This window comes from Pseudonaja textilis, chromosome 3, assembly GCF_049901715.1.
Source record: "Pseudonaja textilis isolate UNSWEBS1 chromosome 3, rPseTex1.2, whole genome shotgun sequence".
Classification (NCBI taxonomy): domain Eukaryota; kingdom Metazoa; phylum Chordata; class Lepidosauria; order Squamata; family Elapidae; genus Pseudonaja; species Pseudonaja textilis.
Window position 1 is genome coordinate 20,331,116 of NC_141992.1, and position 72,089 is coordinate 20,403,204.

General features: G+C 38.9%; 3 protein-coding genes across 3 annotated transcripts in view; 2 read left to right on the forward strand and 1 right to left on the reverse strand.

Moving 5' to 3' along the window:
- Nucleotides 1-14,945: 14,945 nt before the first annotated feature.
- On the forward strand, nt 14,946-38,940 carry KCNG1 (potassium voltage-gated channel modifier subfamily G member 1). Its single transcript, XM_026697300.2, has 3 exons — nt 14,946-15,223; nt 28,248-29,059; nt 34,350-38,940. The coding sequence occupies exons 2-3, from the start codon at nt 28,298-28,300 to the stop codon at nt 35,118-35,120; spliced, it is 1,533 nt and encodes a 510-aa protein (XP_026553085.1). The 5' UTR covers nt 14,946-15,223; nt 28,248-28,297; the 3' UTR covers nt 35,121-38,940.
- A 27,962-nt stretch (nt 38,941-66,902) lies between these two features.
- Nucleotides 66,903-68,872, reverse strand: MOCS3 (molybdenum cofactor synthesis 3). Its single transcript, XM_026697485.2, has one exon. The coding sequence runs from the start codon at nt 68,870-68,872 to the stop codon at nt 67,550-67,552; it is 1,323 nt and encodes a 440-aa protein (XP_026553270.1). The 3' UTR covers nt 66,903-67,549.
- DPM1 (dolichyl-phosphate mannosyltransferase subunit 1, catalytic) overlaps nt 68,267-72,089 on the forward strand; it is an 11,406-nt gene continuing 7,583 nt past the window's right edge. The window contains exons 1-4 of the mRNA XM_026697486.2: nt 68,267-69,123; nt 69,615-69,714; nt 70,441-70,474; nt 71,204-71,280. Coding sequence (XP_026553271.1) covers nt 69,020-69,123; nt 69,615-69,714; nt 70,441-70,474; nt 71,204-71,280 — 315 coding nt within the window. The 5' untranslated portion in view covers nt 68,267-69,019. The remainder of the gene's footprint in view (nt 69,124-69,614; nt 69,715-70,440; nt 70,475-71,203; nt 71,281-72,089) is intronic.

A 72,089-nucleotide genomic window follows, 5' to 3' on the forward strand; every position in this document is an offset into this window, starting at 1 on the left:
AGGAAAAAAGGAAGGAAGGAAGGAAGGAAGGAAGGAAGGAAGGAAGGAAGGAAGGAAGGAAGGAAGGAAGGAAGGAAGGAAGGAAGGTTTGAACCCTTCCAGAGAAATGTGTGCTCAATCCTAAAGCAACCTTTTTCACTGTAAGGAAGATGCGGGAAATCACAATAATTGAATTTTAGCTCATTTGGTAGAGCTAAGAAATTTAGGATTGATAAAAGCAAATATTTTTTCACCCAGCAAGAGTTTAACTTTTACCAAAGCAAACATCACACAAATGTGTCCATACATGAGTAGACACATTTTTCACTTTTAAGGTTTTAAAACTTCTGTTGACGTCATGACTTGTCCTGTAGTTTTCTTAGCAAGATTTCAAAAATGCTTGCTATAACTTTTTCCTAGGGGGTGAGAAAAGGGGACTGGTCCAAGGTTATGCAGCTGGCTTTGTGCCTAAGATGGGACTAGAACTCACAGTCTCCTAGTTTTTAGCCTGGTGCCTTAACTGCTACAAAAAAGTACAGTATTGTAAAATAATAATAATAATATGCTATTAATATTTTATTGCATTACAATGCATATCTAATTGTCAAGAAACAATCTCTAGCTTTGGTATACATTTAATGGGTTAAGAACAGTTTCTTTGTTCATAATTCTTTTAACCTCCCACGAGAAATAAGTTTATTCTGAAATCCATTCCATGTACCATCTTATAATAACTTTATCTTCACCACTGAAATTTATCTAGATGCTTCTGTCTAGAAATGGGATGGTTGGCTTAGGACCAAAAACAGGCAATTTTACAATTGCAAATATTATATATTTAGTCTTAAAATATAAGAGCATCTTCAAAATAAAATAACTTGGATTTGGCAGGTCAGGGATCCACATTACCTAGAATTAAGTCCTGTCTGGAACAATTCCATATGGTTGGAAAGATGGAGAAAGACAGCAAAATCTATAAAAGCCCAGGCCCAAATCAGGATAGAGTCAGAAGAATTATATGATATATCCTGGATTATATCCCAATTCTGGTGCTGAATATGCATGGCAGTAGTTTAAAGCCATTGCTGTCAGCTTCCATCTTTAAAGACATCTTGTATCTGATTAAGCCTGGACAAATAAGTTTTAATTTTCTTCCAGATCACATGCTTCCCACAGAGCTAGAAGAGGAAAGAACATAGAATATAATTATGCCCTTGGATGCGGTTGGACATCATCCCTTTTTCAGAGCACATAATAAAAATCTTTAACCCCAGAGTTAGATCCCTCTCCTCTAATATGGGTGACATTTTCCTGGACATCCAGCCCGGAGACATTTAAATGAATTTAGGAGATATTTGATAGGCAAATGAAGGAAAATTACATTTGGCTGGGGGCTGAGCATCTGGGGCTCATCACCAAGTCCTCCTTCAAAGATTTTTTATGCTTTCAGGGGCACAGCTGCTAAAGTGCTCAATCTAGATGTAGCTCCTATATTATTATTTTATTTGCCTCTTTCTTTAAAAGCTCAATGTTGTCACAAATTGGTACTGTAGTTCTGATGCTTTCTGCAGCTTTCCTGAAATGTGCATTACTTACATCCAATTTGCTATATTTACGAAGTGCGCTGGTTTTTTCCCCCATTAGATGATTTAGTATAAAAAGCTTTTAAAAGCTTCCTCATTATAACTTTCTTATATATTTACATACATCCTCAACAAGCCATCTCCTGTTAACTTGAAAAATCTTACAGTAATTTTCCCAAGATGACTCATTTCAAATTAGGAGCCAATGAAGAGTTATGGATGTAAGACAATATTGCAATAATTATGTTAACTCTCAGAATAGAATACTTTATTGGCCAAGTGTGATTGGACACACAGGGAACTTGTCTTGGTTTAAATGCTCTCAGTATATATAAAAGATACATTTGTTAAGAATCAAGAATCATAACGTAAAACACTTAATGATAGTCATAGGGCACAATCAGCAATCAAATCATACTAGGAAACAGTCAATATAAATCGTAAGGATACAAGCGACAAAGTTACAGTCCTACAGTCACAAGTGGGAGGGGATGGGTGATAAGGAGTGATGAGAAGATTAACAGTAATAGTAGTGCAGACTTTGTAATAGTTGAACAGTGTTGAAGGAATTATTTGTTTAGCAGAGTGATGGTGTTCGGGGAAAAACTCTCCTTGTGTCTAGTTGTTCTATGTGCAGTGCTCTATAGTGTTGTTTTGAGGGAAGGAGTTGAAACAGTTTATGTCCAGGATGTGAGGGGTCTGTAAATATTTTCACAGCCCTCTTTTTGACTTGTGCAGTATACAGGTCATCGATTGAAGGCAGATGAAAGAAGTTCTGAATACTCAGGAACTAATTGTTCAGTTCTGGACATGGTGTGATAAATTGCAAAAGGCTAGTTCCTTTAGGATAGGAACCCATCATGCATATACAATGTTCAGTATCTGTTATTCAAAAGATTAGGTAACACTGATTGGAAAAGATTTTTGCCTGAGATGCTGGAGAGCTGCTGCCAATTTCAATAAATAAAATGTTGGGGGAAGGATTTCTACAGTTGTTCTCTAGATGTGTGAAATGTCAGAATGTTCATAACTGGTTGTGAGGGCTGGTGATTCTGGGGACTGAAGCCCACACAACTGGGACTTCTCACAACTGGCGTACTCATTAAAACAGCTTGTGGCTGCACCAACCCAACCCAACTAACTGATCTTGTTTAGTTCCAAACCCCAACAAGATTTTCCAACATCTGCCAATTCTTGAGCTGCAACATTTCAAGGAACAAATCTAATCTCCAATTTCTTTGAGTAGACTTGATCACTAAAGTGACAACAGGTCTCTTGTACTGATCACCCTAAAAGAAAAATAGGAATCAAGGAGGCCGTTTATATACAAATTGCATATGTATAAGATGTAGGCATAAGTTAAATAATATAAGCAAAATAGGGAAAACTGTGATCAGGAAAACTGTCAAGTATCCACAAAGAGCAATGTCAAGAATGTGATTCTTCCTTTTTATGCTTTCTTCTTTTCATACATAAGTCAAATTTGAAACAAAAACTCTTTGAAAAAAGAAGAGTGTTGTTTGACAGTCCTTTGAATTAACTAATGGCACCTATTCTTTGCAAAGTAGGACAGTCACCACCTATACCTCAAATCATGCATCCAGAAATGCAGTGTTATTGTGAAAAAGATCTATGCTTTCAGCCTGCCATCTCATTGCTCTGAAAGTTCATCCTCATGATGCCTTCATTTAATATGCCATTTGAATTGCAGATATTCTTTAACATCAGTGGAAATTGTTCTCTGAAAGGCAACTTGCCTACCTACCCATTTGAGTTATAGTCCAAAATCCACCAGTGGAGTGGATTTACAGTTGTAACTGGTGGGACAATGGAGAGCTAAGGGTAGACTTTAGTGAAATTCCATTAGATTCCATTCCAAGAAGGACTGGGGTGACAAGATAGCAGTCTTCTGAAATCTCAGAGGCTGCCACAAAGAAGAGGGAGTCAAGCTATTCTCCAAAGCTCCTGAGGGCAGGACAAGAAGCAATGGGTGGAAACTAATCAAGGAGAGAAGCAACCTAGAACTAAGGAGAATTTTCCTGACAGTTAGAACAATTAATCAATGGAACAACCTGCCACCAGAAAATGTGAGTGCTCCAACACTGGAAATTTTTAAGAAGAGATAGGACAACCATTTGTCTGACGTGGTGTAGGGTTTCCTGCCTAAGCAGGGGATTGGACTAGAAGACCTCCAAGGTCCCTTCCAACTCTGTTATTCTATTCATTAGACAGAGTTAGCTAAACCTAAGTATCTTCTGGTTTTCCTCTTTTTAAAGTTCCTAAGGAACTTAATTACAATAGTTTACAGTTGTCTAAAGGATTGCAGTAGGGAGATGGAATGGTACAGAGGAATTCTTCTAAATTGTTTTTCATGGGCACATGATCTTATTGCCTGGATCTAACTTTTTTCCCCTCCCATTCAACCGTGTCTGATTCTCAGAGACTGTCCAGATAAGTTCCTGAAATTTTCTCAGCAAGATTTTTCAAAAGTGGTTGGCCATTGCCTCCTTCCTAGGGTTTGGCTTTATGCCAAAGGAGAGACTAAAACTCCCAATCTCCTGGTTTGTAACCTGATGTCTTAACCACTATACCAAACTGGTTCTCTAGGGCCTAACTTAACACAAGTATAATGTCTGAAGTGGTGTTTTAGAAAGGCTAGATCCTGTTGCTCTGACTTCTGCCCTGGGACATGTGTGATATAGCCTCCAGTCCACTTATATCCAGCTATTCCAACTTATAGCCACACAGCTCTCCTCGAAAAAAGAAACCTGTGTATGGACCTTTAAAACTGTTTTATTTCCTTCTCTCTCCCCATTCCTTAATTTAGAAGCTTTTGGTTTTTAAATAAAAAGCAAGGTAAAAATGCTAAAGGTAAAAGAAATAAATACTTGAAATGAAATGGTGTTTGCAGCATTGCAGTTGGTGTTTGGAACAGATTAGTTCTGGAAAGGAAAAATCGACAACAGCAATATTTAAAGCACTCTTTGGTCTTCATTGCTCATAAATTAAGCAAGAAACTGAGGCAAAAAAACCCCACCCTTAAGTCATGGTGTACAGTTTAGAGTGAGTTTTAATATTATAATCGCAAACAAGAGTTTTTCAGTGGAGTTTGATAAAATTAAGGTGTTGCTATCTTCTATAAAAAGTCCTTACATCTAAAAAACATCCAAGTTACCCAGGAGCTTGCTCTTCCTGAGACCATCATCTGTGAACTATCCTTAAATATCACATTTCGATTACTACTATGTTACAGAGCACCTGATTATGACATCGAACATGTAAACAAGCTAAATTCACTACTAACATGGGCAACATCCTGCTCACACGCTTTTATCTTTCTTGGTGACTTCAATCTACCTCATACTGACTGGACCCTAAACAAATGTACAACTGAACCCATACACACAACCTTCTACAATGCTGTTACAAATCTGGAACAACTAGTAACCAACAATATTAGACAAAACAATTGCCTCGATCTCAACTGCAATAGTTTGAATTTAATTTATGGAATACAAACTAAAGAACCCTTTTCCAACAGTGACCACAATATGATGGACTTTTGTCTCAACATACTCCCACACAAAAATCATCACAATGATGTAATCCCCAATTATAACTTCAAAAAAGGCAACTATGATTGTATAGACAACGATCTCTCATCCCTTGATTGGCAATCTCTATTCACTGGATGCAATACTGTTGAAGACCATTACAACATATTTTTTTACTTGAAGTCAAAAGAGTCATCAAACTATATGTACCAACAACAACTCTCAAATCAAAAAAAAAACAAAAACCATAATTATTATTAATTGTAATAATTAACAATAAGGAAACTTCAATCCAAAAAGAGATCACTCTGGTGGAAAAACAAATCTGGTCACGTTGCCAATTTCAAAAGCCAATACAAAAATTTATGCCACCAGATAAAGTCTGAATGCACCAATTATCACATTAAACAAGATGTGATAATTCTACGCACCAATTCCACCTGCGCTTTTTACAATTTTGTAAACAACAAACTAAAAGACTCAAGGTCCATCCCACCCCTGATAGGACCTAATGGTAAAGACTATAACGACAACACCATTAAAGCCAACATCTTTAACGCATTCTTTGGCTCAGTATTTGTAAACAGCAATGAATCATGCCCAGTATTTCCTAGTCGAACCACAGAAAACTACAATGATCTAATACATATCGATTTTACAGAAGACAATGTTGAAAAAGCATTATGCAATCTAAAACCACCTCTATCTATTGGACTGGACGGAATATGTGCCTACTTCTTAAAAAAGCTATCCACTGTCATAGCAGAACCTCTAAGCATAATCTTTGAAAAATCTTTCAGGATCAGCTTCTTGTAACCTATGGTTACAAGCCACGGTCATCCCCATCTTCAAAAAGGGAGACCCCAGCCTAGTTGAAAATTACAGACCAATCTCCTTATGCTGTGTCACCTGTAAAGTCATGGAATCAATTATTAACCAATCCATTATCCTCCACTTAGAGACAAACAACCTATTCTCTAATAAACAATTTGGTTTCAGAAAAAAACTATCCTGTAATCTGCAACTCTTACACTGCAAAAACATATGGACTACACAACTTGATCAGGGCAAAACAATAGATGCAATCTACATAGACTTCTGTAAAGCCTTTGATTTAGTGGTACACGACAAACTTTTCCTAAAACTAAAATCTTATGGTATCTCTGGACAACTGCATAGCTGGATAGAAGCATTCCTGTCAAACAGACAACAAATGGTCAAAATTGGGAGTGTCCTATCAAATTCTATACCTGTCAACAGTGGTGTCCCCCAAGGCAGTATTCTAGGACCAACACTCTTCATACTCTACATAAATGACTTCTTTGATCATATTAAGAGCAACTGTGTTCTCTTCACTGATGATGTAAAGCTGTTCAATACCACAGATAATACTGCTACTCTTCAAAAAGGTCTTGACTATGTATCAGAATGGTCAAATGGCAAATTCAAATCTCAACAAATAAATGCTCTGTCTTACATATTGGCAAAAAAAAATCAGAAAATAAAATATAAGCTGAATAGTTAAGACCTTGTTGATGATCCAAGCTCTGTAAAGGACTTTGGAATACTCATCTCTAATAATCTAAGTGCTAGAGCCCACTGTAACTACATAGCCAAAAAGGCATTAAGAGTTGTTAACCTAATCCTACGTAGCTTTTTCTCTGGTAATATCACACTACTAACTAGAGCATACAAAACATTTGCTAGTCCAATACTCAAATACAGCTCATCAGTCTGGAACCCACATTACGTATCTGATATTAGCACAGTTAAGAAAGTCCAGAAATATTTCACAAGAAGAGTTCTCCACTCCTCTACTCGTTATAGAATACTTTATGCCACCAGACTTGAAATTCTAGACCTAGAAAACTTTAGACCTTGAATTCTAGACCTTGAATTACGCCGTCTTCGGTTTGGTATATAAAATCATACATTGCAATGACTTACCTGTCAATGAATACTTCAGCTTCAACCATAACAACACAAGAGCACACAATAGATACAAACTCAAGGTTAATTGCACCAAACTTGATTGCAGGAAATATGACTTCAGCAACAGAGTGGTCAATGTCTGGAATACTCTACCTGACTCTGTAGGTTCTTCCCCAAACCCCAAAAACTTTAACCTTAAACTGTCTACTATTGACCTCACCCCTTTCCTAAGAGGTCTGTAGGGGGCATGCATAAGCACACCAACGTGCCTACCGTCCCTGTCCTAATGTTTCTTTTATTTTTCTTGTATGTATCCATTTCATGTATTCATAACTATGTATATACTTATACCTATTATCTTGTAAGTGATTGACAAATCAAATCAAATCAAATCAAATCAATCAATCAATCAATCAATAAAAATAAGCTTACAGGATTGTAGAACTTATCCAGTTAAGGAGGCTTCTTTGGCTGACAACATGGTCTTTATAATTTCATTATGTTCTGTTAGTACATTTGTAAATTAAGTATGTAATATGAAACCCCATAAGCCTTCTGTTCTTTTACTGAAAGGACATTCTCACTAGAGGGAGTTCCCAACATACATCTTTAATTATTCAAGGAACAGCAGTACAAAATACATTGGCAGCCAGGTTTTACTCAGGATCAGGAAGACATCTGGCAATTGTTCTATAAAGTGATTATCAAATTGTATTATACTGAGGGTAGCTCATGTGCTGTTCTGGTGCACAGTCTAAAGTTAAAATGGGAAACTAAGCTGCCTCAGCACATCATAAAAAGCTCAAGCTCTTGACAAATTGGAAAGATTTTCATGTCTTTTCACTACAGCTTTGAAGACCATCTAGGAAAACCTATCAGGGAGCTTCCATTTTGATAGACTTTACCTATTTCAGAGGTGGTATTCAGCAGGTTCTGGCCAGTTCTGGAGAACCCGTAGTGGAAATTTTGAATAGTTCAGAGAACTGGCAAATACCACCTCTGACTGGCCCCGCCCCCATCTATTCTCTGCCCCCCGAGTCCCAGCTAACCGGATGGGTCTTCTTTTGTTGCCCTGCACAGGAGAACAGAGCTGGAAAGCAGGTTAGTGGGGTGGGGAGGGAATGGGGATTTTGCAGTATCCTTCCCCTGCCACACCGACCAAGCCATGCCCACAGAACCTGTAGTAAAAAAATTTGAATCCCACCATTGACCTATTTCTAGTTTCAGTCCAGATGCTTCTTTGATTAGTAATGTTCTCTGAAGTGCTCATGGTTTAATAAGCTTCCATCTCTGTACATTGAGCTGTCTGAAGAAAAAGCTTATTAATAAACATTTGTTTTCGCTGACCATTATCCAAACTTTTATTGCCACCTTCTTCACAGTTCTTATGTTTACAGTCATTGTGCACATTACCTGTACACAAGAATACAAATAGTTATTTTATTAATGGATATCTTCAGCCAGTCCTTCCAATCATAACAGATTAAATACAACACTGCCCTTTTATCTTCTTTTTAATCCGAAGGGCTGAAAACAAATTTTAAAAATTTAAAAATTAATTTCATGGTGGATGAGCTTCAGCCATGGAGACAAGACCCAGGCTAGAAGATCATAACACAGCTGGCATATTTTTCTTCCTATGTAATCTTGTGCATGCCCTTTCAGGAATAACTCAATAGTGCATCCTTGAAGATTCAGAAAAGAATTCTTCCACAGCTGCTTTTCCATTTCTTCCTGTGGAAGCTTCTCATCCAGCTGAAGTCAAAATAGCCACAAAAGGCAATGCTGAATGACCAGAAGGCTTTCTGAAGCCTGCTTAACAGGGGCTACAAATTGCCAATAAAAACCAACACATCCCTGACCCTAACTGTATCATTGCCAGCAACATCAAAATGTCCAAAGTTTATATAGCAAGACTTTCTGTCAGGAGAAAAAGGGAAATGCCTTCGAAACAAGAACAGCTAAATTTAAGCATCTACCTCCATGATAGGAAGTGAATAAGACAAAGACAACATCCATCCTAAGGGTTTTTTCTTTAAAAGTTAGTGACATAGCTGTGTACAAGACCTCAGGATGATTTTCCCATTGCAGTAGTTGGATAATACGTGAGTCAATATAATGCCATCTTCCGGGCAGAATCTAATCCTGTGTAATTGGAGACTACAATCGTTTAATTTTCTCCTTTAGAACATCTTCTCGTCTATCTTCAGGACATGCATCAGAGAACAATGTAGGTGGTAGGAGATGCACTCCATAGCTAATAAGTTGCTGCTAATCCTATACCATCAATATGTTATGTCTCAGGATTCTGGCAGCTACCCCCATTTAAATTATGAGTCTCGAGCCAAACTTCCAAAACTTCAAAAGGATTTATTGGAAGTTAACACGTCCGGCACCGCCTGGGTGTAGCCGACTCTGAGACACATAATTCATTGTTACCCTTGATCCTGGTTTTCCCCCCACCCCCTGGGTGTATCGTAATTCATATTCTCTAATGGGACGCATCCATATCCAAGAGTCATCAATCATGCTCTCCAGTTAGAATTTTACGTGGCAGAAATTTCAGTTACCTAGTTATTATCTATGAAAACATTTATGGAATGCAGTTTTGGTTTTGCAAGCTACTGCACTGCTCTCCCCTCCCTTTCTGTTGGCAACTCTAAAAAGACCATAGAAATATTCTGAGTTGACATTATGCTGTATTCAGTTGATGCTTTAGACTGAATAAAATTACATGCTATAGATTTAAAAACAATAATATAGCTAAGCCAGTTTTCCTTGACCTAGTCGTTGCTTCCTCAGACTTCAGCACCCATAATCTTTAACCAGCATGGCCTTCTGGTTTGAGTAGACTGAATTAAGCAAGTTACTTAGAGTTACAGACACTCTATGGCAGGGGTCTCAAACTCATGGCCCGTGGGCCTGATGTTTCATGTGCTGGCCCCGCCCACACCTGGTTTAGCAAAGGGGGGGGAAGTCCCGATATGTCACGTGACCACGCCATGACGACACGAATTTGACACTCCTGCTCTATGGGAAGAAAGGGGCGATTAAACTACCAGATATTGGTGACTCACATCTGATCGTAATTTATTTATATTTTCCCCCATTTCAAAGAGAACCTTTGAAAACCAAGTCCAGTCCAATCTGCATGGGACTCTAATTCCTTCTCATAAAATAAAAAAGAGAGTTGAACTGGATAGTTCTATCTTGAATTCTAAATTTGTCTTGATTTCCAAATGAATACCTAAACCAGTAATGGCTAACCTTTTTGTCATTGCATGCTAAAAGTGCATGCCTGCACCCATAATGCAATGCGTGTGTGACCCCCCTCCCCCCTGCGCATGCGTGCATGACCCCCCCTGCGCTCCCACCTCCCTGCACATGTGCATGCGTCTCCTGCATGCACCCCGCCCCTCACATATGTGCGCAGATACGCAAAAATCAGCTAGCTGGCAGGAGGTGCATGCGCATGCAAAGTGGAATTGAGCTGGGGCAATGGCTCTCATGCCTGCAGAGATGGCTCTACATGCCACTTCCGGCACACATGCCATCACGGCTCTAAACCTTTCCAAAATTTCCCAGTGTTTGGGTTAGGTTGTGAAAACTACAAACAAACGACATGTTTCAGCTTCTGAGTCCATATGTCATTTGGAGGAAACAACAGCTAATTGTAGCTCATTGCTATCATTTACATTCTAAGTCTAATAACTGCAATTGTTCGCCATCTTTCCGTAATACACTTAGAGTTTACATTCAATATTCAACTTTGCAAGAAACAACTCTGTTGCCCTGTTTTGCAGAGGAAATGTGATACAAAACTAAAATGATTATGGTTGATCTTCAGCACTGTGAATGAGTACAAAATTGTGCTGGATCTATCTGTGAGAACCAGGGAGAAAATGTGCTCTCAACTTCAGGATTCAAACATTAACAAAAACAGTAAAAGAGGGATTAAATTTTTCTTTTGGAATCCAGTCTTGATAAATGAGAAAATACAGGTACTCCTCAACTTAGGACCACAATTGAGTCCAAAATTTATGTTGCTAAGTGAAACATTTGTTAAGTGGGTTTTGCTCCATTTTACAACCTTTCTTGCCACAATTGTTAAGTGAACATCTGCAGTTGCTAATTTAGCGACATGGCTGTTAAGTGAATCTGGTTTCCCCATTGACTATGCTTGCCAGGTCGCAAAAGAGGATCACATGACCCTGGGATGCTGCAACTGTCATAAATATGAAGCAGTTGCCAAGCATCTGAATTTTAATCATGTGACTATGGGGATACGGAGCCCTTTTCAGCACCTTTGTAACTTTGAATGATCCCTAAATGAATTGTTGTAAGTTGAGGACTCCCTGTAGTTCAAGGAATCAACTGATAATCTTTTGCAGTTTTGTTTTGGAGAACAAATATTCTAATAAATCCTCTATATCAAGATGGGCATATATTTTTAATCCTGAACTTAATCAGAATGGTGATTAGGATGTTGGATATTGTTCAAATACGAAAATCAACTGAAGTGGTATTTTCTAGTGTCAAAGATCATTTCTCAGACTTCAAATACAATCTTCTGCTAAAAAAATAGTTCTCACTTTCATTATGCCTCAGAAATTATCCTGTTTCCAAAGCCTTGAAAGTAAGAGTATGGGACACAAAGCTTGTCAAATGATATGCAGACTGTACACCCAATTCATTAAGCCATTAAGCTAATAAAATGAAGACATCTGTTATGCACTATAAATAACAATGCTGTATATTGGGGAATTATATGATTAGCACCACCACAAATTTTCTTTATTAGTTCAGCTTAATACTGTAAGCCATGGAGAGGCTGCATCCAGTTAATTTAGCATAAGTTTTAAATCTGCCCAATCTAATATTCGTAGATACTTTTGAGACTGCAATTCTCATGCCAGGGACTGAAGGCTAGTGTAACTTTTTAAAACAAGACCAATATACATTTTGAAGTCAGACAATTCTTCAACAATTGAACTAGCGTGACTAATATGCAACCTAGCAGATGAATGTTTTTCAATCTTGGCAGCTTTAAGATGCATGGAGTTCACATCTTAAAGCTGCCAAGATTGAGAACTACTGCAGTGGACAATTTAAAAAAAGAAATGCATTTAATACAGATTTTGATAGTCTGGAAGTTGGATGCTGCAATTATTAGTTTTTATCAGAATGTAACTACATAATTTGACTGCATCTGCAGAAGACATTAAAACCAGGAGAAATATTAACACCACTGCTCTTCAAAAACTGTGCTGTAAAATAAAGTGTTTCTCCCATTAGAACAACCATAAAATCTAGATTTTATGAATCTTAAAGCTATAATACAACGAGTATTATATAGCTCGTGATTGTAAATTAGGTTATGTACCTCCAGCTTAGATTTTTCTTCCAGGAGTTTTTGTAATATAAAATGTTAACTATCAATGGCTCTTCAACATGATAATGAATGGTGTCATTCACTGCAATTGGGAGTCTGATAGTGGTAGAATCTTCTGAAACCAATAAATCCCAGATATCTCCTATTAAAATAATCAAGAAACAGGAAATGAGCATGGCCAATAACATGACTTAATCCAAGATAAATCAAAACAGACAATTTGGGGCCGGTTGTATCAATGGTTTAATGGTTAACACAAGGCAAATCCTTGTACTGTATTACCCAAAACCGGGGGTGAGGGGGTGGGGAAGGAACAAAACGAAGGAAGGAAGGAAGGAAGGAAGGAAGGAAGGAAGGAAGGAAGGAAGGAAGGGAAGGAAAGAAAGAAAGAAAGAAAGAAAGAAAGAAAGAAATTCCCTTATGTCCAGACTAGAACCTGAACTTAATTAACCATTTTTTAAAAAATTCTGGTCCAAAATCACAATAGCAACTCAACATTTAACAAACAGTGTTGATGACGGTCTTGTCATTCTCTGACATTTATTTTTGGAATGTAAAAAAGAAAAATACTATGTGTAAAAATTAAATACTATGTGTAAAGAATTGTAACTGTGCTTCATTTCGCATTTCTTTGAACTAGTGAAGAGGCAAAGCCTCCTTCAGATCTAATAGTATGAACCAGTTCTTTTGGAGAATTCTTAAATGTGATTATTTCTCTCAAGTTATTTTTGCTTTGAAATATAGATCTAAATTGTCTCAACATGAGTGGAAGGCAAATTACAATCCTTTTTTGAATAAGGGGTCAAATTATTAATAGTAGGAAGGGTACAGTAAGAAGCATATGTGCTGAAAGCCTGTTGTGAAGTTTATGAAGATCTAAGAGCACAAGATATACCCCCTCCACAATCCTTCAGATCCAGCTTCCAGCAAAGCAGCGACATCTAGTGTTTCTGAATATGAAGAGCGGAAAAAAATTCAGTGCAAACATGTCTTCACTTGAGAAACAGCATAAAGAAAACAATTAAGATGCAGCGTTCAAATCAATTAATCTGTATTCAATCAAATTAAACCATGTAACAACTGACATAGAAAGCAACACAACAGTCAAAATAAAGTAATCAGTCATTAATAACTACAACAAACAGTTGCAGGAAATACAGTCATAACAGTTTCTCCGAATAGGTCCAATTGTATTCAAAGATATATACCTCTCATGGTTGAGATAATGTTATGCAGAATATACAGTGGTCTGCAGGCAATGGGATTTGGTACTTCTTGGAGACAAGAAGAATAAATGGCATCTTAATCTGACCCCAGCAACTCATAGCTAATCCAAGGACATTCTATTAATCTGCCCATCCATTTTATCCATTTCTCTTTCTTCTATTTCCCCTTTTGCAAACCCTAATCACGCAAAAGATAATTCCCAGCCTTTTCCAGAAGAGACCAGAAAGGTAATAACCGGACATGCCACTCAGATGAGGGAAAAGCTAGGCAAGATCAGCTATTAGCCATGAGGATATTTGGGAATTCTGGGAGTTGAAGTTCAGGACCTCTGAGTAGACCAGCTTGAGTAAAGGTAGATAAGATGGCAGGATAAGCCACTACACAGACGCTGACTTACTATGTGTGCCTAACTGTGCAAAAGATGACAAGCTGATTGAACCACAAATCATCTCCTTTCATATTCTGTTTTGCATTTTCCCATTAATAAAACCCGAACTGGAACGTTGTGGGAATTCTGCACACCTCCCTTCCCTTCCATTAATATGGGAAGAGCAGGTGTTTGTGGGGTACGCCTGCATTCTCAGAAAGGGCATTAATGATTTTGAGCATCGTTCACCCACACCACTGACTAAATTTTCCCCATTGGCTCCTGGCGAATGTGAAAAGCCACGCATCTGCTACCACAGCCGTTCCCCACGTGCAGATCGTTCTTGGCAAAATCCGTGTTTACTGCACTGTCACCTTCTATTTCACGGAACTGACAAACTCCCTAAAAGTGTATTTTAAACACCAAAGGCACGTCATTCCACCGTGGTGTGGATTGATGCGCGCGTTTGCGTAAGCTTATAACTGCAAGGAAGCGCAGAGCCCGCGGGTTGAAAACGCGGCAAAAGTGGGAGAAAAGAGATACTCAGACCGAGGAAGTTGCAAGCCCTTTTCCCGCCAGAGTGGCTTTTGAACCTCTTGCCGCCGACGTTATGTGCACGGCCACTTCTTATGTCCTGGCTCCCGTTGGAACCGTCTGGATGTAACAAGGCCGCGCTGGTTCCTTGAATTCGCCTCAAGAAAAGCGTACGCGGCCTTAGCGGGGCGGCGGGGAGGGACGCCTGGCTGTCGGAGTACTTGTTGGAGGCGGCGCGTCTGAGAGCCTGTTGCACGCAGGGTGCGGTGCGCTCCGCTGTCGCCGCGGCACGTGTGAGCGGGGAGGGTTCTGCCCGCGGCCGTTGTGTGTGCGGGGCGCGTCCTGCTTTCTTCGACGGCCGCTCCGCCTGCCTCGCCTGTCGGGCGTGAGAGCCGAGCTCAGGCCTCGGCACCAGCTCCGGTTTTGCCCGGTTGGCTGACTGAGCCTCCGTTACCATGAGCGCGCGCTCTCCGCGCCCAGGGCAGCAGCAAGGCAGGTCCCGCGGGCGGAGCCCCGTCGCCGCGGCTCACTTCTACGCTCTCAGCCACGGTGCTTCTGCCGGGTTCGCGCGCGATCCCTCGCCGCCGGCTGCCCGGCTCTTTTCTTCACCTGCTGCTCTCAGTCCGGAGAACCGGAGCTGCTGCTACAGCGGCAAGTAAGTATGCGTGGTTTGTGCCTCTTTTCCTCCTCTTCCCTTCCAGGGGCGATCCTGTGCTACCTGTTCAGCCGAAACTTGCCGGGCAAGTTGCTGGCAAAACTTTTCTGCAGCGTCCCGAAACGAGGTGCCCCGTTTGCAGCTTCATCGGTTCCAGAAAGAATGAAACTATGCACCTCCGGCAATTTAATGCAGATATGCCATAGCAGCTTCCTTGTCTGGTTCTGGAGAAGGGGAAAGGGTTGGTGCGCGTGGGGTTTCCCTTCTTCCTTCTTTCTCTCCCACCGCCACCACCCCCCTCCGCACCCTCTCGCAACTTGGTTTTGCAAATGCCAAGTTTTCACTTGCAGGACTAGTTTTTCTTTTGGAACCGGGAGCCTAAGGAAAGAGTCTTGATCGAATTCGGATTCACGGATAGTGCGTGCTATTGCAGCAATGCTTTCTTTGCTCGGTGCACCATTTCTACTTAATTCGAGCCTGGAAGCTGGAGAAGCTCTGATGCGTATGGGTGTATGTGTGTGCATGTATTCCTGTTATTGCCGTAACCGTCTGTTTCTCTCTTCCCAGTCCCTCTTTTGGGGCAGTTTCATTTTTAAATACTTTCCTCCTTTCCCTCATCCTTTACATGCTTATTGCGGTGGGGAGGGGGGGGGATTAATCTGGTTCTGTTGATTCCAGGCTACGGTAAATCCCATTTCCTAGTGAGGTGTCTGGAACTGTACCTTCCGTTTTCCGGGACCCCCTTCTCTTTTTCACTTGCACCTGTGACATACCAATTATCCTAATCTACAATCCCATAACTCCAACATGTTTGTTTGGGCTAACTTGTAGAACATGAGATGGTTTGGTTGCATGGAGCAGTATTTAACGTTTTTCTTGTATTCTGTAGGTAGAAAGTTCACTTTTGTGTGATACTGGCTCTCCCAATAAATCAAAGCAGTTTGATTGTTTTGCTAAAATAGGTTCAAATAGTAGCAGAATTTATTTCATTTTCATGCTGTGATTTCTTCTGGACAGTTGTCATTGCTTCCCCCACTTTTTTCTCTTCTCCTTATATGCCCCGTTCTCCCAGTTTGAACTGTAGGATAGGGATAAGTTGAGTTTTTATCATAATAACCCCTGATTAATAGTTTTAAGAAAGAAATGCATTTATTATTACTTTCATTTATTCTAAATGAGTTTCTTTCTGCTTACTCAGTAGCAGTAATTGTGAGAGGGATCTTGGAGTCCTAGTGGACAACCAGTTAAATATGAGCCAGCTGTGTACAGCAGCAGCCAAAAAAGCTAATGCAATCCTAAATTGTATTAACAGAGGGATACAATCAAGATCAAGGGAAGAACTGATACCACTCTATAAAGCCTTAGTAAGACCACACCTAGAGTTCTGCATCCAGTTTTGGTCACCACATTATAAAAAAGATGTTAAGACTCTAGAAAAAGTACAGAGAAGAGCAACCAGGATGATTAGGGGACTGGAGGCTAAAACATACAATGAACGGTTGCAGGAACTGGGTTTGGCTAGTCTAGTAAAGAGCAGGACCAGGGGAGACATGATAGCAGTCTTCCAATATTTGAGGGACTGTCACAGGGAGGAAGGTGTCAAGCTATTTTCTAAAGGCCAGACAAGGAATAATGGATGGAAACTGAACAAGGAGAGATTTAACCTGGAAATAAGTAGAAACTTTCTAACAGTGAGAACAATCAACCATTGGAACAGCTTGCCCTCGGAAGTTGTGGGAGCGCCATCACTTGAAACTTTCAAGAAGCGATTGGACTGTCATTTGTCAGAAATGGTGTAGGGTCTCCCGCTTGGGCGGTGGGATTGGACTAGATGACCTACAAGGTCCCTTCCAACTCTGATTATCTGTTATCTGTTACTGACTTCATCAGGAATGCATTTCAATTGCTTGTCCTTTGCAGCATTTTCTGCTGCAGTCTCCTTCTCCTCCATGGCTATAATGCATCTGAAAACTGTTTGTTCTGTTTACTTCATATTATAGATTGCTTCTTTATCCCTGTTTTATCTTCTCTCAGCAAGGGCAACTCTAGATAGATTTAATTGGGAATAGATTTATTTGCGCAATTCTGCTCTCTAAAGAACAAGTTAACTTAGTACTTAGGGCCTGAGGTTGGTTTATTGTTTTCTGTTTTAAATAGAAGACTTCGACATAGTATTGAATTTCTGGATTGCTTTCCCTAGATTCCTTGGGATAAAATTAGACAACTTAATAGCTACAAGTTAAATCATTAAGCAACATTCATGTCTTAAGTTGGTGAAAACGCAGATATGCCACTGCTCTCATTTTTGCTAGGGCTTCCATAACTCACTTTTATCAGCACAGAGCTAAAGTTTAACATTATATGGGTTTTAAAACTAGCAAATCAGAACCTGGAAAGTATGTTGCATGACAGGTACATAATATCTCTCTAGTGGTTTTTAAGGCTTTTTATGACACAATGCCTTCTCTGTGTGTTGGATTTGACTTCTCACTATCCCTACAGAGATAGTGGAGGAAGCTTGTCAAAGAAGTGCTATCTTTGTTTATGCAGTTGAGATAAATCGTTTGAAATGTTGAGCTTTGCTTTGCTATAAAGTAGATGGAGGGGAGAAAGACTGGATCAGCGATAATGATTAATCTAGCATTTGTTTTCACTAGCTAGTCAGTGCCTTCCACTCTTCTGATCACAACTGATGTCCAGAGATTCTGGCCTGTGGAAATTGCATGAGGGCATTACAACTTTCAGCTGTCAGCAGCTATTTCTTCCATAAAAACGGCAAAGTACTTTTAATTTCTCACAGTAATGTCTTTTTTGGAAAGGCCATTCATTACGTTGGGACATGAGCACATTTTACTATAGGGAGGAATAATAAATGGCATTTAAGCTTTCCCGGCCCTCAGAAGTCTACTCAGACTTTCATGGTTTATAGCCTTTTATAGCACATTATCATTTTCATCCAAGAAACTGCTCTGCAGTTGCCTGCAACACAAAATGGTAGCAAGTTCTTTTCACAGGATCACTGATTACATCAGAGATGCATTGCAGAAATCAGAATTGCTGCAGAGGAAATTTGCAAGGGGGGGTGGGTGGGGGTGGAGAGAAACAATCCAAAGTGGCATTTTAACACTGAAGTTGCTGCTTTTGTTCCCTCCTTTGTGAAGGACAAAAATCTCTGTTCCATTTAGCTTGACAAGGTCTTCCTGCTTCTGGCAGAGAGAGAACTAATCATACAGCTTCCTAAATTTTATTTTGTGAATATAGTGAGGGCGGCCCTTTTTTTTTCTTTTTATTACCCAAAATGAGTTCAGTTGCTTAGGAGATATATTGCCCAATTCAGTGCATACTTACTGAAAAATAAGTAATCCTGTTGGATTTAACTTAATTTGACGTATATTGGATTGTATTCTGTATATTTTTCAACTTGATGGTTTTAATAGGAGTCTGTATGTCACCCATTCTTTTGCATACATAACGACAGAAAGATGTTATAGCATGGAATGGAAAATGAGCATCATTCAGTAGTACTTTTTCCCCAAAGTCATAAATAGTTATTGAACGTCAGGTTTCCTTAAGTTGGCATCCTCCACCTGGGCTGGGCTGTAGTTCCAATCTTCTGGATATCATGGCTAAAAAAAAGAGTATTTGGGATCCAGCTCAGATAGAGAGTCCCAGGTTAAGAGAAAGCTCCCATACCTTAAAGCTGGGTTTGCAAAAGATGTTTAAATGAATTACTGATCAGACATATTTCCTGGACTTGTATAATGCATGGTCTCCCACTAAGCAAAGGGGCTGTGATTTCCCAATTAAGGCCCTAAGGAAGTAATCAAATTTATCAGGCATGGTAAAAACAGCCATTAGGTCTTAAATATAGTTTGTAAACCTGATCGTTCTATATCATCATACTGCTCTATAAACATCTTCTGCTAGCTGCTGGACAGAGGCTGCAAAATGTGAAGCATGTTTTTACTTATTTATTTCTCAGCAGGATAGCACAGAAATTGTCTTATCTATTTTCACAAAGCTCTGTCCAGTCTCAGCACGTAATATCTGCAAGCTGACCTAGAAGTTACCCCTTTTTACTTGAAGCCTGTAAAGATCCTTTGCTTGTCTAACTTTCATTCCACAAAGCCTCCTTTTGTCAGATAGAATTCACGGTGAACCCAGAGAAACCTTCATTTGAACAAGGTGGCAAAGATTGGAAGCTACATGTTGGTGTTTGTGACGGATGGCCAGTTCTTCTTATGTAATTTGATCGAGACTCTTAGAGGATAGAGGTCAGAATATCAATGTCCTGGAGAACTTTTGTCCATTCCCTCATGAAAACACAAGCTAATAATGGAAATATGTAGAGAGAGAGAGAGAGAGATCCTGGCAACTGTTCCTCCAGATGGTGTCAAGGGAAACTCCAGCCATCCTTTTTCACACATAAACATATGTCCCACTGGCTAAATATGGATGAGTACTGCCAACCGGGATGAAAGAAATTGACCATTTCACAATTTGGTTATTCATCATATGAAGGGAGTAATGACTTAGAAAATATGGCTTAATATTAACCAAGCTAATCTAGGATACGGACTCCAGCAAACCACGCTTGGCTAGGGTCTGCCAATTTCCCTTATTTTTGGTTAGTGCTTCAAAAACTTTTGTAGCATTTCTCCATCCCCAAATGTCTATGCTTGGTTGATCTATATCGTTACTTTGTTCCTGCACAAGATTGGAGCTAAACCATCAGAAGGAAGGTGGCGAGAAGCTGATTTTTGTCTCCAGTTTTGCCCCTTTCTTTGTTTTCAAAGTGAAGGCCTGGTGAACCTTGAGAAATTAAAAATCAATAGGAAGCAGTAAAACAACTATCCAATGGTACCTGGATCCTGCATCTTTTTCTTGAAGGAATATATTCACTATGTAGATCAAGCCATGTTGTTCATACCATAAAAGACATTATTAAAAAAAAAAACAGATGTATTGCTTCCTAGAAAAGATGCAGTGGATAGGACAGTAGCCACAAATAAAATAAAATAAAGTGTAGAAGTAATAATATCAAAATAGGGACTTTGAGCTAAATTCCTAATGATTATATTCATAGAATTTTCTTGCAGGATTATGGATTTGCCATTTCTTTCTCCTATCTAGCCAATCCTGGCTGTCTTTGGAAAAACTGAATTAGGTTTGGATTTGTGCTGGTTGGGACCCATCTGAGTGGTAGGCTAGATCAGGAACTAGAAAGAACACTTGGAACATTTTGGTAATAAAACACTACCATATTTTTACCCCCCCAAAAAAAGTTGGACATGTCTGGAAAATCAGCAAAGAGGTTTACTTAGCAGAGTTAGAACCTTTGCTAATCCTGAGTGGAGACAGGAAAATAAATGAAACATTTTCTTCGAAAGAGTTAGTACATCCAAGTACCAGACATAATCGTGCTTTCTAAATTTTGTTAAGAACCTATTCTGTTAAAATTTGGCAGCATGATACAGAGAGAAAAATACTTCCTCAAGAGTTGGTCTGTGGACCAAGGAGCAAATCAGGCTGTGAACCATGGACAGAAGGACAGAAAAGATGGGGTGGAGGGAGAACTTCCTCAGTTCTAGCAGACTCTAAGACTGGCCCAATGTCTATCACACAACATTCATTTACTTTCTGCCATAATAGAAATATGCATCTCATATCACCCCATCTCTTGCTCTCTCTACTGTAAAATACCCCTCTACCTCTCTTCCACCTTGGCCAGGCCACCAGGAACAGATAACAGATAACCAGAGTTAGAAGGGGCTTTGTAGGTCTTTTAGTCCAACCCCCTGCCCAAGTGGGAGACCCTACACCATTTCTGACAAATGGCAGTCCAATCTCTTCTTGAAAGTCTCAAGTGATGGCGCTCCCACGACTTCCGAGGGCAAGCTGTTCCATTGATTGATTACTCTCACTGTCAAAAAGTTTCTCCTTATTTCCAGGTTAAATCTCTCCTTGTTCAGTTTCCATCCATTATTCCTTGTCTGGCCTACAGGAGCTTTAGAAAATAGCTTGACTCCTTCCTCCTCTCTGTGGCAGCCCCTCAAATATTGGAAGACTGCTAGCATATCTCCCCTGATCTTTTTCTTCACTAGACTAGCCACACCCAGTTCCTGTAACCGCTCTTCGTCCTGTAACCAGTTTAAGATGCCACTTTGTAAGAAGGGTGCTAAAAAAATTGACCACAAGAGGTTGGACAAAGCTGGAGAGCATCCCAGAGACAAAATCAGAAAAACATTGGAGTATAGTAAGGTCAAGAGACAATGCAGTACTATCTTCAAATATTAATTAGCTATAAATATATGTCCTCATTCTTGCTGACCTACCTCACACCAGGAATTCTTGATTCATTAAGTTTAAATGGCACTCAAACAGAATTCTTGCTGGTTTTGAGAGAAGAGAAAGGTCATAGCTGAACTGGAAGCAACTCTGCATGTTACAGGGTTTCGGGACTTTACTTTTTTGGATCTCTTCCACAAACTAATCTTAAGTCGAATGTCAAGTATATCTAAAAACTGACAAGTAACAAGAGATGCATGGCAAATAGTGCCTTCATGCTATATGTAATATGTAGGCATGTTGTAAGCTGCGTAGAGTAGCCCCACAGTAAGATAGGCGGCAAATTTTAACAAATAAATAGGGAATGTATATTCATACATAATACATTATCTTATTAATAACACGAAGGATCCTATTTGGTCAATTGCTTGGTTATTCTGCACCATTTCCAAATGATGTTGACAAACATGCAAAGGTTGAGAATATTACTTGTTTCTTTTTTTTAATATTTTACTAGAATTTTACAGTACAATAAAAGTATTTAAAAATGAACATAGAAATAGAAAAACAGCAAACAGGGAAAAAAAACTTCTTTTTACTGAGTAATTGCCAACTTTTTTTTGTCTCCCTCCTTAATCCTTCTAAATCCCAAATCTATAAGTCATCAGTTCAATCTTCTCTTCTTTTTTCCAGCAAAATATTCACAGATGGCTTCCCGTCTTTTTAAAAAAAATCTCTTTGCTGTTTTTGAGTACGTTACTATTTTAATGTACTTATTTAAGAAATCTATATGCTGTGTTTCAGGGTGTTTTATCTTCATAGTAAATATATCCTCAAATTAAGCAGGATAGGCCTGGATGACTCAACCCTGATCTGATTCCCACTGGAAGCTGGTGCTTCAAGAGCATGGCTCTATTCAACTTTGGGATCTGGGATTCAGTATCTTCCTGATTTAGTTGCCTGCCTTCAAGATTCAGGTTTGTTTTTTTTTTTTTTAAAAAAAGATCTAGGCTGTGATGGGAAAACTTCAACATGTCTGAAGCGGCTTCATTTTTAGCAAATGAGGATAAAAGTAGCAAAAATGGTAGACCCAGCCAAAGACTTTAAAACTGCTAAGTTTGTTTTGGAAATTTTCAAGGGTTTTATTACAATATCATTTTAAAATATATCCCCATCAACCTTCAAAGAGAAAATTGGCAGAAATGATTAAAAAAAAAAACCCCAGTGCAACAGCTTCCGATTTTAAGGGGTTCAAAATAGGATAACTGGACTTTGGTTATGTGTGCAAGAAAAAAATGGATGGAAAGTAATAAAGGAGAGAAGCAACCTGGAATTAAGGAGAAACTTCTTAAAATGAGGAAAATTAACCAGTGGAACAGTTTGCCTTCAGAAGTTGTGGGTGCTTCATCACTGGGGAGTTTTAAAGAGAGACTGGACAGTTGCTTGTCTGAAATGGTATGGGATTACCTGCTTGAGCAGGGGCTGGACTAGAAGACCTCCAAGGTCCCTTCCAGCTCTATTCTGATTCTGCTTCAAAATTTTGGATTGATTTGTTTCATTATACATCGTTTGTTTTGTCAGAAGCTCACTCTAACACCAAGATTCAGAAGCATCAGTTATTTATCTATGCTGTTTCTTCAAAGTCCAAGGCAAACTTTGCATTGACTCCTCATTGGCAGAATTGATTACATTGGATTGTGGACTTCCTGGCCGTATATACAAAATTAGGAGAGTTATCAGAAACAAAATTGCCCAGTGAGCTGCACTGCTACAGACAAACCATAGAGAGTGCATCATTGGTAACCTTTCCACCCAATTGCTATTTTTAGAGCATGAAACATACAGGACATTGCTTGTAAGAACATCCATTCACTTAATTATCAAGAGTCTTAAATCAACCCAGAATTGAAATCAAACTGAGCTCCCATGTGTTGAGAAGATGGACATGGAAATATAACATTGTATAAGCACCCAGAAAGCACAATTAAGGTTTATAGTCAGCCTCATTTTAAAAAAAAAAAAAAATAAATAATACCCAAAATAAGGTTAGCTTTGTTGTTAAAAATATTACTATAAATATGTTAAAAATATTAAATATGAGCCAGCAGTGTGCAGCAGCAGCCAAAAAAGCCTGCAATATAGATTGTTAGGGGGCTAGAGGCTAAAACATAAGAAGAACAGTTGCAGGAATTGGGTTTGTCTAGCCTAGTGAAAAGAGGGACTAGGGGTGACGTGATAACAGTGAGGGGATGCCAGAAAGAAGTGGAGGTCAACCTAGTATCCAGAAGGCAAGACAAGAAAAATGGATAGAAACTAATCAAGACGAAAAGCAATCTAGAACTAAGGAGAAATTTCCCAACAGAACAATTAACCGGTGGAACAGCTTGTCTTTAGAAGTTCTGGGTGCTCCATCACTGGAGACTGGACAGCCACTTGTCTGTAATGGTGTACAGACAAGGGGTAGGATTCTACCAGTTCGTCCCGGTTCTGCCGAAGCGGTAGCTCCGAAGAGCAGCTGAGACTGAACCGGTTCACTGCAACGATCTTCTCTGGTCTTCTGTTCGTCCCACCTGCGCTCTAGGCTGTGCTTTTTTCCCTGCTTTTTCCACCTCAGCTGCTTTGCACAGCACAGCTGAGTGCCGCATGTCAGCAGGAGAAGGTGAATGCTTGCCGGAGCTGGTGATTTTTCAACAATGTGCAAAGCGTGCGCTCAGCGAACCGGTTGTTATGCTGGTAGGATCCCACCCCTGTGTAAGCTCTCTTGCCTGTGCAAAGAGTTGGATTAGAAGACCCCAAAAGTCCTTTCCAATGTTATTGTTCTGTTCTGTTATCAACTCAGTACTGATAGAGATGAGTCCCTCTAGTTTTTTGGAAACATTTTTGGAGAACAATTTGCTGGCATCGGGTCTAATGCAGAACTAGAAATCACAGTATCCTGGTTTCTAACTAGTACCTTCTTTGCTACCCTCCTCACAAGAGCTCTAATGAGCAGAGGCTTTGAACAAATGGTTAAACTCTTAGGCAGGCCACCTCAGTAGATATCACAGAACCCATCATATCATTCTCCATTAAGAATCTCCAAAGGAGCGGTAATACCCTAAACATTTCTGACTTCCAAAATTTCATTCATCGCTTCAAAACGAGTTCTCGTTTTGATTCATAAATCTGCTTTGGTGAACTAATTCGGGGTTTTGTTAGCTCTGCAAGGTAGTCCAGACAAAGCGATAACAGATTATAGACAGAACATTGAGTAATATTTGGGCTTTTTAAAACAAGGCAAGATGGCTCATCAGGAAGAATTGGAGGCACTTCAAAAAGAAACGATGTTGATGCTTCAAAGTTTTTACCACACTATGATGGGGAATTTCAGGGAGATAAAAGATTTACTACACAAGATAACTGGAAAGACTGAAAATGCGCAACAAAGAATAATGAATCAAGATAATAAAATCCAGGAAACAAGGGAGATAACTGGAAGCTTAGAGGATGAGAAGAACAGACTACACAACAAATTGAACAAGGAAAAAAAAGGCTATAATAAAGTTGGGAGAATATATATTAGGAGGTAGAAAAATGGAACTGAATAAATCGAAAGATATTTTTGGAAAAAAGAGGATATGGCGGACTCACAGGTGGACTGGCATCAAAAAAATAGTGGAGATGGAAATAATGGTTGGTTTGAATACAAAAGATGTATATAAGGATCCAAGGGAGGAGCATGGGAGGCAAGTTAAAAAGAGAAAACTTCCAAGAGGATGAGAGATGATGGATCTTTTTTAAAAACAAGATTGGCTGTACTAAGAATTAGAATAGATTAAGAAATTAGGAATTGGCGGAATATACATATTTTTGCATAACACATTTAAAATGAACGGTAGAGGTTAAGATCTGATTTTGAAAAAGGGTGTTACCAGGTATGCTCAAAAATAATGTTACTACTATTAGAAGGATGTTAGAAATATTGAATAACTGAAGAATGAAGAACTATGTTCCACAAATATGTATAATAACATTAGAACTACGTAAGTTTGATTAATGTAGTAATTTTCATTTGTATCAATATTATTTTTGTACCAAATGAATGACAGATGCCATACTGTCCATGCAATAATATTGATGTATATTTAAAAATAAAAAGCCTTATGGGGGGAAAAAAGCAGTCCAGACAAGAAACACAAACAGATGTACTTTATTCTGTTACATTAACAGAATCCTGCAAGACTGAAAGTATTTCTCGTCTCCTTTCCTTTTACTCTCCCTTCTGAAAGGATTCTATGCCATCTATACTTAAGTAGGATGGGATATCTTTTACATGCTGGTTGTCCAGTCTGCAACTCTCCTTGTCTACCCAGGTCATTCCCACTTTCCATTCTATCTTTGTTGGATAGAATCAACCTTTTAAAGTTTTGGATAACCTTAACTGCATCAACATCCATGTTGTTTTATTGCCAGCATGGCAATAAAACAGTTTTATTGTTCTGAATTATGTCCCAAATGTGCTTTTTCAAATGGCAATTGGACTTTGCTTTTTTTCCCTTGAAGATGTTTTGCTTCTCATCCAAGAAGCTTCTTCAGTTTTGAAGAAGTTCAGATCAGAAGAAGCTTCTTGGAAGCGAAGCGAAATGTCTTCAAGGAAAAACAAAAGATGAAAAAGCATCTTTGGGACAACCATGATTTGGATAACTGAGTATCTCCATAAAAATTGTCCTGAAATAGTTTTGTCATTGTCTTGTTTTTTCAACTTCCAAGATTAACTTGCAGTTCTAAGTTGGACGTGGTCAACATAAAGGATCAGCCAAGGTCAGCTTGGTCCTGTTACCTGTTATAAGTGACTGCCTTATAAATATACTTTAAAGAAGTATTGTTGCATGGAAAGCAGCCCAATAGAAAACAGGGGGAAAGTACCTCAGATCCAAGAAACATTCTCATAAAAGTACAGATCAAGAAGGAAATACTTCAAATGCTCATTTAGAAGCTAGTGGAGATAAGAATCATATGTTTCTTTCAGAAGAAAATGCCAGCAGGATGGAACACCAGGAAAAATTGTTTCTTTCGCCTAGCCACCAGTTTGAAGAAATGATAAGGCCAAGGCTAATCTGCAAACCTGAAAAATTAATAAGCATCTTTCAAATAGCATGTCCTGTCTTTTATATTTCCCAATAATGTTCATAAGTCTGTAATTCTGTACTTGTATAGAACAGCTACAGGATATGTTAATAACCACACAATTTATCTTTTTAATAATCTTTGGTTACTTTAAAAATTAGTACTTTTGCAGAGATCTGTTTTAAATTATGGAAGCAACGCTTAGTAAAATGTCGGAAGAATCACTAAATGAGATTTCTAAGGGTCAATCGGTATTCCTCTCCCTTCTCATGACAGGCAGAACAAACGATGTATCTTAATAAGATTTTCAAAATGTTTTAAAAAGCCAACTTGCTGTATGTAGCTTTACTTAAATAGGAGGAAGTATACCGATCACAGAATTTGAATAACTTTGGTGCACCACCATGATCAATTCATTGTTTTAGTACCAATAGTACACTGCCCTGGATCCCTCCCCCCCCCCCCCAAATTAGTTTCTGCACCCAGAAAATTGTAGAGTGGAAAATAACACCATACCTTGATTATTTTACAGTACTACACAATAGATTGTGTGATTGAGGGAAAGCATTCTGCAAAGGGACTTCTCCCTCAGACAGTGAACCTAGCAAGAATTTATGAGTAATCTAATCATATATTATTAATGAGCCGGCATTAGTGACTTCATTCATTATAACATCAATTATGGGCTCTAAATCTAGAAACAAGATCATTAGTGACATCCCTCTTCTAGGTGCTATTAGTTACTCTCCTATCCTGGCATCTGCCTGGTACAGCCCCAGATTACATCTTATAAGAGATGTTCCATCAAGAATGTAGAGTTGACTCCAGAATATATTTGCTATTTTTCCAACATTCTTTTTTTCTCCTAGATCCATTCCCATATCAAACATTTTACATAATGTTATCTTCATATTCCTGTATTGGAGTGGCACAGTGGCTCAGTGCTTAAGACACCGAGCTTGTCAGCTAAAAAGCCAGCAGCCCAGGTTTGAAACCCGAGGGCCACATGAAAGGGTGAGCTCCCATCGTCACCCCAGCTCTCACCAACCTAGCAGTTCAAAAGCATGCAAATGCAAGTAAATAAATAGGTACCATTTCAGTGGGAAAGTAGAGCATTCCACAATATCCTGCTGGCCACATGACCACAGAAATGTCTTCAGACAGTGCTGGCCAAATGGCCTTGAAAGTGAGATGAGCTCAGACCCCAACAACAACTACTGGAGTAAAGTCTGCAAGGAACTTCTTTTACTTCTATAAATTATTTCCATTTTATACTATGCATGCATCAGTGTTCTGCCAGATTTCAATGGCAGTGCCAAAGTTCCCATAATATTCTCCCAAAGTATCCATGAACTCCAAATAAAACAATAAAAATAATTGAAATCTCATGAATCTTCATGATATTTACATGAGGCCTTGCGAGATTTTGGTAAGCAACAATAATAAACGAAGGAGGATGTAGAAATTGCCCAATATTAAGCTGTTTCCATTGTTTAATTTAATTTTTATTTTTTTGTTCTTCCGTTGTGGTGCAAATTCCATGCAAATTATCCCCACTCCTTCTCCAATAGTCAATACTGTATGAGATACACACATGAACTGATACTTGGTTTTCCTCCCTTCACCATAGGAATTTGTAACAGGAGCCCTAAAGTGATGTGAAGTAAGCTGGTGATCAAGATGACTCTTCTCCCAGGAGAAAATTCAGACTATGACTACGGTGCCCTCAGCTGTGCTTCAGATGTCTCCTTCAACCACCCTTTCTTTGCCGAAAGGGAAACTCTGAAAGGCGTCTTCTACCAAAGAGCCAAGCGTCTTCACCCTGGCAAAGACCTCTACGAAAGTGTTCACCCGGAAGAAAGGAAGCACCACATCATCATTAACGTGGGTGGCTTTAAATACTTGCTTCCCTGGACCACTCTGGATGAGTTCCCCATGACTCGCTTGGGACAGCTGAAATTCTGCAACAATTTTGACGACATCCTCAATATTTGTGACGATTACGATGTGACTTGCAATGAGTTCTTCTTTGATCGCAACCCAGGAGCGTTTAGGACCATCTTGACTTTTCTGCGGGCAGGGAAGCTCCGGCTCTTGAGGGAAGTATGCGCCCTCTCCTTCCAAGAAGAGCTGCTTTACTGGGGCATCGAGGAGGACAGCCTAGAGTGGTGCTGCAAGAGGAGATACCTCCAGAAGATGGAGGAAATTGCCGAAATGAACGAAACGGAAGATGAGTTTGTGGACTGTGAAAACCCTTCTGAAGCAACAGCAAGAGAGACAAAAGCCAGCCTGTGCATGAAAAAGTTACAGGACATGGTGGAGAAGCCTCAGTCAGGGATCCCTGGGAAAGTGTTTGCCTGTTTATCAGTCCTCTTTGTGACAGTCACAGCAGTTAATCTATCTATCAGCACCATGCCTGGGTTACGAGAAGAAGAGGAACGAGTAAGTTGTGTGCATGTGTGTGTGTGTGTGTGTAGGGGGAAGTATCTGAAATTATCTAATCTGGAATTTATTCTCTTTGAGGGGAATAAAAATGTAGCGTACTCTTTTGGTCAGCTTTTTGTGCAAATGACCATTCTGGTCATAGTAACTGAGAGGGATTTTGAATTCCTAGCAGACAATCAGTTAAATATGAGCCAGCATGTATGTAGCAGCAGCCAAAAACAGCCAATGCAATCCTAAATTGCATTAACGGCGGGATATAATCAAGATCACATGAGGTATTAATACTACTGTATAAAGCCTTAGTAAGTCCACACCTGGAATATTGAATCCAGTTTTGGTCACCACACTATAAGAATGATGGAGAAACCTTGGAAAGAGTGCAGAGGAGAGTAACAAAGATGATTAGGGGCCTGGAAGCTAAAACATATGAAGAATGGTTACAGTGCATGGCTAGTCTAATGAAGAGAAGGACTGTCACAGAAAGGAGGGGGACAACCTCCTTTTCCAAAGCACCTGAAGGGCAGACAAGGGTCAATGGATGGAAGCTGATCAAGGAGAGATTCAGCCTAGAAATAAGGATAAATTTTCTGATAAAACCAGTGGAACAGCTTGCCATCAGAAGTTCTGTGTGTTCTGTCACTGGAGGCTTTTAAGAAGAGACTGAACAGCCACTTGGGAGAAATGGTATAGAGTCTCCCGCTTGAGCAAGGGGTTGGACTAGATGACCTCCAAAGCAGCCCCTTCCAACTCTGTTATTCTGGTGTACTTCGTGCTCCTAAAGAGTTCTGCAGGTGTCCTTCCAGGCGATAGAAGAAGCCATATTCTTTCTTCACTGTGGTTTTTGGGAAGGGAGGAAAGATGAAAACAGGCCACTGTGCACTAAAGAATGGCAAAAGATGTCCCATCCTAGTTCCTCATAATGGGGAAGAAAACAGGGAGTAGGGACATAGCATTTTGCCTCTAGGAAGGAGAGAATCCCAGGAAGCCACTGCTGTCAGTGAGAAACTAGTGACCGGCAGATACAGGTCTTGGTCACGTTTTCTCGCGTGTCCTCGTGCAGTCCCCATGATCCAGGCATATTGGGGACCCAAAGATCAGCACCGGCATAGGAAGGGCCCATAGACATTTTTGAAAGCCATGAGAAGTGGTGGGGGGGGGGGAAATCCCCTCTTTTTGTTTCCACCACTTCAAGCATCCTAGGGGATGTGAAATTAAGAAAGCTTTGAGAACTTTGTGTGCGAGTACTTGAGTTTTAGTATTAAATGGAAAAAAGATACGTTTTGGGAAGCTGAGGTAATATTCTTTGCATAATAAGTCTCCCCTGCTATTCTGTACCAGATGAGACAAAAAGTGTCCTTGCAGCTGCCTTCCCCCCCCCCCCAAAACGGCACACTAGGAAATAGAGGTAGTCCTCAATTTACGACCACCATTGATCCCAAAATTTCTGAACAGACATTCGCTAAGTGAGTTTTGCCCCATTTTATGTCCTTTCTTGCCACAGTTATGGCAGTTAAATCACTGCAGTTCTTAAGTCAATAATACGATTGTTGAGTGAATCTGGCTTCCCCATTGATTTTTCTTGTCAGAAGGTCGCAAAAGGGAATCACATGACTTCGGGATACAGCATTGGTCATAAGTATGAACCAATTGCCAAACATCTGGATTCTAATCACATGAGCGTGGAGATTCTACAAAGGTGTTAAGTGTGAAAAATGGTCATAAGTCATTTTTTTTTCACTGCTGTTTTAACTGAATGGTCACTAAATGAACTGTTGTAAGTCAAGGACTGACTCTTCCTTATTTTTTCCCCAATCTTACCCAACAAGTGGCCAAATAATAGGGACACAAGAACTCACAGCAAAATAGATAGCTGTACAGGTAGTCCTCAACTTATGACTACAATTGAACCCAAAATTTCTGTTGCTAAGCGAGACAGGTGAATTTTGCCCAATTTTATAACCTTCCTTGTTGCAGTTGTTAAGTGAATCACTGCAGTTGTTAAGCTAGTAAAGTGAATCTGGCTTCCCCATTGATTGGGCTCGTCAGAAGGTCTCAGAAGGGGACCACATGACCCTGGGACAGTGCAACCATCATAAATATGAGTCAGCTGCAAAGTGTCTGAATTTTGATCACATGACTCTGGGAATGCTACAACAGTGTTAAGTGTGGAAAAATAGGCATAACTCACTTTTTCCAGTGCCGTTGTAACTTCAAACAGTCACTAAATGAACTGTTGTACGCCAAGGACTAAATGTATCTATTAGATGAATGAGGATAGATTTACAATACGTGCATTTCTGTGTTGGGCTGACCATCAGGGTTCCAAGCAATAGAGCCATTGCAAGCAAGAACTCTGAGGCAGGTAAATTCCTCAAAGAATAGCTTTATTGGAAATATCAAATTGGCACATATGTGGTGAAAACCAACTCTGAGGAGCCTCTTGATTTTCACCAGTGGTGGTATGCTCTGGTTCGGACCGGTTCCATCGAACCGGTAGTAAAAAAAAAAAAAAAAAGCCTCCAACATCAGCTGAGAGAAGAGAAAAAAGCCACCGATGATCAGTTGAGAGGAGAAAGAAGAGAAATAGCAGGATTGGCCTTCCCACCCACCCCTGCGCTTTTCTCTTCTTTATCCTCTCAGCTGATTGGCACCGCAGGCCTCAGCTGGTGCGTGGAAAGCTGTGCGTGCCTGTACGCACAAATCACCGAACCAGTAGTCAAACAGGATCCCACTGCTGGTTTTCACTTAATTAAAAAAAAAAAAAAATCCTCAACCCCAAACAATCAGTCACATGGCTCAATCACTGTAGCATCCGCTGGTCCGGTGACATCCCCTCTCCTTCCCTCAGCCAGGTATGAGAATGTCCTTTTTTCCCAGGAGAAAGTCTTGAGAAAGTATTTTATTTTGACTACACAAGCCCAACTATCTCTAATCCCCCCTCTCTATCCCTCGCTCCAGTGTGGCAATACTGAAGCTACCAAGATGGTTTCAGCCAGGCCAGCTTCATGGTTGACACTGACCTTTTCTCCCCCCATTTCCCTGAGGAATGTACTTCTTTTGAATTGAGTCTTGGTTTCCACTTTTGCTTCACATCTCTCACCTTGGTTCAGGTGTGTTGATAATAAGGTAAAGGTTCCCCTCGCACATATGTGCTAGACGCTTCTGGCTCTAGGCGGCAATGCTCATCTCTGTTACAAAGCCGAAGAGCCAGTGCTGTCTGAAGACATCTCTGTGGTCATGTGGCCGGCATGACTAAACGCTGAACGTGCATGGAATGCTGTTACCTTCCCACCAAAGCGGTCCCTATTTTTCTACTTGCATTTTACATGCTTTCGAACTGCTAGGTTGGCAGAAGCTGGGACAAGTAACAGGAGCTCACTCCTGTTACGCAGCACAAGGGATTTGAACCGCCAAACTACTGACCTTTCTGATCGACAAGCTCAGCGTCTTAGCCACCTCGTCCCTGGATGTTGATAATAGAGGTACCTAATTGCCATTCAGCCACAATGTAGGAATCTTCACTTGAAATGCTGGGGCTCTTTTGGAGCATTTAATAGAAGAGCAAGGCCAAAGCAAAGCCTATATCAGGGATTTCAAACTCGCGGCCCACGGACCAGATGCAGCACGTGCTGGCCACACCCACACCCAATTTAGCGAAGGGGGGGAAAGTCACGATATGTCATGTGACGCTGCTGTGATGATGTGAGTTTGACACTGCTGGCCTACATGCATCCTGATGAGTTCATTCAGAACTGCTTTTTTAAAGCAGCTCTTTTAATGCAACCTTAAAAACAGAATGAAGAGTTTGCTTCTATCCATCAATATAAATTTGTCTGAAAGCATTTTCATATTTCACACTCAATATTATATACAAGAGTGTTGGAAACAGTGGGTTTAGTAAACATTAACATACCAAGGTTGCTTAATGTATTTTCCATTAATAAATGCTGCTATAGGAATTCAAGACAATGTAACATCAACAAGAAATTGGAAAAAGAAAAAGAATTTTGAATTGTGAGTTTGTGCTTGTCACTTTCTCCTAGCTTAATATGTCACAAAGTTACTGATATAGTAAAATGAAGGATGACCTAATTGATACTGTCTTAACTTCTATAACCTAATTGATACAGTCTTAACTTCTATAACTGATGCATTGTACTTTCTTCATACTGCATTACAATTCAGCATGTACTCTAACATTGATTTTGCTCATGCTGGTGCTGGATATTTCTGGCTAGACTCAGTTGTTTATTTTGTCTCTTGTGACTGGTTTCCAGGGGAATTTTTAATGTAATCCCCACTAGATGGGGATTGGAAATGAGGGAACGGAGATATGGATATACAGGAGAAAAATGTACAAGATTTTTAATTACACATAGTGTGGCTAAATTACAGTAAGGAGTAAGGTAGTGCATAGTAAATTTTCTTGAAAGGATGTAGCTCAAGTGGTCTAATAAAAAAGTAAGGTCTTGGATTGTAATTATTTTCTGAGTAATTAAACACTCATTCCAGGCGTACCAGGAAAATTAAATGGGGAAAACATCCAAACAATTCTATCTGAATTGGATAAAACCACAAAAAGATTGTTAAGAGTCTCTATATCAGAAAACACCCTGTAGCAAAGATGTCATATAACATTACTGCATTTATTGGAAATACTAGATTCTCTATCCCCAGTTAATGCTATTTTATAATGGAAAAATCACTGTACAGTCATTTGTTGAGAATATAGTAAAATAAATAAATAAGGCAGGGTGATTTCATTGTTTGAATTTTTGTTGTATTCTAAACTGCCTTTTGGAAGACAGATTGTTTTAAATTCATGATGAACTCCTTCTGGAAAATATGATCACATGAACTGCTTCTCTTACTACAGAGACCATCAGACAATCTTGCTGGTATGTAATGTTCATTGAAGAAAAGTAAAAAGAAAGAATTCTAGCAACTGCTTTGTTTTAAGAGCAAGTTGCCTATGTAGAGATAATATTCAAACCCTTCTACATCTCTTCTTGTAATTCCTGCTCTATATTATAGGTTGCCTGGTCCCCCATTCTGCTGAAGGGAAGGGAGGGAGGAGATTTGTCATATGTCCCTCATTTTTGTAACAGTCAAATTTGCTATCGTGTTTTTTTCCACTGACCATGTAAGAAATAATTGTCACTCCACTGACCTAAGTATGCTTTAGTTTGCGGCAGTTGAATAATTTTTCTGTTCTTTGTGAACTGTTTCTGTGACATTTGTCAATTGACATGATGCTCATACAGTGTAACTTTCCCTCCTACTCCAGGGCGAGTGTTCTCAGATGTGCTACAACATTTTCATTGTGGAATCTGTTTGCGTCGGATGGTTTTCCTTGGAGTTCATTTTGAGATTCATCCAGGCACCAAGCAAATTTATATTTCTGAGGCACCCTCTGACATTAATCGATATAATTGCCATCCTGCCCTATTATATCACTTTACTACTGGACAGTGCTTCAGTGAGTAGTAATAAAAAGCCAAGCTCTGGCAACATCTACCTAGACAAGGTAGGCCTGGTGCTCCGTATACTCCGTGCCTTGAGGATTCTCTACGTTATGCGGCTCGCCAGGCATTCACTAGGTCTGCAGACCCTGGGACTTACGGCTCGTAGGTGCACACGTGAATTTGGACTGTTGCTACTGTTCCTTTGTGTAGCCATTGCACTTTTTGCTCCCCTCTTGTATGTGATAGAAAATGAGATGGCCGACTCTCAGGAGTTCACCAGTATCCCTGCTTGCTATTGGTGGGCAGTCATCACTATGACAACAGTGGGCTATGGTGATATGGTACCCAGAAGCATCCCGGGCCAGGTGGTGGCCCTGAGCAGCATCTTGAGTGGCATCCTTCTCATGGCCTTTCCTGTCACTTCCATCTTCCACACATTTTCCCGTTCATACATTGAGCTAAAGCAAGAGCAAGAGAGAATTATGTACAGGAGGGCACAGTTCTTAATGAAAACCAAATCCCAGTTAAGCAACGCATCGCAAGGGAGCGACGTATTTCCGAATATGTCTTCAGAGACCAAAGACAATGTCTGATAATGGAAGTTTCTACGCCTGCCTGTTGCTGGGAAGCAGGAATAGTTTTCCTCTTGGCATTTGCGTCTGCAGGCACTTGGGAACCCTATTGCACAAATAACATGCAAAGGGCTTACAGCCATGATGACAGTAAGAACTTAACCATTATGCATATTCACACTATTATTAGGACCTGAAATAAGATTACTGCTTTTCGGTAGACTCCACAAAGGAGGAAGGACTTCTTCGTAAGATCACAAAGCCATCTGAAAAAGAAAAGAACATGAGAATTGTTGGCCAGAAGGAGAAGAGTATAGAGTTACATGCAGGCTGCAAATATTCCGTTTGTAATATAACGAAATGAGCCATTTCCTTAGAAAACGACGGTGAATGTAACGGTTTGGTCACTTGGTTAATTGAGTTTTGTTGTTCCTTTCTGTCAAGACACATACACTTTAACCTTTCAGAGGTCCAAATGAATTTCTTGGGTGTGTAACTCCATCATTTGTAGTGGAGTGAACGGTTGTGTTGCACTCACAGAGAAAGTAGCTTTTGTTTTGTTTTTTAAGTAAATAGTTGGTGTTTTCTCCAGAGTGCAGAGAGATCATCTCATTCTCTCATTCAGTTGCCGACATCCTTTGCTTCCAACGCTGAACCCACTAAACAGATACAGATCATCCAAATAAATCATTTTACAGTGTTCTCTCTTTTTTTGAGGCATAATTTAAATAAGAGCAGAAGGCTGCTTGTTCCTAAGCAGCCACACGATTATTTGCAGCCTGTTTTTTTTTTTTTAAATGGGAGACCTTTTTTTCTGTTTCCTTCAAGAGGGGGAAAAGTGTTTCATAGAGATGTTGTATAACCAAGTTATAAGTTCCATCATGTCTGCCACTGGAACTTAGTTTTCAATTTGCACAATTTCCTCTTGGATTGGTTGGAACTATTAAACCTTTCAGTGCCCTTTGTGCTCATCAGCCTATGAATGAGTGTACTAAAGAGTTTTTCATTCACGGACTATGCTGGAGTAGCCAGAAATTGTTTCCTGCTGTTCCCTCTAGTGTTCATAGCAAAGAAAAAGTAGGAATTTGCAAAACCAGCAAGTGTGCATTGAAATATTATACTTTCCTAGCTATCATCTCATGGATGTTGGGTATTTTTTAAAAAATGGGTAGAAGAAAATATCAAGTCTAGCTTAGTGACCAAAAATGTTAGCTTGTCATAAAGGAGCAAAAGTAATAATTACTGGGAGCATTTCATATCTATACAGAGAGCGGCAGGGAGGATGAGTACTCTGAAACTCAGTGGGTTTCCCATTAATAAGACATAACGGCTTCTGCTGCCTGCTTTGCCTTTTCCTAGTACAATAAGCTTCAAAATAAACAAAAAGCAGCTAAGGATCTTTCCTAGATAATATGCTTTTTCATTTGGGTTTAATGCACACCAGAATAGAACGACTTGTTTTCCAATAAAGTGAAACAGCGTTTTTCTTGGCCTGAATTAAACTTTGTGCTTGATGAAACCTGTAGCATGATTTGGCCACAAGCAAAATACTTTCTTGCTCTCCACTACCCCCCCAAACCCCCTACCCTTAAAGCTGGATATGGTTCCAGTGACAAAATCCACATGACTTCATCACATGTGCCTTTGCAATGCAGACTTTGCATTCAATAAACTATTTCTGCTCAGATAGCCTAGCCGATGCCCTAGGGCTGGTTTTATGCATGATGCATAAAGTAATAATATTGTGGCTTAATGTGATCAATGGAGCCAATCATTTTTGTCTTAAGAACCATAATTTATGCTTTGGTATTCTATGTGAATGCAGCCATCATTACTTATTGAACAAATTAGTATTAAAATGGTACAGTTCTTGGGCAGTTTTGTCAAACTAGGCAGGTAACAATTGCTACCCAGACTAACAAAAGATCTAAAATTTTGCCATTTTTTTAATCAGCAACTTTAGTACTGAAGAAGATGTTGCACTATAATGGATGGATGATAAACTGTATTTTGGCAAAAGATGGGAAGTTTGCTAGAGAATCTACAACAATAAGAACAATAAGGTCAGATGAGCCTGAACCCTGAAAAAAAAAATTATTTTGTGGTGGATCACTTAAAATGTACAATTCCAAGAAAGTTTACAAAGTTCTTATTAACTTTGTAAATTCAAAGACTATTAATAACACCCTTAACAGCTTATTAACCATCCATCCAATTTTTCTATTCCTTGTTTCTTCTTAAAAACTGTTCTAAAATTCACATTTATTTTTGTACACAACTTTCTCTAAGCGTTATGTATTTTATATGTCTTTCTAAAATACATAAATGGATGTAGGTCTGTTTTTGAACGTACAAACAACCACAACTGAGTATGTGGAAGAAAGTACAAGAAAGTAGGAGAAATGTATATATTAGTTTTGAAAATACACATTATGTTTTCCTAAAAAATATAGTCCAGACAAAAGTATTCATACTTTCCAAATGAACTTGATTTCTTGTTGTGGAAGGACAGTGCTGGTTTATATTGTGGTTTTAGCTCCGTGGTATTTACATGGAAGATTAAGCCCTCAAATGGAAATGCCTGCAAATCTGAAAGACAAAGAACCAGATACCATTATGATGCATAGGAATCATGATGCATATGAATAGACAATACTAATTTACAATGCATATCAGAACCAGGCGGGTTGGTCTCTCCCTGTTTATTTACATCAACAAGAATTTGACATATTCTGCAATATTTCAGATGCACAACCTGCAAGCCAGTCATTTGTCTGCTTATTCAAGTCTTTGGGGCTTTCAGGCACACAGAATCACAAGTTTAATTAGCCAACAGTCAGAATCCAGAATGAATTGGGATTAAGGCACATTTTGCACAATGCTAGATGCCATTGTCATTTGCCAAAGAAGCAGACTCCTTTTTAGGCCAGGAATCTGGCACAAAACTAATTGAAGTTGGTAAAAAAAAAAAATGGGGCAAGAAGGAATGTACCAGCACCTTGACAGCTGGGGCATTCTAATGAGTCCATCATTTATCTTGGATGATGCTATTTGGCAGGAGGTCACCATCTCCCCTCTGTTATCTCAACAGATGGAGCACCACTAGCGGAAGTTACTAATAAGGCTGCAGTCTTGCTCATCTTAATTTGGTATGAAGTTCTATTGACAAATGTTTGTCCCTTGTAAAACTGCAAAGGACTGGATTTTCTAAAATGTTTATCTTGTTTTGATCTTGTACCTTGTAATTAAATTACTTGTTATTTTAAAAGATGACCATCAATCTGCAAGAAATTAATTTTTTTCCCCCTATTTTCAGAACTTTAAAGTTGGCATGCTCTGGTTTATGCTAAATTCATACTGTGTATTTGACTCAAAAACCTTAACATTAGCACTGAAGCCCCATATTATCCCCACTTCCAACTGTGGAGATTTAACATTAGATCTAACCAGAATTTAAATTTATTTGATTTTCAAAGTCTATAATGCTGTATTAAGATTATTAAAAAGAATGAATTTCTGCAGCTTGATGTGCCCACGTTTTTAAGAAATAAAAAAGCACCTCTTTTTTTAATGAATATCATTGGAGCCAAGATATCGTCTATGAAAAAGCAATGTTATTTTAGAAGTTACAACAGCATGCCTGGAATTGCCACCTGGTAAACTGAGGTAAGTGTGAAATGGAAACATGAATTATGTGACATCACATAAAAATCAGTTTTTATCAGTAGCAATTGAAGGCTGCTTTTTTGTTTCATTACCTTGTATCCATTTGTGTGTTGCCATAGTGGATATTTTCAACTCAAGCTGTAGTTGATTTAATAAAAAGGATATTTGATTTTAATTTTTATTCATTGTCTTGTACTTATGCCTTATTTTCCCTTTGGATTGCTTAGCACAAGAGGTATCAAACTCCACAGGCCAGATCCATCCTTCAGGGTACTTAGATCAGGCCTGCAGGGCCACCCTGGAAACAGCGAAGGACTGGCCCACAGTGCCTCTGCCAGCAAAAACAGCTCGGGAGGGCCATGTGTGGCTCTCCCAGGCTCCGTTTTCAGCCATGACGGCCTCCTGCAGGCTTCTGCCAGTGAAAATTAAGCCCAGGTAGACTGCACATGGTCCTCCCAAGCAATGAAATTGAGTTTGACACCCCTGGCTTAGCATCAGTGTTCATCCTTGTACTTCTGAGACATTATGAACTAACATAAAGGTTGGTGAAAAGGCAAGCAAATTGGAAGTTGGAGGATCTTAGTGACCCAGATTGTTCTTACATAAATACATTTAGGTATTGGGCATTAATATAATGCGAGCCAGTTTGGTATAGTGGTTAAGGCACCAGGATAATGTGAGTTCTAGTATGGCCTTAGATACAAAGCCTTAGATGCAAAGCTCATTTCTGTCAGCTGTAGGAAGGAGGCAATGGCAAACTACTGAAACCTTGCCAAGAAAACCAGGGGCTTGTTCAGGCAGTCACCAGGAGTCAATAATGACTGGGAGGTACACACACACACACACACAGGCACAAAATGTCGATCAGGCAGCAGACTGATCTGTGCTATGCAAACATCTGGGTGGGTTTTGGGATTACTACGTAATGTTCATGCCTCTGCCAATTACTATTTCAAGATTCAGTTGATATTTTATATTTGGGGAGTGGGACAGGTGTTGGCAACCCACAACTCCAGAGCTGCTGTTCTGGTCCGTTGGCAGCCTGCAGAGATGGCAGCAGAGTTGGGACAGTGGGGAGGAACATGGGCCAGTCCAGGAGTCTGGGGAGGACTCGGACAAGGGTCCTGTGTCTGATACAGAGATGGGGCCAGAGCCATCTGGGAGTTATGTGCTGACTCCGGAGCCTCCAGAATCTTAACAGCAGCGAGGCAGAGTAACAAGGGGAGCCTATTCCCAGTGCGCGTGTGTATAGAGCTGCCAGAAGGCAAGAACACTAAAGACAAAAGGGGCGACTCGGGAGTAAGGCTTGTAGATGATTGGCCCTCCCATAAGACATAAAGGAGGAGCAAAAGGACAGGAATCTTTGCAGGAAGCAACTTTTTTCATACTGGTTGGTTTGAAACCTGAAGCTTGGTGTTGAATTTGGGTTTCGTTTTGGCCTCGTATAACTAATTGGACATTTAGTTGTTGGCAGCATTTCAAAGAAGATAAAAGGGTGTGTGCTTATCAGACTTATCCTGAAGGACTTTGGCAGACTTCCATGGGACTATTTACAAACTGTTTCAGACTCATTATGGGCTGTGAATGACTAAAATTCACAGCCATTGAAATAAAGAAAAAAGGGTTTTGGGACTAACGTGTGTTTGTTAGTGTCTCCATAAGCCTTGGTCAGAACAGCCACATGCGGCTCTTTGGGCCCTCTGCTGCGTCGCCCTGTCAGCTGAACCATCACTCTCTGGCTCTGCCCCTCACCCTCCCCTCCCAGTCACTCCTTGCATAAGAAGGTAAGGGCGACGGCAGCAGATGAAGACTCGCTCCATATTCCAGAGTAAGAGTGAAGTGCCCCTCTTCTTCCAGCCCTTGTTGGTGCTGCACACACCTTGGTTGCTCAAGGAGACACGCGACTTGCTCTCCGCCTCAAGACACTGGCCCAGCCCGGCTGCAGCCAATGGTCCGCATCGTAATGGGCTCCAGGAGGAAGAGGGGATGCCATCTCCCCCATTGTGAAGCACACTGAATTTAAGTGTGCTGTGCAGGGCACTGCAAGAGCAGCAAGCAGGCCATGGAGGCAGTGAGAGCAGCGGCATCAGCGGCATTGAGCAAGTTGTACGTCTCCCTGAGCGACTGAGGTGTGCACAGTACCAACAAGGACTGGAGGAAGAGGCAATTATGGGGCGCTTCGCTCCCCATATTCCTCTGGAATATGGAGTGAGTTCCATCCCCCACCATCCCTCTTGCCTTCATAGACAAGGAGTGACTGGGAGGGGCAAGGGGCAGGGCCAGTCAGTGGTAGGCTCAGCCTTCAGGGAGCCACAGCAGAGGAATGAAAGAGCTTCATTTACCTGGGAATCTGAAACAACTTGATTTAAATCATATGGTAAAAAGCACCCAAAGAAGAAGAAAGAATAACATCAGGGGAAAAAACCCCAACCCTCGTCTGTTTGGGGAAATGGTTCAAGAGGGAACATACACACACACACACACACACACACACGAGAGAGAGAAAGAGTGAGAGAGAGAGATTAGAAAGATGAGAGAGAGAAAGAGGAAGGGAGAAAGAAATGAGAGAAAGAGATGAGAGAGACGAGAGAGAGAAAGATGAGAGATGAGAGAGAAAGAAATGAGAGATAAGTGAAAGAGATGAGACAGAAAAAGATGAGAGAAAGAAATGAGAGAGATGAGAGAAAGAGATGAGAGAGAGAAAGAGATGAGAATGAAGGGATGAGAAAGAAATAAGAGAGGGAGAGAAAGAGAAAGAGTGATACCTGTTTCCTAGAGAAAAGAAAAACTGGAAACCGCAAAACCTGGGGGGGTCATGTGACTGAGTGGGAGTGAGTGATGTCGAGTGGGTCATGCCCACCAACGTTTTGTGGCTCCCGGTGTTTTCTGTGGGAAACAGGTCCAAATGGCTCTTTGAGTGCTTAAGGTTGCAGACCCCTGCTTTAGGAGAAGGCTAAGAAATATTCTTTCTTTTTTGTCCAACATAACAGAACGATGAAAAGCAAGTATGTGAAGGTACCTGGGATTTTTTCTTTGTCATCAGATTAACTCCCCCAAAACTGGGTCTGGAGGGCAGGAAAAGCCACCCTCAAAAAAATAGGATTCAAACCCAGGCTGTGGAGGAGGGAAAAATCCAGGGAAATAGTTCCCCAATTCAAAAGACTCAAAATGCTATCAGTCCATCTGTTCTGGGCTCAGCCTACTTCCTGGCTATATGTGACTAAGTGGGGCAAAGAATCATGCAAACTGCCCTGCAAGATTTCCCTCCCTCATTTCTAAATATGATTATTTTTGCACATTTGCTGCATTATTTAAGGAAAAATTATATGGCCAACCAATTACAGTCCTCTAGTGGTCACTTTATTCTGGATCACTGTTGTAAACAGTACAGGTAGTCCTCAACTTAACAATAATTCATTTAGTGACCGTTCAAACTTACAATGGCACTGAAAAAAAATTACTTATGACCATTTTTCACACAACTGTTGCCGCCATAGTCACATGATCAAAATTCAGATGCTTGGCAATTGGTTCATATTTATGGTGATTGCAGTGTCCCGGGGGTCGTGTGATCACTTTGGGGAACCTTCTGACAAGTAAAGTCAATGGAGAAGCCAGATTCACTTAACAACCCCGCTACTAACTTAACAAATCCAATGGTTCTCTTAACAATTTTGGAAAGAACAGTCATAAAATGGGGCAAATTCACTTAACAAATGTTTCTCTTAACAACTTAAATTTTGGGCTCCAGTGTGGTTATAACTCAAGGGCTACATGTAGAAGTTTTTAAACAAGATTTCTACAATAGATGGATTACACAAGTAGACCCCAGAATAATATACAGATTTACAGGATGTTAAGTTGCAGTTGCTGGAGAGCAAAAATTGAAAGTAATCATTGTCTTTGGACAGGTTGGGTGATCTTGCTAAAAACATCTGAGGGCCAGTGGAACAACTGGCATTAAACTAATAGTGCACTAGTAACTTTCTCCAATCTGAATGCCTTTCAAATTCTTACTTTCAGAAAATGTCTAATCTGCTTTGAGTTGAAGAATGGGACTTGCAGAGAGCATGTTGGGTCAACAATATTGCCATTATTCAAACTTTGGAATAAGAATATATTATAACAGGGCTTTATTTAATTCTCTATCCTTCTGAACACGATAATTGGATCACCTGCCTAAACCGCCATAGCTTGGCATTGTGGAAAAGCTAATACTAGGCTGAAATGCAGCTTGCTCGATACAGTTCAGAGAACATTATGTCAAGTGTTTGGTCCTCTTTAAATTGCCTCTGATTTTTATGTCTTTTATTATTCTTATTCATTCAATTTCTACAGCCATCCATCTCAAATAAGATACAATCTTTTACTTACATCTGCCCAAATACATAGCATTTGTGTGTGATTGAGTCATAACTGCATGCCTCACTCAGTTCATATGACAGTGAAAAAAAACTGGCATAAATTGTGGCATGAATTCTGAATACAGAATCTTGTGTGGGCAGATTTAGTTGATGTCTAAACCAAGCAATACTGAGGAGAAGAATGCCTCTGTACAACTTGTACATCCTGTTTTTAAAAAGTGCTTTTTATAGAAGTCATTCTGTGGGGTTTCTCCATAAATGTCCATTATAGAATCCATGCTGCATTAAAAGCTACACCATGTTATTCTTCATTTTTCTGCCACAAAGCACACAGAAGAATCGTAGGGTTGTTTATTCTTAGTCCAGCACCTGACTTTCACAGAAAATCCATCAAATATTAGAATGTGCAGAAATGAATAGATTAACACTTGCAATTAAAGAGAAGGAGCAAACTGAATATTATCATTATTATTATTACCTTTATTGTCGGAGTACAACATATGTACAATGAGATATGGGAATATATATATATATATATATATATATATATATATATATATATATATATATATATATAAAATATAAGATATGGGACCTATTTTATCGATGACTAGAGAAAAAATATGAAAGCTAGAAATAGCTAATAGATTAGTCAAATATAGAAAATAGATTTATAGAATTAAACATGTTAAGAAGAGGAGTTTTATAGTAATAGAGATATTATGTATATTAATAAGAATAAGATAAGAATTAATGCCAAAGTAATGAACATGGACGTAAATTTTAATTGTTATTGCACAAGATATTTGTACCCAGATGACACACCATTAAATGGCAGGTGAATTGTATGTACTTTAAATAAAATGTTAAAAATTTACAAAAAAGAAAATCCATCAATCACACAAATTTTCAACTATTACAGTACACGAACACATTTCTTCAGTGCTACAGCAATTGGTCACTTTGATTGAGTAGTTTCTATGTCTTTCTCTGTGCAAAAAGATATAGGATATGAGTAGTAATAACCCTTGAGAGATACCTTGGATGTGGCAGTAATTATTCATTAAATTATTTTCTACTTCAACACTATCTTTTATTTTAGGTGATACTGTCAACATGACCAATGGAGGTGGTGACCAAAGTTCACTTCAGAGACTAGAATGAGAAATTATGTTCCAGCACCAAATTACCATGCATTTGGCAATCTCACAATACTTCTACTATTATCACATTGTTGTTTGTATGTACACTGAGAGCTTATGCATCAGAGACAAATTCCTTGTATATCCACTTGGCCAATAAAGAATTATTGTATTGTATTTGTTTGGGGCACCCAACTCTCAAGGAGGTTGCCAATTCAAAATATAAAAGAAATGGTGCAATTATAATCAAGCATGTATCAACTGGGATAGCTCATGTTCTAGGTATGAAAAATCTTCTGCATGCCTTAAACGTAACAGTTTTAAACAAATAGGAATCCAGATAGAATCCAGATTAGAGGGGAAGAATCTTCAACTAATTTAGTTTTCAAGGACTTTCTTAACCCTATTAGAAATAGTGACCAACATGCACGCAATTATTAGATTCACTAGAGTCATCCTCAACTTCAACAGAACAAATTGCTCAAAAATAAGGGAAGGAAGCTGAAAGGGTAAGTCATGAGGATCAGTTATTATATTTATTTCATTTATTGTATCCTATGTACAATAAATGTTGTATCCTTATAGGGTACATCCAGGGGTGGGATTCAAATTTCTTAACAACTGGTTCTGTGGCTGTGGCCTAATTTGTGGGTGTGGCTTGGTGGTCATGTGACTGGCTGGGCATGGCTTGTATGTAAATATTGTAAATACATATGTAAAGATTGAATTTTTTATTTTTAAAAAAGAGCAACTTTTACCCAAAATCAGCCAAAGCAGGCAGGCAGATTGAGCTGCTTGAAGAATCACAGTTTCACTCCCAGATCTACCTTTCTGCAATCTGCTGCCTGAGTCTGCACTGAAAAATAGAAGCTTCAATCCTAAGAAAGGTTCAGTTCTGCTCTCAGGCCACTTCTCCCTCCCCAAACCCCCTGAATACCACCCCTGACTGGGCCTCAGGAAAGCCTCCTGGGCGGGTGGGGAGGAGAGGAGCCAGCCAGTGGTGCAATTTGCCGGTTCTCTGAACTGCACAGAATTGTAACAACCGGTTCTATAAAACTGGTCCGAACTGGTAGAATCCCACCCCTGGGTACCTCAGATTGTACCCTGTGACTATTATTAAGTGTTGTACCTTATCATTCTTGACGAATGTATCTTTTCTTTTATGTACACTGAGAGCATATGCACCAAGACAAATTCCTTGTGTGTCCAATCACACTTGGCCAATAAAGAATTCTGTTCTATTTATTTTCAGAGTTTATTAGGTACTCCACGTAAAGTGACTCTTAGCAATGTGCAGTTCCCCACATTCATAATTCCAGTTTTTTTCCAGAGTTTCCAGAGAGACTTAGGCATGTTCTTTTGGCAGTCTCTCTTTCATCCAATGACTAGGTTCTTTTACCACACTAAGTTGTGTTAGCTTGTTTCCTGTCTGACATTGAAATAAAGCCAATTTTATCTTGGTCAACCAATCATGATTAAACAATCCGTGGCGCAATGCATTGTATGAATCAAGCCAATTAGAACATAACCTATGAAATGCAGACTAAATTTGAAAAATAAAGGAACATTGAAGTTGTGCTCATATACTGTAGTAGAATTTGCATCTCTGCTAATGATAGTAGCTTACTAAATTGGACTAGATGCAAATATTGCAAATAGCTAAAGGAACTGGGGCTCTCCAAGAACGTACATTAGTATCAGTCTGTCATCCAGAATCTGGCTTTCCCTTTCCTCCCCCAATCTTAACTTCCTTTACCTTCCTAGGTTACTGCTTTGGGCATTGGCTGATAGACCTCTGAATCAGATACAGGGGAAGCAGCTGACGTGATCGCAATGAAACAATACTGACTAAAATACCTAAAGTATTAGATTTTTAGACCTTTATTCACTCCTTTTAAAAAAACATTCCTGCACTATATAAAAGTACTTTGAATAGTTGCAGCTGTAAATCTTGGCAGGACTTTTCTTCTCAACTCTGCTGTAGCACTCTAGATCAATGATCTAGCCAGCTGGGGAATTCTGGGAGTTGAAGTCCACCAGACTTAAAGTTGCCAAGGTTGGAGACCCCTGATCTAGATGACACCTGCCATTTTCCCCCTATTTCTTGGGGTTTTATTTCATATGCACCATGCAACTTTATTTGTAGCATTCCAAATTAATTGCTCTTTTTCCTGTCCACTCGTTTTGAGTTCCATAGTATGATTGCTCTTAGCATATCAAATCTGCTTTATGTAGTGGCAACTAAAAGTTGGAAGTGTCTTCTGGCTGTGATCCTGCTGGATAACTCCTTAAGTGACATCATTTTTCTTAATCATACAAATTGAAGATTTGTTTACCCAGTACAGTATTGTTGTTTAGTTTTTCATGAAACTTACCCAGAACTTTTATTTTTTTTCTTCCAGAATTGTCATAAACTTAGAGCGCTTAACAATATATAGTTCTTCACTTTAATGCATATGATTGGGAACTATTTTAATTAATTCCAATTAATTTAATTAATTATTGTCATTTAATACATATTTCTACTATCAAATATTAAATAACTTTAAAAATATTAAAAATTAAATCAAATAACTTTGAAGGACCAATGCAAATTATATGTATAGAAAATTAAATGTGATTAAGCACAATAGTTAGTATATATAAGTATGGTGCATAGTACAAACTAACAAAGAATAAAATCATGACTATCATTAAGTGTTGTACGTTACGATTTTTTATTCTTAATGAATGTATCCTTTCTTTATGTATACTGAGAGTATTTACACCAAGACAAATTCCTTGTGTGTCCAATCACACTTGGCCAATAAAGTATTCTATTCTATTCTGTTCTGTTCTGTTCTGTTCTATTTTATTCCATCACATAAGATGGTTGTTTTCTGAATAACTTTTTCTTGTGAAAAAGATGCATCAGTGGTGGGATGCTACCAGTTCACACCGGTTCTAGTGAACTGGTATCTCCGGTGAGCAGTTGGCCCCGCCCATCCACCTCCGCCCTTTCCTGTCCTATATTTCCTTGTTTTTTAGCTCAGCTGATTCACGTGGCAGAGCGGATTGCCATACCTCAGCTGTTTTACTCACCAGCACTGAATAGAAGGTAAGGTTTTGAAGCTTAAAATTGGTGGTTTTTGAACACTGCAGGCTCAGCACGCTCTCATAGAACTGGTAGTAAAAAAAGATTGAATCCCACCACTGAGATGCATGTTTGCATCATCTCTTGTGGTTGTTTCTTGACTTCATAGATGCTTGCATGTTGGTGATCTGGTGAGTCAAACTGATATGCAAAAAAAGTATAACAGATATTCAAATGCTAAGCATATGTATGAAGAGGAGATATTATACCTACAAATATTTGCTTTTTTGTCCTTGAGTTTAAGCTCATTTTGCTTATTAACAAAATTACAGATCTCTAAGAGATCTTGGAGATCTTGTAGTCAAATCCCCTGCTTAGCTATACCATTTCAGACAAACAGTTGTCCAATCTCTTCTTAAAACCCTTCCGCTTTGGAGTACCCACAGCTTCTGGAGGCAAGTCATTCTGGTGATCAATTGTTCTCTCAGGAAATTCCTCCTTAGTTCTAGGTTGATTCCCTCCTTAGTTTCCATCCTTTGCTTCTTGTCCTGCCAAGGGACAGGAGCCATTCGCAACTGGGCCATGGAAGCAGCAGCTGAATACATGTGCACACCCTCACTTGTGCGAGCAGCAGGGGAGTCCATGTGCATGCACTCCATTTGCATGAGCAGCTCACACAAATGGAGCTGCATGTGCAGGCATGCACTTGCTAGCCGTTCACGCAGAATCATCACACACACACACACACACACACACTGGTCTGCAAAGCAGGAAAGATTTGGGAACTCTGGTTTAGAGAATAGGTTGACCATCTCTTCCCTGTGGCGTCCCCTAAGATATTGGAACATGTTGAGGTATTCCCCATTAGGAGAATGAATGCACTCAGGGAAATGTAGTGAGAGTGATGTTGAATAACACACAACCAGCATACATATACACTGAATAGTAAAATGTATGTTTTACTTCCAGTAAATGGGTAAACAAAGTCCAACAAACAGTCCAAATCATACATGGTTAAAGCAAATAGTATTCAATACAATCAGTTCAGGGATAATCCAAAAACAAAGTTCAGTAAATGGAGTTTGCTAACAGTTTGCAAGACTCCCAGCAATCCAAGCAGAATGATGATCAGGCAAAAGGCAATAGGGAAATGCAAGAAGAGAACTAACCAGGTTTCTGGCTCCATCTTATGGCCAATCACAATTACAGCATTCTCTTAAAGATACAACAGTATTAAATAACTATACTGGTTTGTATATTGCCAACCCAACTGTTAGGTGACTATCATTCCTAACAGAACACTGCTATCATATCACCCCTAGTGCATATTCCTCATGCTCTGAGCAAAGTATATAGACAATAAATGTCACAAACTTCATGAGACAACATCCCATTTTTCATCGAGTTATTTTTTTTAATGAGCCTGAATCCTTCTGTTTGTTTTAGAGCTTTCCTTTTCATCCTCTCAAGTTAGTTAAACACAGATTCTTACTTAAAGCTTGCACCTAACAAAATATGCCTGCCAATGTCTTTCTGCTAAGGGTCCTTGACATTGCCTCCATTTTGTCTCCCATTCAAGACTGAGGTAAGTTTAAATTGTCCATGAAGAAATATTGTCTCCTCATTCTGACATTGACCAGGTGTAGCCTCACTGTATATAAAATATGTTAAACTTTACCACTCATTACCTTGGAAGGAAGTCAGTTGACTATAGTGACTTAAAACAGAAGCAACCGAGGAAGGGCAGGTATTGGCAATGAAGACAGCAATTTTGGGATCACTGTAGTATTCTGCTGACCCAAATATGGATGAATAGCCCTTCAGCTTAGTTGTGGAGAAAGGCTCCCTTGAGACCCTACCACCATCACTTCCACCACCACCAAATTCCATTGGCAAACTCCTGTCAGCTCTCTTCCTCTATTGATTCATTCTGCAAAGATGAAATCAAATATCTACAAGCAGCTAATAGCTTTGCTTAGCATTTTAAAACTACAAGTGGCTTACTGAGCAAAAGTAAATCTCCTAATATAGATCCCAGCAGACCACATTACCTTGTCACAGAGAAATAAATCTACCCTTTTGTGACAAACCTTAAGTGCTGTGGTGGACTTCAGCCACCTTTCGTCATTTTGAAGACATGAAAGAAAATCATTTTGATCCTTTATTTTGTTTTGCATGTTATGTAAAATAATCCAGAACTGAATTACCTCACATTGATCAGTCTGTGGCCTCTAGCAACCTTTGATTAAATTAAAAATAGACTGTTTTAAAAAAGGGAAAGCCCTGGGACCATCTTTCATTATTCCACACCAAAACTGTTGCATCTTCCAATGGCTGTCCCCCAAATTTAACTAATAATTTTATAATCATTTCCCCTCCCTGTCCCTGACTATTTTCTCTACTTAGGTAACTTAGAGTCCAGATAATAGTCTTCCCTGCTCCAAGCAAACCATCATTATAAAAAATGCTAAAATCTATCACCTAATAATAATCAACTAGATGTCAAATGTTTATTTAAAAGGAAAGGCTTTTAGCATCTTTCTGAACACCAAGAGCAAAGAAACTGTATGAATTTCTGGAGGGAATATGTCCCATAACATTGAGGAATGTGAAAGAATGCCTACCTTTATTCACCCTTCCTGTCCTTTGAAGATGGATCTGAGGTTCAGTAGACCCTCTTTCCTCAGGAGATAGACGGAATATAGGCGAATTTCATCACAGGCAAACCTGAATGGCCTTCATGGGATTCATCCCATGTAGAAGTGCACAGAATTGCAGCTGTTGACTCATTTTCTATACCATATATATATATATATGGAAATGGCCATATATACATACTATTCTGTCCTGTCTCATGCAGAGGTGGATTTATGGCTGTGCAGATGCAGATAGATAATTCCACAAAACATCCATAACAAAGTACATTTATTGGTACATCAGGTATCTTCATAACTCACATTTGTGACGAAGCTCTTCTATAATGACCAATCCTTTGTATATCAGCATTGCAGGTAAAAGATAGTTCTTTTCCTAACCCATCATGTAGTGGTAAGCCGCTTATCAGTTCATGAGTCCAGGCAAGAATGGAGGAAACCTTCCTCAACCCCTTGAGGGTCAATTTAGTGATCAGTCAGGATTACAGATGTAGCCACGTGACGTGAACTACATTTCCCAGGATACCTTTAATTACATTTACCATGATGCATTCCCTTAAGGGGACAGTTCACAATTCCTAAGTAACTATCCAACTCCCATAGACTGGCTGGGACAGCACACATACCATGATACATGTTAACACCTGTAAAAATAGAACTGAAGTAAAATCTATCACTGAAGTTCCCAGACAGGAAAATTAAAGACCATCTCTGCTGGTTCTTGAAAAATAGCTTGAGCTGTGTAGTTCAGTCTGCTGTTAACTGTTAAAAACATAAGAATTGACTGCTTCTGATCGGTTGGCAATTCCAGGTCTTGTCCAGGTGATCCTTCCAGTTTAAAAAGAGATTTGAATATTATTAGCAGGTAAGATCTGCCTCCTTCTCTGGTGTTCCATTTTCTTCATTCGTCTTTCTACATTCAGCATAAGGCAGAACTGTTCACAGCTCTCACCATCAGAGCCAAAGTTGGAGACATTCTGATCAAGTGCAGACCAAAAAGAGAAACTTGAGAGACCAAACTTGGGTTCGAGTAAGAGCATCATAGCAGCAGCAACTGAGTTCTTCTCTTTAATAAAAGCTAAATAGAAATGAACAGCTCAACTTTGCTCTTATCCATTACGCTTGTGTAATTTGCATTCATGAGTCAAGCTCAGAACAACAAGCACACTTCCAAGCAAGGCTTTCTGTTGTTATCCATCATTTCTCTGTATTTATGTAAGCACCAAGATGACTGTAAATAATCGTTTGAAAAGAAATTACACCCAAGAGGCCACAGGATCATCCGTTGTGCATAGTAATGAAGCTGCTCTGTGTTGTGAAATCTTTAGTAGCAGAATGAAAAACAATATTGCTTACCCAGCTTTGACTTACAGATAGCACGTTTTGTTGTCAGTAATGTCTGAATATGCTCATGATTAGGTCTCCATATTTTGGAGGTATTCATAAAATTAGAATAGCCTCCTGAACAAAGAACAATGAAATGACTTTTAATTGTTAAGTTTAAATGTATTCAAATAAATAATGTGAACTGCTTGGAATTAATATTCCTTGTGTCTCTCTTCTGTCATCCCAGTAAACAGATAATAAGCAACTGAATTTCCCTTCCAACTACATGATAGTCTGGTAGGTATCTGCTAAATTGGTAAAAGAAGAAACAAAACCTATTTCTGAGTAACTTGGAGAGACAGGCACATTCACAATAGGGACACTGGTGCATCAGAAAGAACTTTGAATATAGACTTGTGGTGGCCATCTTGACTTTTTCACACACACACACACACACACACACAGATCAGCATTGAGGGTGTTTATTTTCAAATTTTTAACCTAAACACTTTGTGGAAATTGCAACCAGAATAACCTCTGCACAGTATTGGAAACAAGCAGATATTCCAACAGAGGAAATGGTCATTCAGAAGATAACAGCCTGTGCAGAGATGGATAAGTTAATCTTAGCACTTAAGGAAAAAGAAACATCAGAATATTATAGAAGCTGGGAATGCTGGTATGACTGGATAGAACAAAAATAGAAAATATATTAGTAAACAACGTAAAATGTAAAAGAGGTAGTAATTATATATTCACAATAAGATGTAATTGTAAATTTATCACCAATATTGATAACAAACAAGGAACCATAGACTGTCGATAATAGAACTGCTAGTTTTTAAATCATTTTCTTTTTTCCCTTTCCTTTTTTTTCTGTGTGTTGTGTGTTTGTTTGATATTTTAGTTGTATAATCAATAAACTTTGCTTTTTACAAAAGAAAGAACTTTGAATATAGACTTGTGGTGGCCATCTTGACTTTTTCACACACACACACACACACACACAAAACACACACAGATCATCATTGAGGGTGTTTATTTTCAAATTTTTAACCTAAACATTTTGTGGAAATTGTGTAAACCAGTGCAAATTAGAAATGGATTAGTATGTGAAAAGTAGTTCTAATATTGCATGCAAGTTGCTAAGTTCAGATTTAGATAGAAATACTCTGATGCTGATTTATAAGAGGTATTCTTTTCATCTTGTCTCTGCCTGCTGAATCTTCAGTTCTGATGAAGAACAAAATAGATCAGACAAACTCAAAATCGTTCTATTCCAAGCTAGTCAATAGCTACATGACAGGCAGCCCAAATCTTACTGTAAATACCTGAGGCTTGTCTTACAAACTGTCCTATACTAAGCTATAGTTTGCTTAACCACGGCTGGTTTAATAATCACAGTTGACTGAGCTCACACATGTTGTAAATTGTGGTTTGCTAACCATAATGGTTATGTTATATCAAAATGTGTCAGACTCCAAAAACCAAGAAAGAAGCAGCTTCCTTTATTGTTTGTCACCTTTAAAATAAAGCAATTGCAGAAAAAACAATTACTACCAACCTGCCTTCCATCGAGAACCTGTATACTGCATGAGTCAAAAAGAGGGCTGTGAAAATATTTACAGACCCCTCACATCCTGGACATAAACTGTTTCAACTCCTACCCTCAAAATGATGCTATAGAGCACTGCACACCAGAACAACTAGACACAAAGGCAGTTTTTCTCCGAAAGCCATCACTCTGCTAAACAAATAATTCCCTCACACTGTCCAACTATTTACAAAGTCTGCACTACTATTACTATTGATCTTTTCATCAATCCTTATCACCCATCCCCTCCCATTTATGACTGTATGACTGTAACTGTTGCTTGTATCCTTATGATTTATATTGACTCTTTCCTAGTATGATTTGATTGTTGATTGTACCTTATGACTATCATTAAGTGTTGTACGTTATGATTCTTGATTCTTAACGAACGTATCTTTTCTTTATGTATACTGAGAATATTTACACGAAGACAAATTCCCTGTGTGTCCAATCACACTTGGCCAATAAAGTATTCTATTCTATTCTATTCTATTCTATTCTATTCTATTCTAGTTTATTCTTGCATCATTAAAGATACACTCTGAGAACTTCTAAAGAGGAGCTATCATTTCTCTCTTCCTCCCAACCAAATTATCTAAATTTTGCTGTTTCTTGGTACTCTGGAATGCAACTCCTCTTTTCTGGGAATCCAGATTACATTCTATCACAACACCCAAACTATGTGTAAAATATAGTATAGTAAAATATGTGAATCCAGTTGGACAGATTTCCAGGTATGGGAAGAACATGTCTGCAGAATTTGGTCAGCAACCAAAGAAAGAGGAGCTAGCCATGCCTCATAAATACTCAGCAAACTGCTGCTTGATAGAATGAACACAGAGCAGCAGATACCACATTCACAAGATTGAAATATTTGAAGATCTTTTAAAGAGAAACTCTTTTAAATCAATAGCAATACTGAAGAGAGTTGACCCATTTCAAACAAAAGGGCAACTTACAAAGAGATATCCATATTTGGAAGATGGAAATACATTCTATAAAAAGAAAGTAGAAAAGGCTCCTCTTATACTGTGTAAAATTATTCAAATTTCTATGCACTTTTGCTTATTTTACATAATCGGGTTTGTTCCTGATAAGGAAGGGCAAATAAAGCCTGCTATTATTCAGCCATTGGAATACCTAATGCTACATCCTTCACTCAGTGGAATATATTGTAATTCAGAGAACGTATTGGGTTCCTATATACGATCTTTATGGAAACTGTTCTACTAGCTTTTAGAAACCCACTAGTGTCATGCTGCTCTGACCTTAGATGGGAGGCAAATCTACCACATAAGAGACATAAGACTTAAGGGAAACACTGTCTATGTGTTCTTTTTCTCTTAACTCTTCAGTAATGGGGCATGTTGACTTTTTTGCGGGGGCGGGGGGCAAAGAACATGTGGTGGAAAAGTTTACACAAAGAAGGCAATAGTGAAAATAACCAAGAGCCAAGCTAGACAACCTGAAGAACCATAATGTCTTTGGTTTATTTTTGGCATAACAGGTTGTGTCAGCACGTCCAAATGTAGTTTCATCCACAACTTAACTATTAGCACAGGGAATGAATACAAAGGTAATGTAAGAAAGAATTGGCCCCTATGAAGCAACAGCTTGACTCGATCACAACATTCCTCCCTTTTAGAAGACGCCCTTCAAAATGTTATTATCAACCTGATATATTAAGAGAATAGGATTAATTATATATTAATTATATATTAATATTATATTATTAATGGGATTATACAATTATAGAAATCGTGTAGCTATAGTTCTCTGATACAGAAAATGCAAGAAATTTGAGAGATAAGTAATAGAATGCTGCTTTATCTCCTGGTTTGAGTGGGGTCTAGAGCAGGGGTATCAAATTGGCAGCCCACAGGCCAGATGAGTCATGTGCAGGCCACGCCCCTCCCAGCTCCACAAATGAGAATAAGTCATGAAACATTACGTGACAGCAACGTGAAACCACAAGTTTGACACCCATGGTCAGGGGTGTCAAACTCAAGGCCGATGGACCGGATGCGGCCTGTGGGATGCTTAAATCTGGCCCAGGAGGTTAGCCTGGAAATAGCAAAGGACTGATCCACAGAGGCAGTCAAAACGGGGCATGGAAGGGCTCATGAACATTTTGGCCAGCTGGGTGCTCGGGAGGCATCTGTCCCCCCTCCCCCGCCAGTCGCTCTGCGGAGAATGATGATCCAGCCCTCAAAGAAATCCAGTTTGACACCCCTGGTCTAGAGGCTCCTGTAGCTACTTGCTTAGCATAGCACAGAGAAAGTCAAGAAAATTTTCAATGTTAGGGTAGAGATGGAGAAACAATTTTAAATTCTCAATCTGTCATAAAGCTCTCACGCTAGATGACTTGGAAATCTCTAGCCCTGTCATAAAATTATTGAGAATCTAAATTAATATCTTCCTTAAATGTGGATGCAAGTGTAGTAAAATAAATAATTAGCCTAGCATTATTTAAATTTCTAAAGGGAGACTCTTAAAGGCTTACTAGATATTACATGACGGCATAAAGCTTGACTAGCTTCCTGAAATTTCAGTCTTGTAGGCATTTTTCCTTTCTGTTATTTTCCAGCTGTCAGAGGAGCTTCAGTAAACTTCTTTATTGTGTATCTTACACTGCCATCTACAGCCCCTTTAAGACTATTTTTGTACTGTCTCAATTTCTTCTGCAGCTAAAGGTTGCAGGAGGTTATAAAGGTTGTAAAATATTGCAAAATGGGTAGTCAGTTCCCATGCATCTATTTAAAAGGTTCTGTTTCTATATCTATTCACTCTTGCTTAGGTATACTGTTCTAATTATAAGGAACTTATAACTACTTATAACTACTTTGCTACCTTTCTGTATAATTTGGCTGGATATTTGTCAGCTGATAATCGCTGTATTGTTCAGTTAAGATTGCTGACATAGGAAATGAATTTCCATAATGAAATGCTACTTTTATGAAGTCCACAAGTAAAAAGTGTAATTTATAATGAATTTTCACTAGCCGTAAATAAAATGGATTTTATTTTAGCATCCTGTGGGAAAACAAAAAAATGTGACCTGCCACATTGCAAGAAAGTATGCTTGGCTGTCTTTTTTATAATAAATTTCTTCCCCTTTTGAGTTGTTTATTTTGCTTTTTCAGTCAAGAAACTTTCAACTCAGACATCTAAGCCAGAAATGACACATGCCAAGATATTAAAGAACATTAAGCCAATGAATGTAACTTTTTGTAACATCACAAAAGAGGGAAGATAAAATATCCACATTTTTCTGTGTTCATTTAAGGGCAAACAGCAAAATCTAATCTGGCTTGGCAAATAAAACTTTGACCTTTTAAAAATCTATATACACCCATAATTCTACAACCTGCTTATACAAAAGTCATATTATTTTCATCTGACAAGGATGTTTTTCTTTTCCACCTGAAAGTAAAAGGTTGAAGGGAAAATGTTGTTCAACTGTATTAATTTGATAAATAAATACATCCAAAGTGACTTCCTTGAATGATTATAAGCTCCCTGTTAGCTGTACGGTGTACTTCAGGAGCCCAATTAAATTAAATCAAAACATTTTTAAAAATAAAATACCTGAATATTATAAGATTATTTTAATTTCATGAAATATTGCAAGATTGTAAGGTTTGGTGGCTAAAAGCCCGAGAAAGTAGGCAAATATTTCAGGCTGTTTGGAGTAGGAGTGTCAAAGTCAATTTCACTGAAAGCCGCATCAGGGTTGTGTTTGACCTTGAAAGACTGGGGTGGGTGTGGCCAGGGTGGGCATGGCTAGGTCAACGTCACTTGTGTCGGGGACCCCCGTGGTAGCCTGAGTACTCTGTCAGTGAAAAGGGACTCCTGAGCTCTGTTGTCTGCAATGGTTGCAGGAGGTGGAGCTCAGGAGGGTTGTGTGTAGCACTTGCAAGCTCCATTTTCAGCTGCAACGGCTTCCTGCCACATTCTACCAGTGAAAACAGCATGTGGCCCTCCCGAGCTCCGTTTTCACTGGCAAAGGCACTGTGGGCCAGTCCTTCACTGTTTCCAGGGTGGCCCCACAGGCCAGTTCTAAGCACCAGCCCACAGGCCTTGAGTTTGACACTGTTAGGAATGATAGTCACCTAACAGTTGGGTTGGCAATATACAAACCAGGACAGTCATTTAATACTGTTGTATCTTTAAGAGAATGTTGTAATTGTGATTGGCTGAGGTTCCTCCAACAGCCATAAGATGGAGCCAGAAACCTGGTTCGTTCTTTTGGTTTCCTTTGTTTCTTTTTGCCTTTTGCCTAATCGTCATTCTGCTTGAATTGCTGTGAGTCTTGCAACTGTTCACAAACTCTGTTTACTGAATTTTGTTTATGATCCTGGTAAAGAAAAAGAGTTCGCTTTTGGATTATCTCTGGACTGATTGTTTTGAATACTAACTGCTTTAATTGTGTATGATTTGGACCGTTTGTTCGACTTTGTTTACCCATTTACTGGAAGTAAAACTTACATTTTACTATTCAGTGTATCTGTGTGCTGTTTGTGTGTTATTCATCACCACTCTCACTATGATTCCCTGAGTGCACTCATTCTCCTAACGGGGAGTACCTCAACAGACACCCTGGTTTAGAGAGAGTGCCAGATCAGAAGCTTAGGTTGGGCAGTGAAATCAGAAAGGCTGCTGAGCTCCAGAGATCATATAGCCAGATAATCAAAGGGAAGTTGGAAGCATGTGGCTATTATTACCTTTATTGTCAGACTACAATATGTGTACAATGAGATTGGTTGAGCCTCCCTTCATGCAAAAAACACAAAAAAACAATTCACAGTGAGGACAGAAGTTATTCAGGACAGGGTAAACGTTCCCTTTGAAACTTTCATTTTATCGCTTAAGCCTGATCATATGCTGATACTGGCTTGGTATCAGCAATTATGGCTGCCAATAACTCCATAAAAATACTGATAAGTGCAATTGGCCATCTTGTAATATAATCTTAGGCAAAGATCATTGACCTTTCTTGTATTTTCATTTCACACAGGGATATTTACCAAACCCAGATCTAAAGTGAATTTACTGTTTTTCAAAGGTTTTCGCGAACAAGAACCTTAAAGAAGAAATATATGACATTAGGTTTGCAACAGAAATTGACAATGGAAACATCTTTCTCTAAGGGAGAGAATTAAAGAGAAAATAAACACAGTGGATGACAGTAACCTCCAGAAGAAATTCTGCACTGGAATTCGGAAATGTATTTTAGGGCCCTGCAGATGCCAAATGCTGGGAACGAGACACTGCAGAATGGGAGACAAGCAGGGGTGGGATTCTACCAGTTTGCACCTATTTGCTAGAACCAGTTGTTAACATTCTAAGCAGTTCAGAGAACCAGTTGTTAGAAGAAATTACTGGTCTAATCCTGTAAGGAAGGCAGGAAGGAAACATTCTGGTGTTGCTTACAGAAACTGCCTCTCCATTAACCCTTATTACATTCTTGGCAGGTCTAGACTTCCTGTCTCAGGAACTTGTCTGGAGTTTTTTTCCCCTCCTTTGCTGGTACTTTGTTTGTGTAGAGTGACCATTTAAAGTTACAATGGCACTGAAAAAAGTGACTGATGACCATTTTTCTTCCTTTAAAAAAAACAACAAAATTTATTAATTTTACAATTAAAAAAAACAAATCTACAACATATACACAAATAACAAAGCCAAGAAAAAGGCCAGAAAAGGAGAAAGAAAAGGAGAAAGAAAGAAACGCAGAAAGAGAGGAAAGAGAAAGGAAAAAGAGAAAGGGAAAAAAAGAAAAAGGGAAAGGTTGCAGCATCGCCAGTCATGAGATGCCATGCAAGGAGATGCGTGCCTCGATGTGAGTGATATAGAGCCAATAACATGACCACCAAGCCACACCCACCACCTAAGCCATGCCCACAGAACTGGCTGTTAAAAATTTTGAATCCCACCCCTGGAGACAAGAGAAATGATACATAAAGCTCAAAGCCAAAGTAATTACAATCTATTAAGACAAAGAAAAGTGTCACAGTAATTGGAGATTCATTATTATTCAGAACTGAAATAAATTTATAGGCTTGTGAAGTTTGAGGAGTGTTGGGAGCAAAGACCAAGGATATAACAGAATACTTTCTAAGACTTATCTTAAGAAGCTGCAGTAACTGGAAGTTTGTTAAGATTGATTATCTGCCATTGATTATCACCATTCCACAAATTTTCTCCATGATGATCTATCCCAGGGGTCTTCAAACTTGACAGCTTTAAGATTTGTGGACTTCAACTCCCGGAATTCCTCCTCCAGTCATGTTAGCTCAGGAATTCTGGGAGTTGAAGTCCACAAGTCTTAAATTTGCCAAGTTTGAAGACCCTTGATCTATCCCTAGCCTGGTCTTCCAATGGTAATCTCATTGCTACTGTAACAATATTTCCACCTTGCTGCCGATTGTCCTCCACTTATCTTTTCTTCCACACTTTCCAGGCACTAGAGCTTTCTCCAGAGAGCTAGGCCTTTATATAATGCAGGGGTGTCAAACTCATGGCATCAAGTTGTCATCATGTGACGTATCGTGACATTTTTCCCTTTGCAGAGCTGGGGTGGGTGTGGCCTGCGAGTGACGCATCTGGCCCATGGGCCGCCAATTTGACACCCCTGGATAGTGTATCAAAAGTAAGGATAGTTTGAACCTGGTCATTTGCGCTTTGAGTGAGAACTCTGAATTGTTTTGTTTGATGATCCATTTGTTTTCTTAAGATATTCTCGGGCACAAAGATAAGAATTATTGCTGTTTTTTCCCCAAATGTACAAACCACCTTCAAACACTTTTGCTAGCTCTCTTATGTCTCACGCTATTTTGAATAATTTCATCTTTGTTAATACCTCCCTAAAAAAGACTTACAAATGACTATAGCATTAGCCATTCAAGCCATTTAAATTAAATAGGTTATGTCAGCTTTTGACATTCTATCTTGCTCAAAATGTACCATATTTTCCCAGTCCTCCTGATTATGACTTTTTTCAGATTTAACATATGCCTAAAAATTCTTTCTGTATGATTGTGCATATATAAATGTTCTATTCCTACATTCAGAACTTTTGAAAACACATGTCCTCTTAATCACAGCGATGAGTCACACATGACTAATTTGGAAGCACTGTTGTAAAATTTTTGCAGCATTTATGTAGGTAGCTAGAATGGGACTGATCCCAATCTCAAACTCCTTGAGTGTATATATTGAACATCTGAATAATGGTTATTCTCCATCAATAATTCCTCAGTTCTTTAGAATTTACAGTGAAATATACAACTTTCAGTGAAGTTTTGCATTGACATCAAATAAAAAGTTAAATCCTTTTCATGCTTTTCAAAACCCTCTGACAGAAAAATAAAGCAAGGCAACAGTATAATAAAAGTTTTACTTTTGCTTTCTATGATTTAAGGTAGTTTCAGTTCCTGGGTTCAGGTTAGCCAGGCTTCAGTTGGTATGTGGAAGTATTAATATTTTAAATTACAATAATGAGGTCAAGAATTTTAAATTAGAATATAGCCTTCCTGCCTCCAAATAGATGTAACTGCCTAGCAGCTATATTCATGACTTCTTGTGAATAAAATTGCAGCTACTTTATAATAGAGAGGGTTAGAAAAGCAGGGAGAATGAGACATATTTACTTTTATTTTGTGGTGCATTGTGAATGAGGTATGTGAGTATTGGTGTACATTTGGGGAGCAAAGACCAATCTTACATGTTTAAAGTTAGATTGATCACTGAAAGAAAGAATAAAAGGACAATGGAAATTTTCTGCTTTGGGTTTTGGAAAGCTAATAAGCAAGGCACCAGCAGACACACCCTTACTCAAAACAGGAAAATGGTTCACTTTTTAAGAAATCACATCAGTTTTATCCAACCTTTTTTCCAACAAGCTCAGGACAACAGAGAATAATGTTCCCTTTCCCTCCACAAAATGATTAGTTTTCACAAAAACCCGACAAGATAATGATGGTGAAGGCCACTTTTAAATGAGACTCATAATTCAATTACAGACTTGAACTCAAGTCACTCAACCCTAGTTAAATATTAATTGCTAATTTATAATTGTGCCCTTTTCCCTATATAAAAGGCATTATAAAAAAAGAAGAAGGTGCAGTAGGCGGAAAGGTGGAAGCTAGAGAACAACGAGAACCAAGATCTACTAGAGCTGCAAAACCTACTTATAAAGTATAATCATGGAAGAGAAAAAAATGATTACAATTAATATAAATGGACTTAATTCAGCTGTTAAAAGAAGGAAAATTTTCCATAAATTAGAGAAATTAAAATTTGATATAATCTGCCTACAAGTAGTACATATTAAAAAGCAATATGAACAACTGTTGACACAGTCAAAGCTAGGGAAAATATTTACTTCTTTGACACAATGCAAGAAAAGCGGAGTGGTCTTATACATCAAAGATACTTTTCCAGCTAAATTGATCCATAAGGATGATGATGGAAGACTCTTAATGGTGGAAATAATAGACAACAATACGAAAACACTCCTAATAGCAATCTATGCTTCGAAAGAAAATCAAGACGAATTTTATAGAAAATTACATATGAAAATAATTGAACTGGACTATGTTAATATCTGTATGATGGGAGACTTCAATGGAATAGTAGACAATAAATTGGACTATACAACACAGAAAACAACAAAGCAAAGCAGAAAGACTCTCCCTAGATCCTTTTTTAAAATGATAGATGAAATAAATTTAAAAGATACATGGAGAGAAAGAAATGCTAAGACCAAACAATACACCTTCTATTCAAACAGACATTCATCGTGGTCCAGAATAGATATGATATGGATGTCAACAGAATTGATTGCTAATCTCCAAGAAGTAGATATTGAAACAAGTACCTGGGCAGATCATAACCCAATGACAATTAAATGGAAAGGACAAAGAAGAAGATCTAAGTGGACATTAAATAACACTATACTAAAAGAAAAAGACTTTACACAGAGAATGGAGAAAAAACTGCCTTTTTTCTTTAAAGAAAATAAAAAAGAAGACACATCAATGCAGAATGTATGGGATACAATGAAGGCATATGCCAGAGGCTTGATAATAGACTACACAAGGAAAAGAAATATTATGAAAAGACTAGCCTCTAAGACATTAGAGGATGAGTATAAAGGACTTGAAAAAGAGTTACAGAAAATGCCACAGAAAAAGGACATTAAGTTAAAAATGGATAGAATTAAATATAATTAATTTAATTAATTTAATTAATTAATTACTTAAATAGAATTAAATTAAAATTGGATTAATGGAAAAAGAAGAATTAGCACAGAAAATCAGAGGTGCGAAGCAGAACTATTTTGAAGATGCAAATAAACCAGGTAGATGGTTAGCATATAAACTGAGAAAGGAGAGAAAATCAAGGAAAATATTGCAATTAATAGATGATCAAGGCCAAGCTTGCTATGGAAGTAAAGAGAAGAAAATCATATGAGATTATTATGGGAAACTACACACACCAGAGAATATTGATGATGAAAGAGTTAAACAGTACTTACAGAATGCTAACTTACCCCAGATACCTAAAGAGATTGAAATAATGTTAGAAAGCAATATAACGATGATGGAGTTAACTGAAGCACTTAAGAAGCAAAATAATGGAAAGGCACCAGGTCCAGATGGACTTCCAGCGGAATTTTATAAGACATTACAAGAATCGTTGAATCCCCCATTGTTAGAAGTTATGAATGAAGTTATGTCAAAGAAGAGGATACCCAAATCATGGTCAGAAGCTTATATTATACTTGTCCCAAAGGAGGACGCCAACCCACTACAAATCAAGAACTATAGACCTATTTCTCTACTAAACGCAGATTATAAAATTTTTGCTTCAATATTGGCAGAAAGACTTAAAAAATACTTAAATAATTTTATTCATCCTGATCAAAATGGATTTCTGCCAAAGAGACAAATTAAAGACAATATGAGAGTAATCTTGGATACTTTGGAATATTACAAGGCACATCCTGAAAAACAAGTGGCTTTGATATTTCTAGATGCACAGAAGGCCTTTGACAATGTGAATTGGCGATTTATGTTATTACAGTTGGAGCAGATGGGCTTTGGTAAAAAATTTATCCATGCAATAGAAGCTATATATCATAAGCAAACAGCGAAGGTAATGATAGAGGGAGAATTGACGGATTTTATTGACATAAGAAAAGGAGCAAGACAAGGCTGCCCACTGTCACCTCTGTTGTTTTTGTTAACTTTGGAAGTGCTAAATAGAAACATTAAAGAAGAAAAGGATATAAAAGGGATGAAAATTAAAAAGAAAGAATTTAAATTGCAAACATTTGCAGATGATCTGGTTTTCATTTTAGAAGACCCACTAGAAACAGCATTAAAATTGATAGAAAAGATAGAGGTATATGGAAAGGTAGCTGGTCTGAAAATAAATAAAGATAAAACAAAGATTTTGACAAAGAATATGTTATTAAGACAAAAGGAAGAATTGGCGGATCTATTGAAAATTCAGGTCACAAATCAGATCAAGTATTTGGGGATACATTTGATAGCAAGATGTAGCACACTGAAAAAGAATAATTATATTAAACTCAAGCAACAGATAGCGAGATTTGGCGAAATGGGAAAACTTACAATTATCATTAATAGGGAGAATATCAACAATCAAGATGAATATATTACCCAGAATTTTATATTTGTTTCAAACAATTCCAATTAGGCTAGGGAAAGATTACTTTGAAGATTTAAATAAAATTGTGTTGAAATATAGATGGCAGGGTACAAAAGAGAGAATAAAACTAAAACTCTTGCAAGAAGCTAGAATAAGAGGATTTGGTTTGCCTAATTGGGAGTTGTACTATCAAGCTACAAACCTGATGTGGGTTAAGGAATAGGTAACATTAAGAAATGCTAGATTGTTGACATTAGAAGGACATGATCTGTTGCTAGGGTGGCATGCCTTCCTATGATACAAGGGAACTAAAACACAGGGGTACTTTAGAAGACATATACGGGAGCCTCTGTGATTAAATTGGGAGAAGACTAAGAGGCAATGTTATTTGAAAATTCCAATCTGGCTATTGACTATTGAAGTATTTTCTTATCCTATAATATATAAAAAGGAACAAACAGTTCGATATGGTGAAATATTGAATGAAAAGGGTGAACTTAAATCTATGCAAAGCTAGAGGAACAAGGTATAAAGATGAATTGGTTTTCATATGCGCAAATACATTCTAGATATGATAAAGATTCTAAAACAGAAGGTTTCTATGATAAATTGACTGATTTAGAGAAGATCTTGACAGGTACTGATGAAAAGGTGATTAAAAAATTGTATGGATATTTATTAGAAATTAAGCTAGAAGAAGAACAAGTCAAATACAATGATTGCTTGGGGGAAAATTTTTGGATATGGGATTTAGAGAAATGGCAAAAATTGTGGTCTCAAAATTATAAAATGACAATGTCAACAGCATATAAAGAAAATTTGTATGTTTTACAGGTGGCATCTACCCCCAACAAGAATAGCAAGAATGTTCAAGAACAAATCTAAAAAATGTTGGAAATGTCATCAGACACCTGGCTCATATTACCATATGTGGTGGACGTGCGCGGATGCTAAAAGATATTGGACTAAAATCCACACATGGTTGGAAAAATGACAAAAAAACCAGACTTGAAACCAGAGATATTTTTATTGGGAATTTTACCCAAAATATACAGTAAGGAATTGAAATATTTGATTGCAAATGTATTAACAGCGGCTAGGATTGTATTTACTAAAAACTGGAAAAATGAGAAAATACCAATGCAGGAGGAAGTTATTAAGAAAATAATGGAATGTGCTGAAATGAGTAGATTTGACATTTGAAATCAGAGAACAAGATAAAGAATTTTATAAGATTTTGGGATTTATTTTATCAATGGTTGGACAATGAAACATGGTAATGAAATATGTAGATTTTTAGAATATAAAGAATATATAAAGATGTATTATCTTTATCATAATCATAATATAATTATAGATTTGGGATGATATGAATTGTCATAAAATAAATCAATTGAAATATGGATTATCTTGCAAAACATGAATAATAGTATAGTCAAATAATTGATTAATGATATCAATGTATTTAGGAATATTTGATAGATAATATGAGAACATATACAAGTAATTTTAAGTGATGACTATGAAATGGATGCACAAAACAATTTGTAAACCAACCAACACACTGTATGTACATGTGTAGAAGATGGCTTGAAGTTTTTATGTTGTGTTTGTCTGCTTGTTAAAAAAATAAAACTTTTTCAAAAAAAAAAAGGCACTATAAGGCAGCTACATCTGTAAAATATTTAGTATAAAGTATAGAACTTAGTGCCAACGAAGTATAGGTTACTCATTTATTTATTCATCAGTGAATTGGATTTAGATTGTTTTGAAGTATCTATAGCAGGACTACTAGATTCTGTAACAGCTTTGTTCCTTATGCTGTCTTGTAACTCAGATTTTTTTCGCCATGTATATGTATATATTCGAACTAAACTATTATGGTTCTCTATCATATATGTGGGGGAGGAGTATATGCATAATGGTTCTTTTGAAAGCTGAATGCAACAAAATTTCATTTTAATGTGTGCTGATTAGTACAGGGGTCCCCAACCACCGGTCCATGGACCAGTACCGGTCCATGGAACATTTCCTACCGGGCCGCCAGTTTGCTGGGCGCCGCCATCTTGTTTGATGAGAAAGTGCTTCCGGGTGAGCTTTTCCGGTTGGAAAGTGGCGTTTGGGTGCTGAAAGAATCCTCGCGCCTTAGTTTCATCAAAGGGGGCTTGAGCGAAACTAAAGCGCGAGGATTCTTTCAGCACCCAAGGCAAGGCTAGCCGAGCGACCGTCCCAAAGCTGTCCCAAAGCGAAGCCCATCAGCAAAGGTACAAAGGAGGAGTTGAAGGTGCCAGGGAGAAGCGGGACGGCTGGCTGGCCGGTCGCTCGGCTCGCCTTGTCATGCGTGCTGATGCTGGTACTGGGCCGCGGATCATTTTGTGATGCCGGTACTGGGCCGTGGCACAAAAAAGGTTGGGGGCCACTGGATTAGTATACATTTAAAGTGACTATAAAGTTTTTATTCTATTCTGTTATGTTCTATTCTATTCTCTAATTGTTTCGGAAGAGGACTGGTCAAATTCTATAGAGGCTATCAATTGCTTTTTGTTTTGAAGGCAGATTTTTAGCCTATCTTAAGGAAGAGCTGCTAAGGAGTACCAAAAATTCTGAGATGGTTTACCAGTTTTCCAACCTTGCTGAGTAGTTCTCTCTCATTGGTCAATGTAGTGTTTCTCAACTTTGGCAACCTGAAGATGTGTTCAGCTTCCAAAATTCTTCAGCCACATTATGCTGGCTGGAGAATTCTGGGAATTGGAGACCCCACATCTTCAAGCTGCCAAAATTGAGAAACGCTGAATCAACGTATGGCATCAAAAGCTGGATTAGATGGATCTTTGCCCTCATCCAGCAGGGCTTGTTTTATGTTTTTAGATACCAATGCTGATTGTCAACACATTTCTGAGCCTTGGTGTTATGAGCCTGACTCCTGAGGTTATCTACCATGTCTCTAGTCTACAAACTGTCCTCTTAGTGTGCAGAAAACCAAAACAAGGAACCTAGGGCAGATGCAAAGAGGCCAGCATTAGTGGTGAAGCAGAATTGCTCCTACTCTTTCTATAGGAAACAGAATCCTGTATTCACAACTGACAGGAATACCATGCCATTGTATCATTGCAGAATTTTTTATTTTTTTAAAAAGGAAGTACTCAAGGACTATAACCTAATATGCTAAAGAAAGTTATGGTATAATTTTATAATATAAAATGGCAATATTAAAAGACACAGAATGATACCTTTGGATTCAACAGGAATTCAAAGAAGGATACAATTAAATCAGCAGTATTTCATCCTGGGAATACTGGACAATGCATCTTTTGTATAGTTTTATTATAGAACAATATAATTATTGGTCAAGCTACAGGAGGGAAATGAAATGTGAAACAGGGTCATTCCATCCATCCATCTCTTTAGTATGTATTAGGTTCCTTTGTTCATTGTTTAAGAACTTGAAGAACAATCCACAACTTTTTTTCCTCTTTCACACGCCTCCCTCTTTTATCCCCTTTACACAGAGAGGGTTATTTTTTCTCCCACCCCAAATATATAAGTTACTTTGGGTGATTTATTTAAAGCAAGAATTCTAAACTTTTTCAGGGCATACAACACATTTTACAATTTTTCCTGGAACTCCTTGAAGCAAAATAGCAGATATAGTACATTTTCACAGTACAAGTTCCTGCCTTTTCCTCAATTGATGGCCCTGGCTGTATCCAAATAACCCATTTTCCCCCTCCTAAAATCTTAAATTCTTGTGGAATCTAGGACTCTGAGGAATCCTATGAAACAAGTATATTTTAAAAGAACTAAATAGTTTAAAGTGAGATTTCCACAGAGAACCAAATGAAAATATAAACATATAAACAAATCCCTTTCCAAAAACCAAATAAAACCAATGAATTTTCATTATTATTATTATTATTATTATTATTATTATTATTATTGCTATTAGGGAAAACATTAATACTGAGGAAAATCTTGGTCAATTTTGTCAGCCCATGCCATGAGTCCTCCTTTGATATCCTTAACTGAAATTAAGCCTAGTTCACCATAAAGCAGTTCCTGCAATATTCTCACAGCTTTCTGGGAGTCATTTCCTAATTTACAGACAACATAAATTGGAAAAGGTACAGTGCCGTTAGTCCTCTGCTTCTCTTTGTGTATCTTCCGGTACAAAGACTTCAAACATTCTTCATCTTTTTTTTCTAGTTTATTTAAAGGCACCTGGAGGGATTTGGGCAAGCGACAGATCTCCACTTCGACTTGGGGACGTACATCCACCAGTACATGAGCAACCTGGTTGTCTAGAATCTTCTTGTATTCCTCTACAGAAATCCTCTCCTCGCTGGACAATAAGCGCAGCGTCCGACACTTATCGGTTGCTGAAGACCCACAGAAAGCTTCATAATCCTGCAGGGTGGTCAGGGAGGGCCGGTCCCCACACACAGTGCACTTGGGATCCCTGGGCCTGAGCTTGATGTGGCGAAACCGTCCTTCAAGGGCATCGAAGAGCAGCATCGACCGACTGAAGGAGGATCCCATCCCCGAGGCTATCTTGAGCACCTCCAAGGCCTGGAGGGAGCCGAGGATGCCGGGCACCACCCCCAAGACCCCACCGTCGGCGCAGTTGGTGACCGTCTCAGGAGGAGGGGGCTTGGGGAAGAGGCACCGATAGCAGGGCCCTCCCTGGAAGTTGTACACGACCAACTGGCCCTCCAAGCGCAAGGCGCTGGCGGACACCAAGGGCTTGCCAGCTAGCACGCAGGCGTCGTTGACCAGGTAGCGGGTGGGCACGTTGTCGGAGCAGTCGGCCACGATGTCATAAGTCCGGATCAGATCCAAGGCGGTGGCGGGGCTCAGCGCCAGCTCGTAAGGCTCGTACTGCCCGGCGGAATTCAGCTCTCTCAGCGCGGCGGCCGCCGAGTGCGCTTTGGAGTGGCCCAGGCGGTTCTCCCGGTGCAGCACCTGCCTGTGCAGGTTATTCAGCTCCACCACGTCGTGGTCCACCAGCCCCAGGCGCCCCACGCCCGCAGCGGCCAGGTACTGCGCCAGCGGGCAGCCCAGCCCTCCGCAGCCCACCACCAGCACCCCGCACGAGGAAAGCCGCAGCTGCCCCCGCACGCCCAGCTCCGGCAGCACCAACTGCCGCGAATAGCGCTGGATATCCAGCCGGCTTAGTCCCGTCCGGAGAGCGGAAGGATCCGGCGTGTCGCCTCCGCCGCCGCCTCCGTCATCCTCCGAGTCTTCTGAGCGGGGAAGACGAGCGGCCTGCAAAACTTCCATCGCCGCAACCGTCTTTCTTTGCCGGAGACCTTGAGTGCTCCTTCCGCTTCCGACGACGCGAGAGACGCCGCCGACACTCCCCCCTGTACCCGCCCACTGGCTGGCGGTTACGCGCAAGCGCGGTTGAGAGCGCGCGCGCCTTCTGTCATGGCGTCGGAGGCTCGCAAGTACTCGGTATTACTGCCCACCTACAACGAGCGCGAGAATCTTCCCCTGGTGGTCTGGCTGCTGGTGAAGAGCTTCGAGGAGAGGTGACTAGCAGCGGGAGAGCGGCCTGGGGGAAGGGGCCTTTGCTAAGTGTGTTCCCAGCTCCTCCCCATTGATGATATTTCCTGGCGGGTTTCCTGACTTGGGCTGCATTGATTTACTGCAACTCTCCTTCCGTTTCTCTGCCAGTTGAACGCGGAAGGCGCACCGCCTCATCCGAACAGCAGCCCCCGCGAGATCGTTGTATGTGACCTCAGGTCTTCCAGGGAGCTGTTGGTTTGTGGGGTGGGGGGGGCTTGGAGCCGAGGACCTTGAGTCCAAGCTCAATACTGTTGTCATTACAGTATTGCCAAGAAAAAAAAATGACATGAAACAATATGTTACAGTAAATGTGACTTTCCAAATAAAAGTAATAGGGTTAATGACTACACTTACTTTCAATGGGAAACCATTGGGGATTCTTCTCCCTCTCCACCTGTACAGATCGACTCCGTTTTGGACCTGACTTTTCAAAATAATTCTTTTTTTTTTCCAGTGGGAATGAGTTCGAAATTGTAATTATAGATGATGGAAGCCCAGATGGGACGCAGGAAGTTGCTGACCAGTTAATAAAGATTTATGGATCAGACAAAATTGTAAGTTACTTTTTTTCCCCTGACTTAGCTGCCATACTATTATTATCAAAGTGTTTCAAATAGTTAGCATAGACAAATAGAATTCACTTTGAAATGATTTAGCTAATTGAAAGTAGCTTGTCATCCCTTACTTCCAGTTTCTGGTAAAGAAAAACAACACATCCCTGGTAGACAATTGCTTAACTAGTGTAGTATTCATTTAATCACTTAACAACTGCCACAAAAAATGTTGTAAAATCATATCAGTCACAGGATGACCTGCTTAATGACCAGAATGGCTAGTAATTCCAGCTCAATTGCGATCATAAGTTGAAAACTACCTATTGATTCTCTATGTCATGGTTATTATTGGGACACACTCCTTTGGAGTAGGTACTTTTACTTGCAGGAACTGGGAGGGGAAAGAGCCTTAAATATAAGTTCACCTATATTTAAATATAATTATAATAAGGTTACGGTAAAGATATTTCCTATACATTCTAAATTCAGGGAATCATACAAAATATGTGGAGAAATACCTAGCTGTAATCTAGGTAAATTACAGCAATGTTAGGAAAATACAAACTAAAATCCATTTATGCAATGTCAAATTTTACCCTATGAGTATAGTCATTTTGTTTGAGGGAAGAACAAAAGAGCAATAATGAAATTTTATTGGAAGTACATGATCATTAGTCAGAGCAGAGTATGGTTTATCTTATTTTTTGATGTACTTGTACTTTACAGCTCTTGAGACCCAGAGCAAAGAAACTTGGATTGGGTAAGTAGTCAGTAGATGATTAACAATATTGTATCAATTATTGAGACCACTGTACTTCAATCAGGTATATTTTTATTTTTAAAAATGAATTTAACTCAGAATTTAATTTTGCTGTTAATTCCATGCATTGTTTTTTTGAGAACCAGAGAAGCAGAAAATATACACACTTATTTGGCAACATACAAAATTACTTTTGGTGCTACTCAGAATTAATCACTGTCATGTAAGAAATTAACAGTCACATAAAAAGTAGCAAGTGTTAATTTTGTAGCTATATAAACAGAAGATTGGCATAATGAGATTGTTACATAGTGGAATATTTTTTAATATTTGTATTGTGTTCATGGCTCTCCATCCCCCACCCCCCTCTATATGAGCTGGCTGGCTTACACCAAAAATAAAGACAGAATATTTATTTTTAAAAAGTCTATACACAAAAACAAAAATTTCCACAAGGGGTCTATTTTTTGTTCTAACTGGATTAGGATTGGAACTACATGAATCTCTGGTAGGAGGATGTTCCAGATGGCAGTTGCCCAAGATAGACAAGGCCTGTATAAGCTGTTTAATCAATGAGACCCAACTCTTGTCAGATTCTATAGAATGGGGAGAAACTATCATATTTGATACATAGAGATGAGATTATTTTAATTAATGTCAAACAGTTTTATTCATGTGCATGATTGTTAAAGGAGAGGGGAATCATGGCTTTTATATTGTTTACATCAGGAACTGCTTACATTCATGGCATGAAACATGCCACAGGAAACTTCATTATTATTATGGATGCTGATCTGTCACACCATGTAAGTTTGCTCTTCTCTATTTTTTCTTCTTAAACGTTTTCTTCATTTCATTTGCCTTGATTAACCATCCTTCTGTATTTTGAAGTCCTTTGAAGATCTGGCTCTTTCCTCAAGCCTTTGGAAAGGACAGCTGATGGCTCCTTCTTCCTTTTTGTTCCCCTATGGGTTTATTTGGTTTATTTTTACTTGTTTTTAAATGTTTTAGAATTGTAAACCATCCAGAATGTGGGAATTAGGTGGGACGTAAATTTAATAAATTATTATGTATGGATAATCTCTAGTTAGAGTCACCATCTACAACATGCAGAAAATTAAAATTCAAGTCCTAATCAAGGACCCAAGATTGATTAAGGTGGCATCTCAGAATATAGAGAGTTCCAAGCAGGGGTGTCCGGTCCCCCCCTCCAAAAAAAAAAATTAGGGTATTCCAGCCTGGAAAATTTAGTATTTCCAGATATCAAGGAAGTTGTTTAGGTATTTAAGGAGTCCAATCGCAATTCATAACAAGGGATTTCTTGTTCCATAGGTGTTCAACTACAATCTGCAAGTCCCAGTATTTTTTTTTTCTGATTGTTTTTCCTCAATCCTAGCATAACCTAGTGTAGCCATATCAATGAACCAGACTTTTTTTAATAACTGTTTTATTTAATTGATTAATCATTTAAAGTGAATTTATCTGCTTCCTATCTCACTCTGCAAAGGGACAATTAAAAGCTTACATATAAAAATATTAAAGAAAATAAGAGGCAAAAGGCAAAATCAGTATCATAGTACCAGTAGCATTTTCTTCATGAGTTCACCAGCCACCT

Excerpts from the sequence above, each read along its gene's own strand:
- KCNG1 (XM_026697300.2), top strand. The coding sequence starts at position 28,298 with ATGACTCTTCTCCCAGGAGAAAATTCAGACTATGACTACGGTGCCCTC. Across the intron at positions 29,060-34,349 it reads TACGAGAAGAAGAGGAACGA|GGCGAGTGTTCTCAGATGTG; the intron begins GTAAGTTGTGTG and ends CTCCTACTCCAG.
- MOCS3 (XM_026697485.2), bottom strand. The coding sequence starts at position 68,872 with ATGGAAGTTTTGCAGGCCGCTCGTCTTCCCCGCTCAGAAGACTCGGAG.